Source organism: Delphinus delphis, chromosome 18 (assembly GCF_949987515.2).
Source record: "Delphinus delphis chromosome 18, mDelDel1.2, whole genome shotgun sequence".
Classification (NCBI taxonomy): Eukaryota; Metazoa; Chordata; class Mammalia; order Artiodactyla; family Delphinidae; genus Delphinus; species Delphinus delphis.
In genome coordinates this window covers 77,088,546-77,159,883 of record NC_082700.1, presented here as the reverse complement: position 1 = coordinate 77,159,883, position 71,338 = coordinate 77,088,546, and the positions used below count along the sequence as shown (strand labels likewise).

Below are 71,338 nucleotides of genomic sequence, written 5' to 3'. Positions count from 1 at the left end.
CCTCCTCAAGCATCACTGGCCATTTTTCCCACGAGGAACCTCCCAGCCAAGCCTTCGGATGGCAGCAGCCCCACTGTCGTCTTGACGATGACTCGGGAGAGACCCTGCCCGGAGCCACGGCGTGGAGGGCTTCCCCAGTGGTTGATTCACAGAGCCCGAGGGGACGGGTGTTTGCTGCTCAGTGTGGGGTGGCTTGTTACACAGCGATCGACAGCTAGTGCAGCGCTCAGCAAAGCAGGGCAGCCAGCCATCGGCTGATCTCCTGCGAGCGAGATACTCTCACTTTGGACAATGTGAGATATGAAACGCAAGCTTGGGAGAAAAAGACCCTTCTGCTATGTCCAGTACTGAAATACATGGGAAACTAAGACAATGAAGAAAATTTGACGTGGTAACTAATCAGGTGACTCACGTCATCTCCAGGAGAACGGAAGCCCTCCATTTCAACACCTGCTAACTCCTAGGAAACGGATGAAAGTGTTCAGTACCAAAGTACGCTCTTGGGTTTACAGAAAAGCCTTTATTCTAAGGAGTAGCTAAGGATTATTGTGAACACTCCATTTTGGTTTTAATCGTCATGTTCACTGATATGTATATAAACAGTGAATAATAACCTAAGGGTGAAAAAGATGATTTTTTTTTTGAAGTCTCTGACTGGATTGAAAGAAAGAAATGATTCCATACATTATGAACCTTGATGTGAAGTTCTTAAATAATGGTGCTGCAGATTAACTAGAGATACTACCTTGGCAGCTGTCCTGTGGGCACACAGAACCCTGTGGAGAGGAGAGAAGGATGGGCTGTGGCTGGGATGGAAAAGGTGATTCCAGAAGGGAAGAGCTCCGTCCTCTGCACGCTCTTAAAATTCTGTCTTTGTGTCCCAGGTTTCAGCACAGTGCACACTCCGTTTTGTGCGTCAGGGCGGGACCTGTCTCGGTCCCCTGGGGTCTCCAGTGGCCCAAGCTGTGCCCCTGTTCCCAGAAACGACAGGATTCTGAAGACCTGGCTCCGTGTCACTCATGGGACATACAGTCTCCAAACAGGATTACCTGTCTCCCTCCTTCTCCCATGTGATGCTCTCTTCTGTGATCAAAAGTGTTTAAGGAGAGGGGCTTCCCTGGTGGCACAGTGGTTGAGAGTCCGCCTGCCGATGCAGGGGACACGGGTTCGTGCCCTGGTCCGGGAGGATCCCACATGCCGCGGAGGGGCTGGGCCCGTGAGCCATGGCCGCTGAGCCTGCGCGTCCGGAGCCTGTGCTCCGCAGTGGGAGAAGCCACAACAGGGAGAGGCCCGCGTACCGCAAAAAAAAAAAAGAAAAAAAAACTATTCCTGACTGATCTCATAAAATAAAAATTATCTTTAAAAAAAAAAAAGTGTTTAAGGAGAAAAAGACTCCTGATTTCACTGCACGCACACTCATGCCCCGTAGAACGGAGCTTGCGTTTTGAAATCTGTACCAAAAAAGCTGTCGTTCGTTATATTAGTCATTTCTTCCAGCTATTTCCCAAAATACCTGCAGAATGAGTCTGGTACTTCCTTTTTTGCGGTCCGCGGGCCTCTCGCTGTTGTGGCCTCTCCCGTTGCGCAGCACAGGCTCCGGACGCGCAGGCTCAGCGGCCACGGCTCACAATGGTACTTCTTAATTCAAATAACCGAACCCAGCAGTAATTATACTGTATTTCCACGTACCTTGATAAATTGAGCGTGATCACAAAGCAGTTTTATGGCCGTTTTCCCTTAAACAACTGTTTTCATGAAATCTGAAAATGACTATAATTAATCTTTCTATTTGGGAATTTCTGGAACATCCCTGAGTAATTATCTCCAACACCATTTCTCCGAGAACACAATGATGGCTCAGTTTGTTAACGCGAGCCGAGCTGGAGAAGAAGCAAGTGCTGCTGATGCCCCAGAAGAGCAACAAGCCGGCGACCGTCTCGGCGTCACGGGCTCCGTTCACGTCACACACGCTGATCCCGTGAACACCCCGCTCGCCCACCTACCGCGCAAAGACGGCGACGTTGGAACCGTCCAGAGCTGCCTCGGTGAGCTTCCGCCGAACACAAAATATCACGTCTCCCTTGGTCAGGAAAGCTCTTTGCACCCAGACTCGGAGCTTTTTGGTTCAAGACTTTAAATAGGGGATGTTACAGCTCTTGTCACCAGATCGTCCAGCTACAGACCGGGTGCTGACCAGTCCATACGCATGGCAAGGCCAAGGGCCTTGGGCCTTGTATGAAGGTCACAGGAAGCCCTCATCTTTCTAGGAGTGTGGACCAGCCGTACTGTCTACAGCACAGACACCTGCCTCTGCCCTGCACCTCCCAGGAGGGCTCCTTACGCTGGCGTCGTGCAGCCCGTGTCCGTCTGGGTCTAGAGCAACCGTGCGTAAAGCACGACCGGGGCTCCCAGAGGATCCTGCCATCCCATGGGGCGGGGAGAACCATTTATACACTGTTCACGGTCATCTATTTATTCAACCAGTCCTGAAAGATGGTCTTTTTTCTAAAGAATGAAATTCAGGGGTGGTAAAAATAAAAATGTTCACAAGTCATGCCAGCCAATCCCTGGATCAGCCCCTGACTTTTTTTTTTTTTTTTTTTGCAGTACGCGGACCTCTCACTGCCGTGGCCTCTCCCGTTGCGGAGCACAGGCTCCGGACGCGCAGGCTCAGCGGCCATGGCTCACGGGCCCAGCTGCTCCGCGGCACGTGGGATCTTCCCGGACCGGGGCACGAACCCGTGTCCCCTGCACAAGCAGGTGGACTCTCAACAACTGCACCACCAGGGAAGTCCCAGTCCCTGACTTTGAAAGGGAGAAGCTGGTCTTCGCCGTGTCCAGTTGGAGGCAGGGACACTGGGACCGCGGTGAGGAAGGGGGCAGCCCTCGGCACCCCTGCCCTGGGCTCAGCCCCTGACCGCCTCTGCTCGTTCCCAGCAGTGCTCTGCGGACACCAAGGGGAGCGAACCCCATTCCTGCAGCTATTGGCTTCCTCCTCGCCTGCCCCCCAGCTCTTCCCTCCCCACTCCCACAGCCAAGTCCAGCTCAGGCCGGCACCGTCCTCAGTGCTGAAGACACAAGTCAGAGGCAGGGCTCCTGTCCCAAAGGGGTGAGAGGGACAGAGAAATGGACCCATGATTGCAGTGTTCCGTTACAGACTCGAGCTGGGAAATACCCTCAGGGAGCTTGGAGGAGCCTCTCGGGCCCTGGGGCTGGAGGGGACCGAACGGTCCTGCAGAAGGACACGGGCTCTGGGCCCCGAGCGCCGTGGTGGGGAGATCAGGCAGGGGTGCGGAGCCCACTCCCGGTGGCTGTGCGGGCTGGCGCTGCTCCCCAAAGGCCCCAATGGCGCTGAGTCTTCGCATCCAATTCGCTCGTTTTGAAACGTGTGCGTGAATCTGCGTAGCACCCTGTCTCCTGCCCGGTGGTGCGTTCGCTACGTGAGGAGTGTTTATTTGGCTCCTCGTTTATTATTGTTCATATTCAAGTTCCAAGCATATGATTTCACCCTGAGAGTGCTGAGGGGGGCAGGAGTGAAAGGGGGACAGTCTGTCATCCCCAGCGGGTGCCGTTATCTGAACCAGCCCAGCGGCCTCACTTCCCAACCCCTCTGGGGCCGGGCCACGTGGCCGGCGGCCGCTGGTCTCGCAGCTGTGAGCCAGAGAGCTCCGGGGGTCTGCGGGGGACGCCCCCAGCTGCCGAGCCCATTAAGGCCCCTGAGGTCGTCCCGGCCTCGAGAGCAATCTGGGCACCGGGCAGCGTCGGATTGCCCCCTGACAGCCCCCTGACAGCCCCCTGATTGGGGCTCGTCGGCCCAGCAGGGCTCCAGGAGCTGAGAGTAAAACACGCCTGAGCCTCTGTGTCACCCCAGGGGCATCGCAGGGTCCTGGACCTGAGTGGCAGCGCCAGTGCTGCCTTAGTTTAGAATAATTGCAAGGTGGGATCCAGCTACGCCGATGCGGCTTTGAATCTAATCTCCTCCCGGACTGATTGGCAATCACGCTGCCGTGCGTTGGTCGGTGCAATCAGATCTGAAATCATCTCCATCCCGAACGCTGCCGGCGCCGAGGCCTCTCTTCCTGCGGCCAGTGCAGCGGCCTGCCAGCCTGAGAAGCGGGGACGGGGAGGCAGGCTGCAAACTCAGGCCCTGGACCGAGTGCAGCTGAGAGATGACAACGTGGGAGGGTCGGGACCCCAGCTGTAACTGGCTGGGTCCATGGGAAAATGAAAAAAACAAAACAAAACCGAGAAGGAAACTTGAAAATTCAAACCAAGTGGGGAGCTGGGCCCACTGGGTGTTGCTTTTTTTTTTTTTTCCCCGGGCCTCCCACTGTTATGGCCTCTCCCGTTGCGGAGCACAGGCTCCGGACGCGCAGGCGCAGCGGCCATGGCTCACGGGCCCAGTCACGGGCATGACTGGGGGCTGGAGGGGTGGAGGGGTGTCCACTCCCCTGGCTGTGGCCCCGGCTCGCGCCTCTTTATACCACAGCCTGCCCCGGGTTCGTTTGATGACACGGCCTCCTTTGTGCCTTTGGGCCTAGGGGTGAGAAGGGCTCCGGGGTCATGATCCCCGAGACCCACGCCACAAGCCCCAGGCCGTGCTGGCCCCCAGTGCCCCCAGCCCACGGGCTGTTCTCTGGTTGAGGACGTGCCTACCCCCCAGGCGCGTGTGGGGAGGGTGGAGGGTCGGTTCCCCTGCAGGGCTTGTTCACGGTGGAGACTCCGCACCAAAGGAGCGCACACGGGGCCTGCACAGCAGACGGCTCCCTGGGAGCTCTGGACCCAGAAGCCGGAAGTCAAAGGTCGGCAGGGCCAGGCCACCCTGAGGTCCCCGTGGGGGGTCCTTCTGCCTCCTCCTAGCCTCTGGCTCCTGCTGTCCGTTTTCGGCCTCCCTTAGCTCCTAGGCCTGTCCCTCCCATCCCTGCCTCAACTTCCCGAGGCCTCCTCCCTCTCTGCCCTTCTTATAAGGACGCCCTACTCCGGTGTGACCTCATCTCAGCTAAGTGCCTCTGCTACGACCCCATGTCCAAATGAGGTCGCGTTAGAGGTTCTGGGGGTGAGGGCTGCAGCACGTCTTTTAGGGACACAATGCAACCCCTGGTGGGGCTGTCCAGCCAGTCGGCCCTTCCCAAAGCCCGGTCTCCCATTCTTCTGCTCTCTGCACACATCAGGCCTCGGTCACCCAATGCCCAATGCGGTGTGGCCAGAGTGCGGTGTCCTCCCTGTTTCAGGGGTGTTCCTGACCCCCTATCCCATCACCCTTCATTTTCTTTCCCTTCTACTAGGTCACCTCTGTAATCAATCATCCAAACCAGGGGCCTCTTGGCGCTGGAAGCAGGAGGGGCCGGGCAGCAGGCTGGACGCTGGCAGACTCGCCTGCCCGGGCCCTTTCTCTCAGGGACCCACCTTATCAGGACTGTAGCATTTACTGGTTTTTTAATTCATAGGCATGGACAGCTGGCTGCATATTTTTTTCAGAGCATCTGTACTAATTTGGGGAAAAGGTCACATGATTTCTCAACCCCCAAAATGTGAAGGTCGTCACCGTTTTTTCTCACTAATCAGAGTTGAGGGATGACAACATCTCTTTCTCTTCTTCATGTTTTTCCGCAGAGGCCCAGTGGGGCAGGGCAGGGCGGTTGAGAGCGGGACTGGGGCCGCGCCGCCACACCCGCCACTCACACAGATGGTGCATCAGGTCACACCCGGGACCCGAACAGCCTCCTGGGGCTGCTTTGGAGATTGTGCGAGGTGATCCCGGGGGAGGCGGGGTGTGCCGGCGCCCCCCGGGGCCCTGGCGGGCTGTGTGTGTGACCCGTTAGCCCTTTTTGTGTTCTGTCCTCCCACCAGCTCAATCTGAAGGGAAGAAAATATCCTGTGTCGACACACGACCTCTGTACAAATTAAGGATGTGACATAATTTTCTCAAAGTGTGTGTTGACCTTTAAGTCTTGGACATTTCAAGGGCCACTTTAACAAGGTTTAAAGTGGAAATAATCAGACCAGAATAAGGAACATACAGAGAGATTCTCTATAGTTTCATTTTCGTTTCTTTAATTCTTTGAAAAATTGACAGGAGACGACATCTATACATATTTAAGCATCAGTTATGTGTTTGTATCTTTATTATCAACTTTTAATTAAAGGCTCATTATAGCGGGAGAAGCACTTTATGTTTTATCAATGTTGGCAAACCAATTTTTATTTTTAAGGAAAAGTGCCTGGGAAACTATCTTCCCCCAACAAGCCTTGTGTGTGTAGCCTGCTTGCCTTTAGCGCACAGGCTGTCCCTTGCCTTTGCTCCGCTACCTCTTCGCTGCCCCGTCCTCCACGGGCGTCTTCTGTGGATCCTGGTCATCACGCCGACTCCCCTAAGATGCCCTGGACCCTGGCATCCCAAGGCCCGGCCTCCGTCCCGCCTTCCTCTGCGTGCAACACACGTGAGCTGGCCTCCTCGTGTGGCGTTTAAGTGCTGCCCACCCGCTTCCAGCGCTGCCTGGACTCGCGTTGGCCTGGTCTGCTCACCCCCCAGCAGCTCCTGATTCTCTGTGGCCTTTGTCTCCATCCTGCCCTCGGGCACCTACTCTTCCCCCCTTCCTTCAGCAGATACCCGTGAGCACCTACTACGTACCTGGCCTTGTTCTAGGCACTGAGGATATTGCAACAAACCACACGGCGAGACCCACGTCCCAGAGGCTGACATTCTGGGTGGGGAGACAGTCATCAAAATGAACCAGGCGTATTTTGGGGTGTCCCCTGATGGAAGCGCCCTGGAGATCAACAAAGAAGAAAGAAGGATGGCGGGGGGTGGCGGATCCAGAGAAGGCAGCCCTGACAAGATGGCCTTGGAGCAAAGAGCTGCCTGAGAGAGGAAGTGAGGCTGCCTGAGGGAGAGGAAGCGGCTAAACCAGGGCCCTGAGGCAGACCAGTGCGGAGGTCACTCTGGCCAAAAGGGACTAACCAGAGTGGAGTGTGAATCCAAGATGCGACCAGAGGGGTAGCAGGGGGCCAGATGGTGGTCCACGCACAGCCAGAAAGGGGCAGCCCACCTGCTCACCACCCGCTCTGGTCCCTGTGTCTCTGTCTCCGATTGCCTCTCTGTCTCTCCGTGTGTGGCTCTCTGGCTCTTTCTCTCTTTCTGTCTGTGTCTCGGATTCTTGGCAAGGACAGTTGGATTCTCATGGACCCAGGAGCAATGAAGCAAAGCCCTTTAGAACCCTAACTGTCCACAGCCACAAACCCAGACCTCACCACAAACCCCTCATGTCTCCTCCAGCTCAAAACATTCGCTGGGTCCTCCTCACGCAGAGAATCAGGTCTCCGTTCGCTACCGGCTGTCCAGGCCGCCGTGATCACCCGGACCCCTGCCCAGCATCGTCACCTCCTCTTCAGGTGCTGTTCTGCTCCGACCCAAGCCAGGGATGCCCCGCCCCAGGACACTTGAACACCCGCCTCATCCAGCAGCTTCTGCCCCGGGATGCTGCCTTCCCCTCGGCCCCCCAGGCGTCGTCTTGTTCCAAGATCCTGAGCAGCTCCCGCCTCCCTCTGGGAGCTCTCCTGACTACCACCCCAGCTGCTCCTCCCTGATGCTCCTGGGCACAGGCGCTCGCACCTCCTGGCACCACTTCCTCTTTGTCAATGCTCTTCCCCGCCTAGAATGCCTTTCCCCTCCCCTCGTCTTTCTCCAGGACTGAGGTCCCTGGACACCGTGATCGCAGCAGGCACAGATGCCCACGGAACGGCCACACTGTGCGCTACACAAGCGTTCACGTGCTCTTCCTGCAAGGTTGAGAATTTCTTAAGCGCGTAAATCATAACCGTTATCTCTTGTAGTTTTGTCTCCTGCACTTTGTCAAGTACCAGACAGATAATAGATACCTAACAAATACCTATTGAGGTGAACTCCTACCCCACTGCTGTCACCTTTCTTCTGAGCAGGACTCTGTTACTGTTGCTGCTTGTGAGGGTTGGTTAGTTTTTGCAGAGACTAGAAACGCATCAGATCTTCAGAAAGATGCGCTCATGGGCTGAGCTTGGAGAGTCCTTCCCTCCCTTTGTTCCATCTCTTCTCCTCAAGAGAGAAGGACATGAAACAGAAGCTTCCAAAAGCCACAAACCCGGGGCATGCTCAGATCCAGAAGGAAAGAGGTATGGGGGGGGGGTCTGGGTCGTGATCGGGAAGGATGCTCCCCCATCGTCCGGTGTCACAAAATGTGGCTTCTGGAGCAGTTCCAAAGGGGCCACAGACGTACTATTCTTCAGAGGGGACAGGGCGCCACTGGAAGGGCTGTTCCTACTCCCCAGACATGACCCTGGCGCTGGGCACGTGGGGGTCTGGCTGGATGACAGCCAGCAAGCGTGTGAAAGGCCATCCAGACACAATGCCCAAGGTAGTGTGAGCCTGTTAGGTGAGCCAATCCCCCAAACGCTAAGGTCAGATCATCCCAGCGGGAGCTTCTGAGACTCAGGTAAGGAGGGTGAAATACTAAGGGCCACATCTGTCCCTGCGACCCCATCTTCCCATGGACACGAGTGGCCCTGGCATCTGGAGCGCTCTGGTGGCCAAAGCACAGATGCTGGGCTTTCTAAACAGACCCCGCACCAAGAACACTGTTGGGATGGGGGTCCTGTCAGTTCACCCCGACATTCACCCCAGACCCGCGAGCAGACCGGGGTGGTCTTCAGCTCTCATTTTCCTGTGAAATTTACTATCTTAAATTGCGAAGAATCCTTTATTCCGGACCTCAGACTCCGACTTGTTTTGCTTTTTTCTATTTCTGTTCCGGCAGCTGCTTCTCCAGAGTTCCTCTCTGCCCGCAGCTGCTGCTTTGCTGCGGTATTTGAACGACCACGATGTTCTTCGGCAAAGCACTCACTTTCCTATTAGGACGCAATCAGGAATTTTCGGGTTTAGGCCGCCGGATTTTCTCCTTGGTTTTATCTCATTACAGTTTATTGCACGCCTGAGCCAGTGCGTTTGCATTAGAAATGAAAGTTAAACCCGAAGATAAAGGCTACCACAGATACCGCCACCCAGAAATACGTTCTAAATACAGTCGATTTGAAAAGGGTGGCATCGTCTAGGTGTTAGACTAGTCCGTGTCTATTTTTGAAATATATTTTCTAACAGCCATTCTGTTAATCATACCAAATTATCAACGTATTAAGTATCTTTTGTGTTAATAAATAGGTTGTAATGGTAACAGAAAGGACAAGTCAGTGACCTTTGATAAAAGAACCATGACCAAGGATCGGATACATGTAGCACCGCCACCCCCCAGAAAGCGGCTGCAGGGGCTGACTGGGGAAAGTAAACTGAGTTACGCTACTGACTTTAGCTGTGTGAAGGTCTCAAGAACCTTCTTTTCCAACCCTTGGTGTTTTGGTCTCGTCCTAAGAAATTTTATCAGTATCAATAGCAGTTATCAGAGAGAAAGAATGTGTGAAGTTAAACAGTGAAGAGGCAGGAAGGGGCCCTCTCGCAATGATTCTTGGGTGTCACTCTCCGGGACCCTCTCCATCCCAGAACGCAGTAGACTGTCCAGACGATGTGCCCCTGAATTTGATAAACTTCGGGCTTTCTATCTTGAGGAAAAGAACAATGACCCCACCAGCAACGGATGGGTGTGCAAACCATCGTGCCTGGCTTAGAATTCTAGAAACTTTAGAAATGCCTCCTTTCCCACACAAGTTGCCTAACTTGCAAAACCTTCACAATTTGCTTACGGCCATATTAAAATCTAGATAAGACCCCTCATTTACGAGAAGGCGCCATCGCTCTCTTATCTGCTTTTGAGACATGTTGTAATAAGTCTTGTATTTTTTTTTTTTTTTTTGGTCTGGAGTGCTTTTTCAATCACTGTCGCTGACACCAGATCATTTCAACACGAGGGACGTATCGCACTAGCCCTGTACGAACGTTGACCTAATTTTGTTAACTTAGATTATTTATCCAGAATATCTTGCCTGTGAATATTTGAAAATGTATAACCATTATAGTCTTTAGGGGAAAAAAGAAAACTGGAGGAACCAATGAAAGTGTTGTCTCCAGTTTTATACCACGACGAAGCACATGAGGCCACACAGCACATAGATGAAATAAGCCAAAGAATGGATCCCTGGGACCTTTGCGGGCACGTGGAATTCCCACAGTGCCGGTCTGGGCGCCATGAGCCTGAGCCTCTACGCTTGTTTATCGTATTTTGTTCTTTTCCTTTCAGGTGGTTCTGAGAAAGCACAAGAAGAGTGGAATTGACAGTCAGTGGCTAAATTTTGAATTCTGGCTCTTCAGTCCTTACAGTTATGTCAGTCAATTTAATGAGAGCAAACACGGGTCATCTCAGAAATAAACCACCTCACCTACCAACAACGACACCATCCTACGCATCCTAAGTGAGAGGACTTGAGTCTAATGGGATGCTGCTGGCTCTTCAGCACGCTACATGCTAAATTTTCAGTTATTTCCTTGGAAACTCTGAAAAAAAAAACCAGGCAGTCCAATTAAAGAATTTAAATTTCTATTATTTTCTTATTAATTGGGCACAAGCCTTGGATAACAAGAATGACGTCTTCCAAGGAATTAATACAAAGAGTAAACCATTTCAGTGAGCTTACCCACAAAACCTTGAGCATTTTGGGTATTCTACAACATCTTCTTTTTCCCTTAGTTAAATTTAATTTAGCCAAAAATAGAACAGTAAATGAACGTACTAATATTGAGTAACAGAAAGGTTCTTTTTATGATAAAAACAAATTTTATCCAAAATTATCATGAGATACTTCCAGTTACTGGCGACATAGACCCATCTCACATTTTTGCTGAATTGGTTTTTCACTACATATATAACTCTCAAGATAAATATGTAAAAAATATAATGTGTGTATAGCAAATATATAGGCATGCAGATTTTTCATATTACAGTTATACTGAATTTATTATAAACAATAGTCTTAGAGCATTCTCTTATCTCTTGCTGTCATCAAAAATGAAATACAATTTCTAAGTTTTATAACTTTATTTTTAGAACTCTTGTCTCTAAAGTGTTAGACTATTTTGAAAAATCTTATTTAAAATTTAAAAACCTTGCAAGCAGTGTATTGTAGTCTCCTCAACCGAGGTGTGACTTCACAGATTTTTAAACCTATGGGTCAATCATAAAAAAAAAACCTGGAAGGAATTTCCTTCCTGCTTAGTAGAAAGCATTTTCACTGGGTGTAAACTCTGGCTCAAGCTTTCTGTGTTGTTTGTTTTGTCTGGGGTTGCAGTGGTGGTGGGTGGTGGCGGTAATACCTGGCAGGGGGAAAAAGTAAAGCAGATAAGTACCAAAATGCTGACCTGAAATTTGAAAATAGCAGGAAAGGGTTTGCTTCAACCTGTGTAGACCTCAGCGGATAACATGCTGTAATTTACATCTCATCACCACCCAACATTCGTAGCACGATTCTTCCAAAGTTACTTGAGAGTTCATTTCAGATTGCTGACTGAGATCACAATACAGTAATTAGACGGGATTAAAGTTAAAATGGAAAGAAAATGAATCAAGCGATAAAATACAATGCGTGATGCCACCCCACCCCTACCACGAGTTCTCATGAAAGAGAAGAAGCTTGGAGAATACGTTATGTGCTCTAGAGTTACAACTGCAACTCTAGCATAGGCGGTCCTGCGCCGCCTCCTGCTGAACCACAGGCCCAGCTCCTTCCGCCATTTTTGCTTTTCCTCTTCCACTTCCTGAAGGATGCCTGGGAAAGTCAGAGGCTGCTCTGCAGCAATGCAACGCGAGCCACAAACAGGGGCCATGTAACTCAGGCTGAACTTCCCAACAGCTACATTTTTACAAGTGTAAAGAAGCAAGTGAAATTAATGTCAAGAATGCATTTTATTTTACCCACTATATCAAAAATATAAACATTTCAGCATGAAAACAATATTTTAAAACGATTAGTGAGGTGTTCTGCGTGCTTTCTTTCACACCACGTCTTTAAAGCCTGGTGTGTGGTGTGCGCTCAGCATGTCCCCACCTAGGCTGGCCACATGCGAGGTGCCCAGAAGCCACACATGGCCCGTGGCTACCCTGTTGGATCAGAGCAGTGTAAGCAGCAGCCCAGGGAAACATCTTGGGGTAAAGTGAACTTGGACACAAACAAAGTGATGACTCAACCCACTCTAGCTGGGGACAGGAATCCGGCTCGGAGAGCTCAGAGGAAAAGGGTCGGAAATAAACTGCCCAGTCCCTCACTGCTGTGTTTGTTGAGTTCCTACAAGGATTAGCTCACTCGTGCTGTGTGTACCAGGTAGAGCTGTGTGACTTCTCCCCCCAGCCACCAGCCACCCCCAGAATCAGCCAGTCTGTGACGGTGGGACCCCAGGGTGTGTGTGTGTGTGTGTGTGTGCGCGCGCGCAACTCAGGTGTGAGAGTGAGCATGCGTGTGGCCCTGGGTAGCATGTGTGTGTATGAAGGAGACTCTGGGTGCTTGTGAGGGTGGTGAGTGCACAGTGTGTGTGGGTGCATGAGTGTGTAAGAATGCACATGGCGCGTGTGAGTGAGAGCTGAAGACGGAGCCAAGGGCAGGACCAGGCTCCCCAACTCTGTGGACCTGGCCCAGCGGGCCCTGGAGCCGCCTCTGCTGGGAGGCCCCCCCACCTCCCCTCCAACTTGACCAGGGCCACCACCTCCAGCCACACGAGGGCCCCTTCAGGGCCTCAGCAAACGTGCTTTGGACGCCCACCGGGAACCAGGTGCTGTCCACACCCTGGAGAGACACTGGTGATCCAACCCGGCAAAAACTCTGCTTCCCTGGAGCTGGCAGCATCCTCCGGCAGTGGCCCGGTCCGGGGAGCCCCCTCTGGCCTCGGCCGCGCCCCAGCCGGGCTGGTCCCGCTGCCCTGGGTGCCGGGGCGGGCGCGGGAGAGGCCCGGCGGGTTTGGGGGGTTAGTGGGAGGGGAGGGGTGTCCTAGGCACGAAGAGGCTTGGAAGAGCAACTGTAGGGTCCAGGCCAAATGCATACAATTTTCCGGGGGAGAAAAAAAGAGTGTTCTAGTCCAATTCCCTCCAAGGTGTCCGCACTCGTGCAAAGCCCCCTACAGCGTTTCCCTGGGGGCCGACCTCGGCCTCCACCCGCACCCGCCCCCCACCAAACAAGACACAGCCTTTGGGGGCTTTTCTCCATCTACTCCCCTGTCCTCCTCGTGTTTACAAAACCTTTATTTGGTTGACTCTCCGTCAAATCCTCCCCGCCCAGTTGGTCAGGAGACTGGAAGGCGCCGCCGGCCTAGGGCTCGGGGGAGACCTCGGCCCCCCGCCGCTCAGCCTCCGCCATCAACCTCAGCTCCGGGCTACGAATTGACCTGGTGGCTTTCTCTGCGTTGACTGCCTTTTCCTGGGGACAATTTCCAGCCCACGGATGAGAGAGAGGAGAGCGGGCACGGAATCCTGTTGAGAACAGCAGGACAGGTTGACACCGATGGGGGGGCTGCGCGTGAGAAGCGGAAAGTTGCCTCAACCTGCGCCCTGGGGCCTCCGGGAGCACTGCCCCGCGTGGTCCCCGCGTCCCCACGTGCCTGCACCCGACCCGCCCGCGCCGCACGTGAGCCCAGGGCGTCCCTCCGTCGTCCAGTTTCAGAAAAACAAGGTCACCCTGGAAGATGGGGGGCGGGGGCGCGCGGCGATGGGCAGGGAGGAGTTTCAGCAGTCAGGTCGGGACAGGTACACCGGTCCCTAAGATGCGTGTCGCGTGGGCGCCCAGAGTCACGAGCCGTTTGTAGCGGCGCCAAGGGGCGTGCCCTCGTGTAACCACCTTGTCGCTTTAGGGCACACAGTGGCCCTAATAGGCATCGTTTTGAGTTCAATCTGAAGAAAAGAACTTCAAAACCTCTCACTGGTGTTATCATGAGAGAAGATGAGGTTCTGTTAAATTCACTCCATTTGTTACTTTGGTTGCTCTCAGGAATTTAAAACTTGCAAGCAACACTTAGGAGAAAACGCGGAAAGGTCGACATCTCAGAGGTGCTTGAGTCACACGTCCAAGCTCAGAGCTCCAAGGACGGGGGGTTTATAGCCCTCAAATCCACCAGAAAGAGGAAATGACGGATCATCAGCGGTTGTCACTTGCAAAACTCTCCCCCCTCCCTTTGCTCCCCCCAACAGAAGGGGATCTGGAGTTTGCAACTTGTCACGGAGAAGAGAAACCTTTGCTGCGGAGGCTGCTAATGAATTCGGATTGTACAGTTTTCAAAATCTGATGTTTTGCAATGATGACATTAGTGTGGCAACCGAGGGTCCGAGACGACACGTCTGCGCAGCTGCTCAGCGCTTTGAAATGCTCAAGACAATGGGGCCACTGTTCCCGGCCCTGCGTCTCTGCACTGCATTTGCATAGTCTGTTCTGCCTGATTGACCATCGGGGCTGTCGCGGGGATCAGCTTTGTTCCCAGATCACTTCGAGATGCCCCGGATGACAAGGCTCAGGTGAGAGGCTAAGTGGGACGTTCCCGACCGCCGCACAAAAAACAGCCTGGGAAACCCGGCTGGGCCGCCGCCGACCTCAGAGTGGATTTACTTGTTTGCTTTTAAAGACCTCATCAAGTTGCTGGAGAGGAAAGGGAAGGCGTAAGGATTTGAACAGTAATTTACAACGCCTTATTTGGGGAGGGGGTAATTTGGGGTCCCCCTTTATCTAAAAATCCATTGATTTTACGGCACTTTGTTTCCCTGTATTCTTTCACTCTAGAATTTTAAGAGTTTTGCTGCCAAAAGGGAAACAAATAGTTCCATTCCGCGTGGCCGAAAACTGTCACCAATTGAGACTGACTTTTTGCTCTTTTCCGGAAACGCCATTTTGAAAAGTTGCGATGCTGGTCCCTTGGCCAGCCCACCTGAGTTGCAGCAGTGACTGGAATCAAACGGTTTGCTTCCAAGCGACCAGCCACACCAAGTGCTTGGGTTCAGAAGTCAATCGTTTTCACTTCATCCTGCACATGGCGGTCACGCGCTGATCACCGCCACCACCGCCGCCCGGATTTCATCTGAACTGATGTTCTGACTTCAGGTCAAAGGCAAAATCTTTGCCACGCAAGTGCCTCTCCCCGCGAGGCCTCAGATCCATCTGCCACCGTGTTTTCCCCCTAACACGGGAGCGCCCGGGGGACTGAGGCAGTGGGACGTGTTTCCACACCCAAAATCTTCTCTCCCGGGGATTTCAACCTCAGGGCGTGTAAATATTGCCTATAATTTGCAGAGATGGGGATCCCAGAGGAGGGGTATCGTGGGGGAGGGACTTAGGGACTTAAAGCAGAACGGGTGGGTGGGGCAGGGGATGAAGCTGGAGGAACCCAGGCCAAGAGAGGGAGAAACTTTTCTGGAGAAGGAGCGGAGGGCACCCTTTTACCCAGGTCAGAAGACCTGATTCTGGCGCTGACAGCTCCTGGGCTGCGTGGAGCCGGAGGCCGCGTCGGGATTCGCGAGGGCCTGACGAGGCCCAGTGGGGCCCCCTGCCGCCCTGCCCCGCAGCCCTGCAGGTCGCCCTCACCCCTGCCCCGCCCTTCCTCTGCCTCTGCTTTCCCGCGCCACCCACGCGCGCACAGCAAGTGCTGGGGCAGGCGCCCTACAGCCGCGCACGTGGGCACCACCCCCCTGGCCACCGGGTCCCGGGCAGTAGCCGGAATGGCCGGCACGAGGGCCCGCAGGCGCGGGGAGGCGTTTTCCTGTCCCCACCCGCGTTCGCTGCGCATTACAGCGACGCTCATCTCGGGAATATAACGATTAATCCAGCCGCAGGTTTCCAGATAAGTGATTGTGATGGAGATTGTTGGCGAGAAAATAGACAATTATCCGCTGTTAGCTTTACATAAAGATCGCATTAACTCAAATTAGTTATCAGACAAAAGAGCGTCGGCGCGCGCGCCCTGCCCGCGGGGACCCCCGGGCGCAGCCGGGTCCAGCACGCGGCCGACCGGGCCGAGGCCGAGGGGACGCGGGGCGAGGGGGTGCGCACGAGGGGGACCCCCGCCCCACGCAAAGGCTGTAACGCTGCGCTCGCCGGGACACAGCGCCGGGCTGCCCGAGAGCCGCCGGCGCGCCAGCTCCACCCCACAGCTCCGCCCGCGTTCCCCCACCCCCCGCGCCCCCCTCCCGGGCCCTCCTCTCACGCGCGTTCCCCGCGGCGCTGCCCTTCTCTCTCCGCCGCCCGCGGCCCTGGTTTTCTGTCCTCCAGCGCAGCCGGGGACGTCATTCATCCCCCGAGGGGGGCCGGCCCTCCTCCCCGCCGTGGAGTCCGACTCGCGGCGCAGGCATCCTAGGCCCCGGGGAGCGCGCTCCGACGGGGCGGCCCGGTGACCCGCCATCCTGACTCCCCGCGCGGACACTGTCCCTGCCACCTTACGGCGTCGGGGTCGCCCTATGCAGGACCCGGCTGCCACGAGGACAGATGGGGAAGGCGGGCTGGGGGAGAAAGGGCGCAGAGTGACCCTCGGAGCTGACGGTCGGTAGCCTGGGGGAGTGGCCGGGCCCCGGAGCGCCAGGCTGGGACAGGGACAGGGCGGTGCGGTCTGGACGCTGGTTGAACAAAGGTTGCGCGCAGTCCACACACCGGGCTGCGTCCTCTGTCCCTACTGGTGTTGACCCGGGCCTGTCCGAGCACGGATTTCACTGGCGCCATCGGTGCAAATGCACAAGTCGCGGGCGGCCAGCGTCCCAACCCAGCCGCAGGCCCGTCGGGGTCCCCACGGCCGCCGGCTCTCCCTCGCGAGCTGGCCTTCCGGGCCCCCAGGGTCCCCGGGCCCCGCTGAATAGGGCGGATAATGACCCCCGGTTCCCAAGGCAGGCTTTCTGCCGCCTGGTGCGCTTGGATTTGTGTGGTCCAAGCCTTTCCCAGCTTGTCCCATTCTGTCACCGGGATAAGGGGCTCCCTCGGCTCGTTTGCACCTGCGTCGCTTTTGGCTCCTTCAGGAATGCGCTGAAGCTTGTAATCAGCTTTGTGAAGCCATTGAGTGCACGGCTGAGTGAAACTTGCAAAGCTCGAGGAGAGCGGGGCGCTGAATAGCGGCCAGCATGGGGCTGCTCTCCAAGCCCACGGGCTGCCAAATTCCAGCAGAGCCTCACAATCGCTCCGCGCGGGCGCGCCGCTTCCCCGCACTGAGAAGAGTGAGAAAAGAAAAGCGAAAAGCCCAGTCACCGAGCTTGACCGTTTGTTCCCAGATTAATGGCAAACGGCTCCCTCTCACCGCCCCGTCCCCCCAGTTTAGCTTCAGGAAATATGACCCAGGGAGTTACTAATAACACCTCATCTGATTTCACACTTTGGGCTGGGGCTTCCCCAGCTCCGGTACCCACGTCCCAAGTGCGCCTGAGCCTCGGCCTGGCCGTTTGCTGCCTCTCGGCTTGAACCGTCCTAGAGCGGGGACTTAGATGGAGCCACGCCGAAGAGCCCCCGTCTCGGGACAGGAAAACAACGCGGTCCTGTTTCTTCTCTAGGCCCGCTTGCCCCATTCATCAGGACCCCCGGCCCCCTTGGGTGGACTGCAGTGGCTTTGGAAGGGAGGACGATTCAGGGAAAGCAAAGCAGGACTGCCCCGACATCAGTGTGGGGAAGATGTATTTGCTCGTTTCTGGACAGATACTAGGACGCGAGGCGCGGGCAGCCTGGAGCTGCTGTGTTCGAGGCTGCCGTTCTAGCATGACAGGCGTACTCCGAGCCACTGGCCCTACAGGGAGTGTAGCTCCTCAGACTAGGGCCTCCCCGAGCCTGCTCGCAGGCCTTGGTCCCTCTCTCCCTCTCAAGTGAGGGAACGAGGTTCCAGTCTGGCTCCCTCCAAAAAAGGAAATCCTTGTCAGCCAATAGATGGGCCGGGTTGCAGAAGGCAAACCCGTCCTCCTCAGCGTCGGACTTCCCAGCATCGTAACTGTCAGCTGGTCGGGGCGGGCCTCTTTCTTTGTGTTGTTACTCGGGGGCTCCGTGTTAGAACAGGGCCTGGCACACGGGAAACACTCGGACACATTCCTTGTACGAACGTTGTCCAGTTTTGACTCTGGACTCCAAGCCTGGAAGCGGGTCTTCTGAAATGTGGGATCCTTTCTTTCTCCCCGTCCTGCCTGAGGCCCTAACAGACAACACTTGGAGAAAGCGAAGTACAGGCACATCACAGTAAACACTCTTCACAACTGCTGCGAGTCTCTTTAGCTGATGAATTCTTCGCACAAGGACCTGGCCTTTCTTGTCTGCAAGCGCAAACGTTTTGAAGATTTGATCTGGATTTCCGTTCCTTCCGGGAATCATCACCGCAGGCCTGTAGGGTTCTCTCCCGCCGCAGCACCTTGATTTTGTGGGTGCATCTGAGTGCCTGACTGCTGCTCTGGACGAGAAATAGTCCCCTGGTGGATGGAAGGGCGTAATGAGTCTCCTTAAACAAGTCAGAAAGAGAAAAACAAATACCATATGCTAACACATATATATGGAATCTAAGAAAAAAAATGTCATGAAGAACCTAGGGGTAAGACGGGAATAAAGGCACAGACCTACTAGAGAATGGACTTGAGGATACGGGGAGGGGGAAGGGTGAGCTGTGACAAAGTGAGAGAGAGGCATGGACATATATACACTACCAAGCGTAAGGTAGATAGCTAGTGGGAAGCAGCCGCATAGCACAGGGAAATCAGCTCGGTGGTGTGTGATCACCTAGAGGGTGGGAGGGAGGGAGACGCAAGAGGGAAGAGATATGGGGACATATGTATGTGTATAACTGATTCACTTTGTTATAAAGCAGAAACTAACACACCATTGTAAAGCAATTATACTCCAATAAAGATGTTAAACAAACAAACAAAACAAACAAAAAAATACCTAAGTACTACAAAGCGCGGGGAGAATGACCTTAACAGGCAGAGGAGCGAGAGAAAGCCCCAGTGTGGATGCCCAGGGACAGGTCGTGGTTACACTCTTGTGAGACACGGCAGAGGGCGGGGCGGGGGGGGGCAAGACTTCTCCCGTTTATACAGGTTGATGTGCCTAAGAAACTATAACGTGTCAGCCCCGGGAAAGGGGGTGGTGGCCCTGATTGGGAAAAAGTCAGTTTGAGGGGGGAGCCTGTTCTCAAAGGGGTCAAGTGACCGCCCAGGGTACTCAGGGCACCACGGCTGTCATCAGCAGCGATGATAAGAAAATCAGTGAATGCTTTGTCCTGTTTTAAAACGCATCAGATCGTTTGTTTAAGAGAAGATAATCCTCCCATTCATCCAGTTCTGAACCCCCAAAGTGGCCCGTGAGGGAATCTGGGGCTCAGAGGGCAGTGAGTGTCTCTCTAGGCCACAAGGCTTAGTAGCAGCTAAAACGCGGAGCCATCCCGAGCCACGCCGCCCTTTCCGACATTTCAAGTTTCACGCTTTATTGTAAAGTTGGGTGTGTAGTTTTCGGCAGCATTTCTCCTTCGAACCGTTCTCGGGAGCGAGTTGGGAGGCGATGCAGTAATTCAGAAATTAGTGAAATCTTATTCTTGGTGGGGCGCTGGATTAAGAGGCTGGGAGAGTGTGATGCGAGGCAACGTGTAATTGCATGATAAGGCTCTCGCGAGGAATTCATTGGCCAAGTTCCTGTTTCTATTCCTTCCTAATCTCGCGGAGCACGTTCATTCTCTGCAATCCGTCTCCATAATCTTCTGCGGCCCAACAGCAGCCGATAGAAGCGTGCATGTTTGGAGAGAAGAGAAAATATGCAGAAGTGTGATAAACTGATGCTAATTATCCGTATTTAGGACACCGAGTGCAGAAGGATCAGGGCTTACAAATAACGAACCAGAGCCGGTGATGATGGCTTCTGTGCGCGGAATATGTCGGAGGGGCCCAGATAAGGCTTTCACGGGCAGGAGAGATTTATTGGTCAAAGGGTTCACCTTCCACTTTTCCACCTTTATATAGCAGTAAATTATTTAGGCTAAATTCACCAGAACATTACTCTTTTATTTGGCCACATGCCATGACGTGCTCTTTCTTTCTGGCCTTTGAATACGAATCCTTGTAGTGTAACATCAGTTGATAAGGGACAAATAATTGAAGGAATAGGTAATTCCCTTTAAATCGGATGTATAGGACGGTGAGGTAATGCTCCCAGGAAGAGCGAGACGAGGGAAAGCACAGGGGGCCGCGAGTAGAGCAGTAGCATCTCTGCCAGAAAAAAATGAACACGGACGCTCACTATATGCCCGTGTGTCCACATCTCTGTGTCCCACAGGCCAGCAAGCTTGTGCACAGAGGCTGCTGCTGGAGCACAGAGGCGATAGGTCCATTTTTCCTGTCTGGAATCCTTAGCATTTAAAAATTTAGAAGTCGAAACAAATTCTTTCTCTTCTCTCTTACTGTCCCCACATCACCTCAGACTGACCTAGTATTTAAGATTGGCTCCCAGGGCTTCCCTGGTGGCGCAGTGGTTGAGAGTCTGCCTGCCGATGCAGGGGACACGGGTTCGTGCCCCGGTCCGGGAAGATCCCACATGCCGCGGAGCAGCTGGGCCCGTGAGCCATGGCCGCTGAGCCTGCGCGTCCGGAGCCCGTGCTCCGCAACGGGAGAGGCCACAGCAGTGAGAGGCCCGCGTACCACACACACACACACAAAAAAAGAATCGGCCTGCCAATGCAGGGGACACGGGTTCGAGCCCTGGTCCGGGAATATCCCACATGCCGCGGAGCAACTAAGCCCGTGCGCCACAACTACTGAGCCTATGCTCTAGAGCCTGAGAGCCACAACTACTGAAGCCTGTGTGCCACAACTACCGAAGCCCATGCACCTAGAGCCCGTGCTCCACAACAAGAGAAGCCACCGCAATGAGAAGCCCGTGCACCGCAACCAAGAGTAGCCCCTGCTCGCCACAACTAGAGAAAGCCCGCGTGCAGCAGCAAAGACCCAGCGCAGCCTAAAATAACTAAATTTATAAAAAAAAGAAGAAAAAAAAGGATTGGCTCCCAATCCTCCCCAAGACGTCTGGCTCCAAGAAAAGACGCAGAAAGACTTCGGGCTGGAACGATCGCGTGACATGGCTGTGGGCTCAGTGGTAGAGATTTTCCTGCATTACAATAATTGCCTTGTAAAGGTTCCAGAAAGCAAGCACAAGTGTAGCTTAGTACTTTGATGCACAATTTGTGGGCTCATCTTGAAATTTAAAATACTAACTAAATCCCATTCAGTGGCACTAACTTTGATGTTTCTTTTCTGACTCATCATCAGCTTGGGTACCAATTGGGAAACTGGCCTCCTTCCTTCATCCTTTGAGAGTCTTCTAGAGTTTTCATTGGGAAATCTTTCAGTTGGTGTTGGACCACCTCTGGTCCAAGGCACTAAGGCCCCTCTGTCAAATACACAGAGCGATCTAGTGCGAACCACTTATGATAAATACGAGACTTTTTAGAATAAAAAGAGCCATGCTGACATTTGGGCATGTAATTTATAATCTCTCTGTAAGGAAGTGTCCAGGAAGAATAGCTTATCTTGGGGCTTCCCTGGTGGCGCAGTGGTTGAGAGTCCGCCTGCCGATGCAGGGGACACGGGTTCGTGCCCCGGTCCAGGATGATCCCACATGCCGCGGAGCGGCTGGGCCCGTGAGCCATGGCCGCTGAGCCTGCGCGTCCGGAGCCTGTGCTCCGCAACAGGAGAGGCCACAGCGGTGAGAGGCCCACGTACCACACACACACAAAAAAGAAGAGCTGATCCTTGACCACACGGATAAGAAATTATCTGTAGGTTACGACCACTCACATGCACTTTTTCTTTTCAACAAGCCTAAGATGCCAGTTACCGTAAGATGCACCTTTATTTTACATGCCACTGTGAAGGAAAAAACTCTGCCACTTATAACTGTGAGCTGTCACTGAGGGTAATGGAGCACTTAGATTCCAGAGATGATAAAACTAAACACGTGTGTCTTAGAACCAAGAAAACGCAGTGTGCACAGTTGTTAGTCAAATAATGAATTTGCACCATTTTGCCCCAAATATTTTCACAATTATCCATTATTCTATAGAAATTAACTTTCTTAAAATGAATGGATGTGTTAAAATAATATGCAGTCAACACAGGCAACAATTACTCTACAGTTCTATATAGTTTAGAAATGCAGAATCTAGACGGTTATCCATTCAATTCACCAAAGAAGAACAAAAAAAGAGAAAAAAGACAAACGTTCTTTCATCAGTAATACTCCAGTCATTGAGGCTAACTATGTAGGTTGCTGGCATTTCTAGAAATTACCTATGCTAGAGAAAGAACCCAGTTCTTCAATTTATTTGATTCCAAAAAATCAATGTGTTACTTCACATACATACATGTCCTGCTAAAGTAAAGTGACGAACTGAGGCTGGTTTCGTTTGGTTGGGTTGGGTGTTGGTTCTAGAGGCTGTTAATCTGGATAATTTGTTTCCCAGGATCAGGTTTTCTTCCCGAATTACAAAATTTTTACCGAAGTGATCTGAATAGTGTCTAAACTCTCTGCCTATATATGCTCTCCTGTCATCAAAGCGCCCTTCTTCCCTAACAACCAGTAACCCATCTACGAAAATTAGCGGTTATGATGAAAACAGGGTTAAATTCAGAGACAAACCAACAACTATTTTTAAGGTAACCAGTTAAGTGCAAGGAACTAGTTAAACTGCGTATCAGTTTGAAGGTAATTTTAAAATGTAATTTCTCGTTAAGATTAAATTCAGTGTTTTTTAAAATTAGCCTGCGTTCATACACTTGGACAGTGGCAGGTTTTCACCCCACTAGCAGTGGGACTTGGCAGAACGTGGAAGAGTAAAAAAGGGGCAAAGTTACCCAAACAACAGACCTAGGGTTTCTGAATGTGGCTGCTGTCCTTGCTGCGCCCTTCTGGGCTGTGGGGGGTGTGTGTGTGTGTGCGCGCGTGCGTGCGTGCGTCCCACGTGTGTGTGCTTGGCAGGTAAGGGAGCAAACGTGGAAGGTGGGGACACCAGGAAGAAGACAGGGGAAGCGGGAGGTATTGCAGCCCTGGGTTAGTGTCCTTCTGGAGACCAGCTCGGTCCTTCCTCAGAGCTCAGGATGACAACACAGGTGTGAATGTGAGCTCCGTGCCCAACTCCCACTATTGGTGGAAAAGGCGAGTGGTTAGTTTGGTGCATGGCTACGTTCTCTCACTCCTTCTCCCCAGAGCCTTCCCCCCACCCTGCATCAACCGACATCAAATATATATTCAGTGCATGCAAACTTCATTAGGCAGCTCTGTCCGAAGTACCTTGCTGCCACCGAGCCTCCCGATAAGGCAGCAGAAGGATGGCTTTGCGTGCTCGTCTTCTGGAGTCGCACTCCCGGACCACTTTCTCGGGGGCGTTGCAGCCCCTTTACCAACGTCTCTGAGCTGGATTCCTATCTGCGGGTAGTATATATTGAGGTATCTGAAATAAACACAGAATTCCAATTATCGTTTGCCTGCGGACTCGTTAGCAAGATGATTACAAGATAGCGTCAATACGCTTGGCATGTTGAAACATACTTTCAGCTCCAACGACTTCAAATAGCTTCTAAGTAAAACAAATAAACAGAATAATGGTGGGATTTATTTGGAATTATTCATTATGAGGCGACCCGAGCCGTGACACTTCCAATCACGTCTTAATTGTCTTTTTAGGAGCAGGAAGGGTTTTCCTGTCTTGACACACACCTCACCCCGGGCCCCAGGCAGTCTCTCTGCCCCGTTCTGTGGCTCCCAGAGCTGATGAGAGGCTAGGGGTCTTTTGTGGATCACGCATAGTTTGCTCTGGTTTCTACACATTAAAAGTGAAATAAATACCCAGGCTGACTGTCCTAGATTATGATCTCTGAGTTGATGTGTTAAATGAGCCCGTTGCTTTAAAGGTTCTAAATGACAAGATTTTTACTATTACAAGTAATTTATAGCTATTTCCTGTTTGACATGACAGATCCTCGTGGAGAAGTCCAAATTTGCTTGACATACATTTATTTTAACACCTTCCCCTTCTCCAAATTCTAGCGTGTACTAACTACTGTTTTCCTAGGTGTCAATTTGCACCTGTGGGGTCTACCTCTTGAGGCTTCACTGAGGTCCCGGGCCTCCCCTCCAGATGGCTGCCTGCATTTCAGCAGCTAATGGGGGTGATTACTGCATATTTACTGTAATTTATAAAAATCGCAGGAAATGACATTTTTATTAGTCACTGACTCCACCATCACCAGCTGCAAATGGATGTTATGCATACAAATCCGTTTCTTAAAAACTGTTCTTCCCAAATCACAAGCTACCGGGCGCTGTGCTGTGTTTTTACCCTCACTGGCTTCTTGCGTCTTCCTAAGAATCCTCTCCCCTTTCCAGAGTTGAAAACCACACAGGAGGCGTCAGCCTTGGGATCTGGACCCAGGCTGCTCTGACTCCAAAGCGTGGCATTAGCCGCTGCCTGGGAGCAGCTGGCACCAGGAGGAAATGACCTTAGAACCACGCGGAGGGAGAGCCGCGACCTTGGACAGGGAGAGAGGGAGGGGGCCCAGGGACCCAGCGGGGTGTACCCTCCGAGGTGTGTCAGCCACCCGCGCGCCCAGCACTGACCGCCACTAACGAGCCTCAGAACAGAGAGAGGCAGGTGCTTTCATGTCCGTTTCAAACAGGGAAACTAAGGCTCAGGGGACACGGCTGATACACGGGGATGCGCACATCTTAACTTACATCCGCACAACCGAGATGCGCCAGGCTGCCCACCACGCCCCCTCGGTGAGACCTCTGAGGGCTGAGGAGAGACACGAGGCCCGAGAACCGACGTTGATGAGAGACGGTGGATGAGACACTGGTGAGAGATGTGCGTGAGATATTGCTGAAGGGCATGCAGGCTGTGAGCACGGGAACCATATCCCGAGGGGCAGCTCTGCTTCAGAGAAGCCGCTACGTCATCGAAAGGGAAGGGAAGTGTGTATGGGGGTTGACCTGCTTAGGGGGGCAATTGAAGGGCCAGGGTCTCAGCTCCTCAAATGGAAGACGAACCTGGCCAGGCTGGTGCACAAAGGGAAGCCTGAGGGGCTTGGGGGGCCCAGCTGATGTTTTGGATGAGCCCCCTGAGCGTATATGGATGGACCGAAACACAGCACAGATACTCCCGTTGGACCGGGGGTTCGAGCAGGATACAGGCATTTCAAGCCCAGGATGGGGGGGATGCCAGCTGTGTTGCAAGGTCATGAAGAAGGGAGCTTATGGGACCAAGGGAAGAGAGGGGACGTGTCCTGTCGTGGGTGGGACGTGGTTCACTGCAAAGAGCATTTCAGAGACGGGAGGCTCCCACCCCGCAGAGCACCCTGTGCCTTGAACAGGAGAGAAGTGAACATGGGAGCGTGTGAGAGAGAGGGTCCGAGAGAGAGAAAGACCAAGACAGAGAGAGTCCAGGGACAGAGAAAGACCAAGACAGAGGAGGCGGGTGGAGGAGGGAAGGGAAGACGGAGGGAGGGAGGGGAGGAAACAGGGGTAAGTCAGCCAGGGAGACGGGAGAGAGCCTGGTGGGTAGGGATGTGCTGTGACTGCGGGGTCTAAGTCAGGGGTATCTCATGGTAAACATTTTCTTTTGACTCCTCTGGCTGCTACCGAAGATCTAATTAACAAGCCCCTGCTTTGGGGGAACTAAGAGTCAGGTTTAACAAATACCTGCTGAGGGCCAGCAATGTCTCAATCTTTCAGGAATGTTTTCCTCTTTAGTTCTCAAAACAATTTCTTCCAGTGAGGTATAATTTTTTGCCTTTTTTTTTTTTTGCCATCTGCCTTATGAAGAAACGGAAGCTCAGAGGAGTGGAGGACGGGCCCAGCTAGTAAGCGGCGCAGCCAGTGTCTGAACCAGACCATCGAATTTAAAGTTGGTGGCCCCTCCGACACCACAGCTGCGGCTGCGGGATTGGTTTCCGTGTGTACATCACAGCACAACACCAGCATGCGTGAGATGGAGAGTAAGGGTGTGCTGGAGGAGAAACGGCCATCACTGTGGCTGGGATGACTGGACAGGAGCCCAGATCACCCTCTGCATCTCCCGGGATGGTCCACGATAGGAGGCCTTAACTGTTCTGTGACATCAGCCTGGTTGACCTTTGGGTGAAGCCCACAGTATAAAAAGGAACTGACTCATTATCTGGAAAACTGGTAAACAAGGGGAAAGAATCTAGAGTGTGTATTCCATCTTTCTATACTAACTGTATCACTGGGTAACCAAACAGTTGATGAGGCATATTTTTTTCTTGAAGAAATATTACAGATAATAAGTTATAAGAATGATAGAGTTCAAATAAAGCATTGTGCAACCCCCACTTAACTAATGGATCTAAACATTGAAAACCAATGGCTTCCTTCTGCCCCCAAACCTGATGGCATCAGGCCTCTAGATGAACTCTCAGTTGACAGGAAACAGAGGAAAGAGGGACGTGATAAACTATGACCCGGGGATGCAACCCACAACCCAGATGGGGAAACTCTGCAGGATAAACAACCTCTCCCCATTTTTTTTTTTCTTTTTTTTTTTTGCAGTACGTGGGCCTCTCAGGGCTGTGGCCTCTCACTGCTGTGGCCTCTCCCGCTGCGGAGCACAGGCTCCGGACGCGCAGGCTCAGCGGCCATGGCTCACGGGCCCAGCCGCTCTGCGGCATGTGGGATCTTCCCGGACCGGGGCACGAACCCGTGTCCCCTGCATCAGCAGGCGGACTCTCAACCACTGCGCCACCAGGGAAGCCCTGCCCCCCTTTTTTAACTTCAAGAAATAAATTGCAAGAAGAGAGAAGAATTGAGGCAGAATCTAGAAATTAAGAGACTTAAAAGACATATCAACTAATTAAAAGTGTGACCCTATTTGAATTCTAATTTAAAAAAATTTTTTAAAAGCTAACACTTATGCTTAGAAACTTGAACACTGATGGGATATTTGATGCTCTTTAAGGATGTGTTGATTTTTTAAAGTGTGAGAATGGTATTATGATTATACTTCAAGAAAAAGACCTTATATTTTAGAAGTACATACTGAAATAGTTACAGATGAAATCATATGACATCTAGGGTTTACTACAAGATAATGTAGCATTGGAAAGGATTTGGGGGTATAGTTGGGTGATGGGTATGTGCGCTTCTATATATCATTTAATCTACTTTTATGTATGTTCCAAGTCCTCCGCAATAAAAGGTTAAAACTAAGATTTAAGATTACCAAGGAAACAACTCATATTGAAATGCAAATATCAGAAAATATTTTGTGATATAGTAATAATTTTCCTCCATAATGCACTAAGTAACAAGTTCTGTAGCAGGCCCAAAAATGACTGCAATTTCAGAGTGGTTGGGAGTGTAAATGATATTTTGAAATATTTGTAACAAGCGTACCGTGACATGAAAATACTGATTATTTCAGTTGGTGACAAGGTCATAGGGAATGCTGATACTCCTGTGGTTTGTGGACTTACATTCATAACCAAAGGAAATGCTCAATTTCAGTTAAAGGTTAATAAAAATAAAGGTGACTATTTTTCTGTCCAAGTTCAATGGACATTCTGAGCTTTCCCCATGGAGTCCTTTGGCCCCAGGTTAGCGTGGTGGACCCAGGTTAACGGCCGTGTTCTCAAGGTGTGGGAGTGTTCTGGGGTGGATATCGTGCTTTTTTTCTGGATTAGAGCCAGGCCATGTCTGACGTGGGGATTGGAACTGATTTTAAAATCCTGGTTCTTAGCTGCTTGAGACACTCATGGATCTGTCTTGTCTCCCTCTTTTTCTAGGAGCCATGGGGACCCTTGCTTCAGACAAGTTGGGAATCTCAGCATTTCTTCTTTCCTCCCCCGATGGAAAAATGGCCAAATTAACATTCCACATTCAAGGGACCACTTAGGAATCAGCTGTCATAATACAGAAACAGATTCCTAAAATGTTAGAATAAAAAGAGAACTTGAGGACAATTTACCACAACCCTTGCCTCTGCAGGTAGGAACAGTGATGCCCAGACAGATGAGCTCTCTGGTCCAGAGGGCCCCAACTCGCCCAGGTCATGGTGCCCTTCGTGTCTCGGGAAAGTTCCCACAGCAGCTTCGTCCAAAAGAAACTCTTAAGTGTTTGTTTATTAAGAAGTTAGGTTCAACTTAAAAATTTTTAGGTACTAACAGCTCTGTAGCCAATTGAAAAAAGTAATACATGTTGGCTGAAGAAAAAAAATGATATTTTAATTACATTCTTAAATAACTATACTGTATTACTAAAGGCAGGCGTGTCTGCTACTGGAATCAGATTTAGTTGCCATCACCTTCATTTCATGTTCTACACTGATTTTTCTGTGGGACTTTGCTTTTTTAAAAAGCCAGTTTGCATTTTATTTATTTATTTATTTTTACCACGGTGCATCCGTTTGATGGTATCGTGCAATACAAGGGGGGCCCACATAGAACAAGGCAGTCCTGCTGAGCTGCAGGGACGGAGACTGGAGAGTAGGACCAAAGAGAGAGCTGGAGGGTAGGATATAAGGAGTGCCTGGAAATCTACCCAGATGTCCCCTGAGTCCTTGACCGGACACTTGACTCTGCCTGCAAAAGGCAAGGTGCTGACATAGCAGGCGAACTACCAAGGAGAAGCGAGCTGAGTGGAAATCCCAGAACTCACGTGGGGCTGGGAAACAGTGCAGTAGTATGAAGAGACCTCGTTGAACACACCAAGCACTCAAGCGACGTCCCAAAGGAGATATGCCTTAAGAACAGGGCTACTCTAGCCCAAGAGTAAAGACTACTGCAGGCGTGCCCTAACAAAGCTTAAAAACAAGACTTAAAAGATCAAGCTGAACTGCCTCAGAATTACACTTAATTCCCTTTAAATGAAGGCAGTCACGTTTGGACATTCAACAAAGGGGCATCTACTAGCCCAGCAGACAATAAAAAATCACCAGACACATAAAGAAGAAAAAGTGAGAAAAACATGAGTAGGAGAAAAATCAGTTAAAAATAAAAAAGACCTGAAATGGCACACGTGACGGACTTTAATATGATAAAAACAAGCAGTTTGAAGGATTTAAGTAAAAATATGAACACAGTGTGGAAACAGATGGGGAATATCAATAGAGAAGTAAAAATGATTGAAAAAGAACACATGGAAATTCTAGTACAGAAAAGCACAATCTAAAATGAAATATTTACATTCATCTGTACATTCTCCAATCAAAGTATCTGTCTTGTTCCTAAACATAATAAAGTATACAAAATGTATTGTCTCTATAAACAAAGTACAATATTAGACCAGTAACACTAGGTTTTACTCCAGCACATTTTCTGCAAGGAAGTCAAGGAACTTTAATCAACGGGGCACCACTGGACACCGTTTTCACTGAGAGAGCACTGTTTAATCACTTCTGTGATAATGGAAGCAATCAATATCTGCACTGTTTAGTACGGTAGCCACTAGCCACAGGCAACTACTTAAATTCATTTTAATTAAAAACTGTGCCCCTCAGTGGTCAAATTTTCAGGGACTCAGCACACCTCTAGGCTCTTAAGGAGGGTGGGTATGGCCTCACACTCAATTTTGTTAAAATCTAATTTTTTGTATGTTAAAGGAATTAATTCAACTTCCTAGGCTTAGAATAATTCAGTGAATCCATTTATGCCCTGTAGTAGTTTATGCCCTGGGGAAATTCAAGTGGAATTGTTTTCTCATTTTATCGTGGTATATCTGTGCCCTATATATGCTATAATATAGACACGTCCAGATTATATAAGGACCACCCAGATAGTCCCTAACCCAGATAGTCCCTAACCCAGATAGTCCCTAACCCAGATAGTCCCAGTATCAAGCATGCCATTTCGTCTTTGCGTGTGCGTGTGCACATCACGTAATGGTGAGGACACAGTTAGACTTAAGTGTAGCTGTAAATGTGCATTTTGAGAAGACAAAATATTTTCCTTATTTATTCTTTATCCAAATTCTGAACCTTATAAAATAGCCTGTCATAAAGTGCATTTCTGAGGGTTTGATTTGTAGGCTCCTGAATCCATTCCCTCTTTTATGTTCGAGAATTATATATACTTTTTTGTTGACCACAACAGCTCCATGAGACTTGATTTGGGGGGACATTTGTCCTAGCTACAGCCTACTTTCTCTGTGATAGAAAGGAGTGGAATGAATTAATACCTTAATAAAACCTGTGTGTATTTTCCTTTTTCTCAGCGTTTCTGAATAGGGCCCAGGAATCACTTAATAATTCTGTGAAATGGTCTTTCCATGGCAACTCTCTGGCTATCTCTAACGAGCCAGTGGATCAAAGTCCATGTTTGTGGAATCAATGGAATAATTACCCTACATATCTGTTACATAATAGCTCTCAGATCATGCAGCTCACTGGGGAATCACACCGGGCGGGGGAGGGCGGGCATGGTCTCCTTCTCACCTTAGTCTCAATGGGTGGCTGACCTCGTCATTACTGGTCATTACTGTTCGTGGTGGTGGTGGGGTGGTGGCTGTCATTGTAGTTTCACTTTTCTAAGGATTCGAAGAAGGACTCTTTGCAGAAATGCTTCCAGATTCTGACTTAGTTGCAGTTCTCTCCTCCTCAGTCTGCTCAGGGGTGCAAGGGCTCCCATCATCTCAAAAGGAATTACATTCCCTTTCCTTTCCCCATGTCAAATGGATAAAGTCTTTAGATTGAAAAGGGAAATGATGGGGTCATAGGTGACTTTAAACCATAACAGCAAACTAAAAACAATCACAACTGGTACTGGAGCATTTCATCTTTTGAAATAAGAACCCCACCGACCAGGAACTTCTCAGTGAGCATTCACAGCTATCTAAAACTGTGACTCTAGGGGCAGAGACGAGAAAATGCAGGAAATCAGTATATTCAAAACCTTTTTTCACGTCTAGATGCCCATACCTCTAATGTACACCATAATTGTCTCCTAAAAAGTTCAGGAAAAATGGATTTCATCGAATGTATTTTGACTTTGCAGAATTCCACTCTTACCTCTTAACTCTCCTTACATGCATCCATTTGACTGTGCTCAAAACTCAGTGTTCAGTACAATCAAGTGTCACTTGATGTTGGAACAAGAAAGAGGTGTGAGGAGCGAAATCTAGCTCTGCTTTCCTATAAGAAGCCAACATAGGGAGGCAAAGCAGAAAAAGAGAGAATTCTGTGAGACAAGATAGCGTGTCCAACACCTGAAAAACGAGAAAATTCCAATATCTTCAGCAATGTGAAACCGCAAGCCAAGGAAGGAAAACTGCAGAGGTATTCTTTAGGATTCCAATAAGGGAGTATTGTCACTGATTGGGAGCCCAAGAGATCAATGTAACTGAATAAGCAGTCTAAAATTAGGCCCAAACATATACAGCTAATTGATTTTCAACCAAGGTACAAAAGCGATCTAATGGGGAAAGAATAATCTTTTCAAAAAATGATACTAGAACAATTGAGTAACCACATGCAAGAAATATTAACCTTTACCTCACACCACATACAAAAGTTATGCTCAAATGCATCACAGACCTAAATGTGAGAGGTAAAACGATAGAATGTTAGAGCATTATTCAATAGAACTTTCTTGATGATGGAAATATACTTTGTATTTCCCAGAATAATAACCACATATGACTGTCGAGCATTTGAAATGTGGCTACTGTGATTGAGGAACAAAGTTTAAAAAAATTCATTTTATTTGATGTTAAATTCAATTAGCCATTTGGAGGCAGTGGCTACTTCATTGGGCAATGCGTTACCAGAAGAAATCACGAGGGAAAATCCTAATGACCTTGAGTTTGGCAAAGATTCCTTCAATGCAACACAAAGTGCATGAACTGTATGAAAGAAAAACAAAATCAATAAACTGAACTTCATCAAAATTTAAAACTTTTCTTCTTCAAAAGACATCGCTGAGAAGATGAAGAGGCAAGCCACAGATTGAGAAAATATTTGCAAGACAGTGATCTGAGTTGTGTCTGGAATATATAGAATTACCAAAATTCAATTAATACAAAAAAATAATAAAAATGGGAAAAATGTTTTAATAGACATTTCTCCAAGGAAGATGTATATTTGGATGGCTAATAAGTACCTGGAAGGATGCTCGACTTGATTCGTCATCAGCGAAAGGCTAATTAAAGCCACATGGGATCCTACCACACACCCAGTAGTACAGCTAACAATGAAAGGCAAGTGTTGATGTGGATGTGGAGCAACTGGAACTCTCATACTCGCTCGTAAATTCCTGATATGTTTAATCTTGCAAATCATAGTGTCAAAGGTGTTTATGATAGTGACGTAGAGCATGGAAGGAATGTGTGGTAAGAACAGAGAAAACGAAGTGTATGAATAACAAGAACTCTTGCGAAACAAGACCATTAATAACTTCAGGGGGAACAAAAGTTTGGAACGAAAGGAAATGTAATCGTAGTTTACCACTCTTCTCAGCCATGACCAGTACTTCCACGTTCAGACTAAGGTATACACTGAATATTTAACAGAAACAATGACATACGTACTTTGGGAAAGAGGGAAGTGGGGAAGAATGTAAAAGAATGTGGAAGCTTTATAGTTGCTAATGAATAAGGTCCAAATAGATAATGTCTAAAATTAATAAATCAAGAATAAGCAATATAAAACTATAATTCAGAAATACGGAGATAAACAGTGGGAAAACAGCCAGAAGGCTTATAACAGGTTGCTGCTGGGGAATGGGACTGAGAGCTAGGGATGCCTGACACTAGGGAGGGGGGCTATTTTCCTTATAAGCCTTATAATACTGTTTGCCTTTAAAAAGTACAGTATTCAGCAAAACTATGGAGACAGTGAAAAGATGAGTGGTTTCCAGGGGAGGATGAATAGGGGAGCACAGGGGATTTGGGGGGCTGTATGATGCTATAACGGTGGATACATAACATTACGCCTTTGCCCAAACCCACAGATGTGCGACACCTAGAGTGTGTGCAAACGTAAAACTGTGGACTCTGGGTGATAATGACGTGTCAGTGTAGGATCACCAATGGCAACAAATGTACCAGCTGGTGGGGATGTTGATGGTGTGGAAAGCTGTGCATGCTGGGAGGAGGGGGTACATGAGAACTCCCTGTACTTTCCACTCAGTATTACCGTGAACCTAAAACTGCTCTAAAAATGAAGTCTATTAAAACTGTTCCTACGTACTATATTAATTATAAACATTAGAATCTGTCAGCACTAGATTTTAATCCTGAATTTTATGCTCATTAATGATATGCCCTTTTGTAGATAACTTAACCTCTCAGGTTCTTAATCTATAAAAGGGGGAAATATAATAATTATAAATTGGAGATGTAGTGAGGATTAAATGAGATTATATATGTGAACTTTAACAGTGATTAATCTCTTTATACATTGCATTCTTCGCAAAGAGATAGATGGTTTACAAAGGTGCATTTAATATAGCAAGATAAAGTGAATTAAAAATAAATAAGAAAAATAAGTCTGGCACCCAGGAACTGTTCACTTTTCTTTCTCCTGTAATTGAAGCAACGCGTTTTGGGTAAACTTCATGAGTTCCTGTGCCTGCTACGTGCTGCCTTAAAGTGGCGTCAGTAAATGCCCTCTACTACTGTGTTTTTACGTAAATGGTTAGGTCAAGATGGACTCCTGCTTGGTTGTATTAAAAGGTCCTGTTTAGAAATAGCTTTTGGGAATAACTGCACATAGAATATTTGAAAGCCCGCAAGACTAAACTATTCCATTTTCTAGTAAACCAGGGCCTTCAGAATGTGCAATATTCACTAGGCAAGAAAATTTATTGGCGTCACGATCAAAAGAGTGAATGTCATGGCTTGAATGGTGTCCCCAAGAAGAGGTTGGCATCCTAACGTGACCTTATTTGGAAATAGGGTCTTTGCAGACAAACAAGTTAAGATGAGGGTGTCGGTGTGTGTGGTGTCCTTGTAAAGGGCAAATTTGGATACAAAGACACACGGGGAGAACTCCAGGTGAAGGTGAAGACAGAGATCGGGTGATGCTTCTTCAAGCCAAGGGACGGCAAGGATGCCAGCAAACCACAGAAAGCGGAGGGGGGGGCTACCTGGGACAGACCCTCCCTCGCGGCCTCAGAGGGAACCAGCTTGCAGGCACCTTGATGTCTGACTTCCGGCCTCCAGACCACGAGGCGATACATTTCTGTTGTTTGAAGCCACGCGGTCTGAGGCACTTTGTACGGCAGCCCCGGGAGATGTGCTACAATAGGGACTACGTAGTTCACAGGAAGGTTAAAAAGGATTCCTTGCTTAAAAGAATCCGGCCCGAGTAAAGGATGTGATCTAACAGTTGCGCCCCATCTCTGATCCTGGCACCGCGCACGGTACACAGCACTTCTCTGAGGCAGGGGTTGGAGGGCTCCTTGCAAACTCTTGTCTTTTTCATGCTTCGGTCTTTCCAATGTGACCCCTCTCTGACCCCCTCTGCTTTGGGTCCACCTCCAGCTTCCGGGTAACCCCTCGTTCCTAATCATTTTCTTAACGCTCCATGTATTTCTTGGGCTGAATTATGTTCTCCACTTGTTCCCATGTTCTAGTCACTGTCATGAATACATCCAACCGAAACATTTCAATCACATCCAGTTCAACTGCAATCGTATGTTTATAACAGAGCCCTGGCTTCCGCGGGCGAGAGGCTGTGTAGGAGTATTTTTATAGCGAACTTGAAACACCCCTCGCGTATCTCCCCTGAGCTGGGTGAGAACCGCATCGAAGCCTGAAGTCCTTCCTCCGTGGCTCAGCCCACGGCTGGTCACAGGCAACCTGCCTTCCTGCACTGCCGGCTTCCTTTCCTTATTGCTGTCCAGAACTTTCCTTGGTCGTTCTCAACTTCCTCAACAAAACAAAAATAAGAAAAATGAATTTTAAAATAATAAAAAACTTTAGAAGAAAGTAGTTTAACATGCATACTTGAGAGTTCCCTCTTTCAAAGGGAGCGTTTTCTCCTATTCATAGATACTGAATCAGCCTATAAAAATAATTATTTGAAAAAATAAAAATGGTTATCAAATGTTTGGATTTCAGAGTAACAGCAATAACTCATACGACGCCCTCTGCTTTCTGAACTGCCACCTTCACACCGAATTGACCCGCCCCTTCCAACATTATCACGTACCGTTAAGGCCATGGCGGCTAGGACGATGATTACGTGCAGGCGTGTTCCTTGTACGTTGTCCCCCAACACCCAGGACTATAGACATTTTGTCACCGTGTGGTTTACAAAGAGAAAAGGACATCCTGTACTAAGATAGAAAAAATGTCCTGGGACAGAACAGTTGACATTAAAGTGACTTAAATAGAGAAATAAAATCCAGGGCGACTCTTAAAGCAGTCTTGTCCTTGGTCAAAACTAGTAGACTAAGCATCTTTTTAAAAAGTTGATAGAAATCCTGGTGCTGGGAGCATTCACAACGAAAATAGACAAAAAGCTGATGAACACGTTTTAGCAAGTTTTTGCATATGTTTACATGTTGGTAGTTTACCATCTCTAATTCTCTCTGAGTTGCATGAATTTAAATTTGGTTATGTTAATCTGAGGAAGATATTAATGTAAAACCTTTCTTCTCATTTAAAAAAAGGATAAATCGTTTATATTACTCTTTCGAACTGAGATTACTAGCAGAAATGTATTCTCAGTTTTAAAAAATGTGAAATTTGGATAACAAGCTAAATTACCCACTTACTAAGGGAAATGATACAAAATGCTTAAAATAATTAAACCAATACTTTATTATCTAAATGAATACGTCACCTGTAGTAGCTATTTGCAGAAAAAGAAGATTGTATTTAAAGTCGCAGCTCAAATTAAATGATGCCATTGTAGAGACATAATATAAGCAAAAATAGATCATTTAAAATCAATCTACAAGCTGCAAATTCAGTGCCAACCTGAATCGTGCACGTTTTTACCATACCCTTAGTATTCTGGTAATTGTTTACTGTGCCCCAGGCCAAAAGAAATATCTAACAGTTCCATTTGTTAAGTAGCTATGTAACTTAATATATGTTTATATCCTAACAACTTAGCAGCCATTTAAAAAAAATTACGTGAATTGAATGAAAAAAATAATACTTTCACTTCATTCCCTGACTAACCCCCATTGCTGAGTAAGGCTCAGCTGTACGAGGTCCCCTCTGCACAGCTCCTCTGACCTTGGAATCGCGTGGTCCCCGACACCTCACTCCTGGCCCACCCTGTGTCTCCCACGGGAATTGCTTTTGACTCAGCAACTGACAAAAACCCAATTTCGTGAAGATATGATGTCATCAGGAGGGATTCAGCTACAAGCAAATGTTGAGACTGGGAGCTACCGTAAGGTACGGCTCCCAGGGCATCTGACCAAAGTGCAGCATTGCTGTGTTTCCCCCCAAATTCACAAGTATCCTGAGCTGTCTCTCTGAGTTCTGTGGGGCCCCTGGGGAAGCACAGGACGGGGACAAGGTTGGGACAGGTTATCTGGCACTGCCCTACCACCCAGTGGAGCTGCCATGTGCTTTCCACTGCTGCCACCATTATTCTAACCGTAAGAAATCAACGTCCAGTTTTATACATTTCAACCATACAAGCAAGTTACACAGTCCAATTCACACTAGAACGAGGAGCATTACAGAGAAGGATAATAAGGCAGCATCCGGAGACAGACCTGGCTGGGACTAACTGTCAACCTATTTCCACATCAAGGTCACCACCTTCAGACTTATCCCCCTTGCGCTCCCTGCTAGATTTCTTGATAGTTCTACGATTAAAGTGGAAGAGGTGAATTCCCAGCCTGTGCCTCTTCACAGGTCCCCCTCCCAGTCTAAGAGGGTGGCCCCTTTCCCCTGCCCACCTCCTCCTGTGCAGGTGGCTGAATCATCTCTGTGCACCAGAGCTGGCTTTATCCTTATGGTCCTGGGAGGAAACTTACCTTAATATCATATGAAACAGCTGGGCTTGGTACCACACCGCACCATATGATACAATATAACGCAACAGAGCACAACTGTAACACTGCACTGGCAAACCAAAGTTCCTTGCACCCCCACGTGTCAGATTACAGAGCAGGTCTTGGGGAATTGAGAGTTGGAAAACAAGTTCCCCCAGCCCAACAGTCCCTTGGATTGGGGCTTATGTACACGAGCTCTGGGGTCCACTCGCCCAGCCACAGGAGGAGGCCTGCGTGCCACCCTCAGCGCCGGACTTTGCTTTCCTGTCTCCTTAATCACCACCAGGACTGTAGCCAGGGAGGCACGCAGCGGCCAGGGCTCTGGGATATGCACCAGGCACTGCGCTAAGCCCTAAGGTGCCTGCTCCCCGCACCGCTCCCCGGGGGTGCGCGGGGGGTCTCCAGGCGGAAGCCGGCTGGCTCCTCTGGGCTGGTCCTTGACAGCAGCATCTCAGCAGCCCCCCGAAGCCCCTGCATCTGCTCCGCTGTATGGATTCAGTTCAGTAAACGGCTGTTGGTCCCCACAAGTTGCCTGGAACTGTGCTGATGCTTGAAATCAAACTTTAGGACAAACAAACGGATCGAGCCAGACACCGAGCCTGTTCTCCAGGGGGCTGGGGGCTACTGGGCACGCTAGCTGACATGCGGTCTCTGCCCGGGGGCACGTCTGCTCCCCGGAAGGTGTTCTAGCAAAGGCAGGCCTTCACCTGCACAAGTCTGCAGGTGGCCCAGGCTTCGCAGAGACTGCACAGGGAAGCGGGAAGGGCCGACCCCGTTCTGGTTACGTTTTTAAAAAATCCTAAAGTGAAGACTTCGCCTTAAAATGTTGTAAATGTGCTACTTTCCTCAAACCTGATTTAATATAATCATAACTGTTTCAAATTCATTTAAAACTTAAGCTGTTTAATTTTATATTGAACTTGAAGCTTATAGATTGATTTAAATGATCTGTTTTTAATGCAAATGCATGATTACATTTGAGCTGTGACTTTAAAGGCAATGTTAGTTTTCTGCAAATAGTCGCTACAGGTGATGTATTTATTTTAGACGATAAAGTATGGTTTAATTATTTTAAGGCTTTTATATAATTTCCTGTAGTAAGTGTGGAAATTAGTTCGTTTTCAAAACTTCGTGGTCAATGTTTTAAAATTAAGAGGATATTTCCTGTAGTCATCTCGGATTGAAAGACTAAAATAAATGATTTATTATTTTTTAAAAGAGAAGAAAGGTTTTACATTAATGTCTTCCTCAGATTAGTATAACCAACTTTAAATCCATGCAACTCAGAGAGAATCAGAGATGGTAAACTACGAACACGTAAACTCATATGCAAGGATTCGCTACAACACGTTCATCAGCTTTTCGTCTATTTTCGTTGTGAATGCTCCCAGCACCAGGATTTCTATCAACTTTTTAAAAAGATGCTTAGTCTACTAGTTTTGACCAAGGACGAGACTGCTTTAAGAGTCGCCCTGGATTTTATTTCTCTATTTCATTTCATCCACTGTAACTTCCCTCCTTCCTTCCTTCCTTCCTTCCGTTCCTTCCTTCCCTCCCTCCCTTCCTTCCTACTACAGGATTTTCTTTTCTCTGTGTATGTAATCACGCGGTGACATTACGTCTATAGTTCTGGGTGTTGGGGGCAGTGTACGAGGAACACGCATGTAATCATAGTAACCAGAGCAATTATATTTATAATGTGCAATAATGATCAAAACAAGAGAGTTTAAGAAACTCTTCTCTGCCCACTGTTCACAGGGGCCTGATTATCTGGATTGACATCTTATCCATTAGAATGATGAATGATTTAGACAACAAAAACAGTGTCATCTTCTCCAAAAGCTATAGTTAAAATGCATAGGTTATCAGATCTCCTGAATGATGCCCAGTGTCCTGAAATTAGCTAAAAACCCTATTGGAATTCCTGTATTATCAAGATAGCTTTGATTCTTTCTATAGAATATTTTCTCTCACTTTACCCTGCTTAAAATTTATTTTCTCGCATGCTACTCAAATAGATACGGATCTCTTCCATGACCACACTTTTATCTAGATCTGTATCTATAAATACAATGAATGCTATCTTTATTATGATCTGAAGTAACAGTCACACGCGTCATGGGGAACCCTGTGCTTTCTAGATAAAACATTGCTGATACGTAATAGCTTATTCTCTTTACAACAGCAGCCTCTCTATTTGTCCAACCTCTTCCTCTCAAAGACACTTAAAGTACTTAATGTATTTTGTACTTAAGGTTTTTGTTTTTTTAAACAAGATACTCCCGTTCTACAGATGACAATACTGAGAAACTTGATAGTTAAATATTATATTATTATGATTACAATTATGATATATTCAACAGAACCCATTTATTCCATCTCACATGTACTATTAAATGCCCTTCTCCTATTTTCAAATACCATTAAAATAACGCTCAACTATTTATGTGACTGTTTCGGCCCACACTGCATTCACGAGGGCTGTGCAGACCTAGTCTACATAAATACAAATTAGTTTGGTAAAATTAGAGATTGATAAGGCACAAGGTGACATTGCTTCGTCCTTTGAATCGCCCATCTTTAAAACAAAGATGCGGGTGTGGAGTCCGCCTCCTGTGTCTTCCTGACTGCCCTCCAGGAGAGGCCCAGTGCGTCCACGGGCAGCCAGGACGGCCGGTCCAAAAATGGAAAATAAAATCAGTAAATCGGTCAGTCCTCTCTACTTACAAGATTCTACTGATAGAGCTTAAGTTTTTTCTTCTCCCACTAATTTAATTTTTTCAAAAATAATCTAAACTGAACAATTAAGTGAGAGCACTTTATAAATAATAAACTGCTACTCAAATTTAAGTGATCTAGACACGGTCTTAATAGCTACTTACCGTAAAATTGTTGGGGCCCGTGTCCTATCACGGGTCTCCCGAGAGCCCTGCTGGACCTGCCTCAGCATCTACTGGAGGGTGCCTAGGAGAGGGCCAGGTCCCTTGGAATCTCAGGAGCAGCCTGCCCGGGGCGCTCGGTCTGAGAACCTGCGTTGGTAACAAGCTCTTCTGGTGTCCTGTGCACCTGTGCGCCCTTGTGAACCTCTAAGTCTAAACCTTTGCCAACTCAAAGCCGTGATCAGACCTACTCCGCTCAAAGTTATTCCAACCTTCCTCCACGCAAAAAAAAAAAAAAAAAAAAGAAAGAAAAGAAAAGAAAATACAGTGTGTGTGCACGCCCCACGGGAGGACCCCGCCGGACTCAGCTTCCAGCCGAGCTTTCACTTACTCCGAGGCGTCTTCCCTGACCCCCCAAGATGGGCGTGCACAGTCTGTCCCACAACTGTGGCCCTCAGTGTCACACTTCTTCATGTGATGACCAGGTCCACCCACTGGGCAGTGAGGCCCGTCGTGTCCACCACTGCATTCTCAGCACCTGCGCACAGGCCACACATACAACAGGTGCTCAAGCAGTAACACGGGCCCACCATGGACTCGTAATAAACGTCTGCTGGGCAGATGAGCCAATGATGTGACGACCGTCAGGTAACTCTCAAGAGAAACCGTTATTAATACGATGGAGGGGAGACGGGTTTGTATACTTATCACTGTTTCCCAGCCAGGCCACACTTGGCAACTGACGTCACAATTCCCCACGTTATCCCTGCCTGAACGGACACAGGCTTACGTGTCAAATCACCATTTATCGGGAGGTTACTATTTGCTGGGCACACAGCATACTCTTAGATCCTTAATCCCAACTACATCCTTCTGAGGTTGGCTTGATGATTTCTGGTTCACATGTGAGAAAATGGACTCAGAGGCAAAGACAGTTACCCAGGACATAGGGCTGCCATGTGACCAGCCATGATTCAACTTCAGTTCTGACTCCAAATCTTATATCCTTTCCCATCTTGCTGGACAAGGCTCGACAGAGATTAGAAACAATATAAATATCATCTCACCTCACCATGATTCTTCCTTTTCTTTGAGCACAGGTGTCGTTTCTCCCTGAGGTGAAAATGCAAACGGCCAGTTTTTAGAAGGATAAACGTCCCCCTTCAGTTCAATTGCTAACGCAGAGAACAAAGCCCCTACTTTTCCATCTGTGTGGACACTCAGGCGAAATCGCCTGCCGAGGTCTGGCCTTTCCCACATACCTACATTTCCCCCTATAGCATGGATGGATTAAAAGCACGAGGTTTCTAAACCCTTGCCCAGGTTACAACATGCTCACCTGGATTTCCTCCTGTTCTGTTGCTTAGAAAGAAAAAGGAGAAGTTGGCTTCTGCTTGGAATGTCTTCAGGCCGACCCTACCCTGCTACTATACTGTTTATAGGTGTTCTGTACCTATGAGGTTCTGTGCCCTACGCGTTCCAGTTTTCCTCCTGTGAAACCCGAGGCCAGTCTTTTCGAGGCTAAGACTCTCATCCCCACGTCTGTGAGCGTGGAGGACTATTGCTGCCACTAGATACCGTCTCTACTTAGCGTTTCCGGGGTGCGCAGAGAGAGAACAATGTCTGGGTGATAACTCTTGTCAGTCCCCCCATTGTCAAACCCAATCTTACATTCCTCCACACTCTCACAATATTTCCCCATTGGGAACACGCCTGACACTGCAATTTCTCAAAACTGCAGCTCTGCAGTGAATGCCTAATTCCTGAAACTGCAAAATCTAACAAAAGCTGATTTTTTCCACTGATTTGACTGGCTGACTATTTCGAGGCTTTGCATGTGATGCCCTGCTGTTCTTCACAAACTGCATCTTTAATGTCCCCACGCGGTCGTTCTGAAGTGGCTGTGGGCAATGAAGTCCTCGCGAGGGACCTGCGGGGCGTTCAGACTCACTCACGATGTCCGGCCTTTCTGCCGCAGACAAAATTTCCCCATAGGTTACATTTAGCAGTTCAGGAGTAGCAATCGGTTCCGTGCTTTGAACCCGGAACCCATTCACCAGGAGAGTCCAGTGTCACCCAGGGTGGCTGTGCAAACACAGTAGCGCACTTGGAGGCATCTGTTCGTGGTGTTTTAAACACTGCCTTCTCTCCCTCTCTCTCTGGTGTTGGTGTTTTCACATTTAAAGATGAAAAGCCAATTTAGAGGAAAATATGGCAATTCTGTTTTGTTTTCACTATCAAAATAGATGATCTTTTTCTATCTTTGGATACACCACTCGTTTGGGTGCTTTATCCACTTTTCGTATTCGTTAAAGCTCCTCGTGCTGGTACTGCAGCGCAGATTCCCAGCTTGACTGCTGAGGAAGACAATTTATCCTCCTCCTGCCTTCTCCCCCGACCCCCGACCCGATCCTTCACCGCAAACTCCAGTTTTCCTGACTTGCCAGATGAGCCATGGGGATTTCGCTCCCTGATGAGCTACGCGGGTTTATCACCCAGATTAGCGCCTCATTCCTCCGCCCTGCTGGAGAATGGGGTCTGACGACAAACAGCCTGAATGTATTCCATCGCCCACCTCCCAGTACTGCCCCCCCGCCCCCCCCCCCCCACGAGGTTTGCAGGAGCCCAAGCCAGGCAGCGATTCCTGCAGAGCCTAGGTGAAATCGGAAAGGCAGGGCGCCCAAGGACCTGGTCTTTCAGGTTTGGTTTCTCACGCACACACAACTGCCTCGGCAGGACGGGCCCCTCCGGCCTTCTCCGCCCGGGCTCGCGTGCGAGGGAGCCGCCGGAGGCGGCCCAGGAAGTGGAGCCGGGCGCTCTGGTGACGGAGAAGGATTCGGCCCGACCCGCAGTCCGCCCTGCGGTTGCAGTCGCCTCGGCGCGGGCCTCCCGTCTCCCCGCCCCCAACTTGTTGCGGCCGAGCCGGGAGACGGCCTGTTCCGCTCGCTGATTGTAAAAGGGTTTGACTTGCAGCTGACCCCGGGTCAGGACTTTCTCTGCACTAATCCCGCTCTCTTTAGACACAAAACACGCTGCCCTCTTCCCTCGCATCAGTCATCTTAATCCCCCCGGCGGCTGACACCCCGCGCGGCCCCCGGCTGCACCCGAGTGGGCTGGGGGTGGACGCCCGGGACCCCACGCCCCTCCCGCGCCGAGCCCGCGGGGACGCGGTGGAGCGGAGGGGGGACGGGCCGCCCCCGGCACCTGCCGATCCCGACCCGGACTCCGGGGGAGCGTCCCGGGCCGGGCCGCGGTGGGGAGGCGGGCCGCGGCGAGAAAAGACAAAGGAAAGGCCGGGAGCGCAGGGCAGGAAAGCGGAGGAGACGGAGCGGGAGGGGCGGTAGAGGGGAGGGGAGAGCGAGGCTCACGGGACGGGAAGGGACGGCTGGAGAGCTGCCGAGAGAGGAGTGAACGGGAGGAGAGGCGGGGGCCGAACCGCGAACCCGGCAGGAGGAGGGCGACGGCGGGCAGCCGGGCCCCGGCCCGGAGGGGACCGGGACCCGCACGCCGGGCGCCGCCCGCCGCCGACGCTGCCGGGCTCCCGCGGGCGGGCGGAGCGGGGTCCTGGCGGGCACGCAGCTGGGGAGGAAGGGCCGGGAAGGAGGGGGGCGGCGGGGAGGGAGAGGAGGGAGGGAGGGAGGGGAGGGGAGGGGAGGGAGATAGGGGAGGGAGGAAGAGCTCCGCACCCCCCGCGGGGCCTCGCCGTCGGGCTGGGGGAGGCGGGCCGGGGGCCGGGAGTGGGGGGCGAGGGTGAGGGGTCGCAGGTACCCTCCTCCAGGGCTCGGCCTCCGCGCGCGCGCCGTCCCCGCGCCGCCCCGACCCTGCGGGGCTGGGGGGGCGGGGACCCGGGCCCACCTCCCTCGGCTCCTCGCTCCGGGGGGCCCGCGCCCCCTCAACCCCTCCCCTCCCGTCCCGGCCTTTCAATCCCGCCAACTAGTCATGCTGGGAAAAGGGCTGCGTCAAGGCCAAGTCTGCTTTTCACTTGAAGTTTCCAAGGAATCAAACCTATTATTACGTTCTGTCGCCGACGTTTCTGGAGCCTCTGCCCCGCGGGCCGGGCTGCGGAAGCGGGGGAGGGGGCGCGGGCGAGCGGGGTCGGGGCCGCCCCGGAGCGCGCCTTCCCGGGGCCCGCAGCCCGGGAGGGGCTTCTCGAATTAGCTGGAACTTTTCGGAGACAGAAATCTGCGTTGGCCGCTCTTTGTCGGGAAAATGAAACGCGCGAATACGCGTGTTGTTCTTCTCCCACATGCAGGATTTTAATAGACCTCTCAGTCACCGCCGCCCGACGCGCATCTGCACATCAGGCGCGCTCTACGCGCTACCCGTGTTGAAATTAATTCACTTCTCCAGCTACCGGTGGGTTTCTTTGGCGGGGAGGAGAGGGTAGGGTCAAAGTCTTAACAACAACGAAAGGGGCCCGTGAGTTTAAAATAAAACAGGGGCGGGGGGCGGAGGACAGAAACGAGCAAAAAATTCCTCCAGCAAACAAACCGTGCTACCCTCAGCCTGGAGAGCCGGGCGGCGCACCGAGGCCGGTTCCTGAACTCCCGCGGTCGTCCCGGCACGAAGTTGTGCGAACTTTGCACAAGGCCTCCAAAGACCGTCCGCGCTCGCCACACGGTTTTCCTACAAAATTGGAATAAGCGATAGAAGTACCGCCCTGGGATCTGGAAGTGGATGAGGCCATCACAGTATAATGATGGTCACATAACATTTTCAGTTCGTGAATAGGGTGAGGGGTACCTTGGCAAGAACGGAATTCACAGTTGAGTGAGGCGTCTCGGGAGCCTTGTGGAATATTCTCACCGCGAATTTAAATCGAAGAGACAGTGCTGGAATGATAAGATCTCAATCCTGAAGGATGAATCCTAGCTAATTTCTACTCCCCCATCCCAGGTTGTTTTAAAATTGAATCATTAAAAAATTTATATTTGCTTTCCTTCACATTGTTCTAGTCAACAAAACTGCTGGATATCAGGAGTTCCCTCTTTGAAGATCTTCCTGGGTTTTTTAACAAAGTGGCTTGGGCCACCTGGCATTGACTATTTCTGCTGACTCTGTATGAGACAGACAGGGGGAAATGCCACACTGTAAGTCCACCTTTCAGGAAATCGACAGACAGCTCTTCCCAGAGTCCCCCGCATCCTGCTAAGCTTTCTATAGTCAGAAACGTTTCAGGTGTTACCCACATTACTAATATTCTTATGCCAATAGTCGAGCATAGATACAAGTTTGGTCACACATATATTCGAGCACAACCCCACATCTGTCTGCCACCTTAGTAAGTGCAGGGAGATGCTGCAAAAGAGCCAGCCGGAGTCCACTGAACTCTGTATATTTCAGAGTAAATGAGGCCTGCACCTTAGGCTGCATGTGGAGTTCACAGAGCGTCACAGAATTTCCTCTCCCAGAGGAGATTGTGTGTGGCATTTATTCCCAGACTATCTCACTATCTGAAGATGCTGTTCTACTCAGCAGTCCCTATGTATCCAAACACATCAGATTGCTAAAGCAAAAAAAAAAAAAAAAAAAAAAAAGAGGGAAAAGAAAAAAGAGGGAGACTTTATTATCTTGTTAGAAAGAAGCAATTGACGTCGTTCTTGAAATTTCTGCAATCACCTTAAGGAATGAGTGGTTGAGGCAAAATTATCAGTGACTCCAAAAAATGACACACGTCAATTGTCAGGTGAGCATTTTACTTAAAACTATTCCCCAGCAGAGGCTGAAAGTACTTCTCATTAACCTGCCAGCATAGGCCCACGTTTGGAAGTATAGTCTATACTCATTCCAGGACAAAAAAAAAAAAAAAAAGATGTTAAGAAAATGAGGGGTTGATGAAATCAACATATTTCCATCTGGCCTAAAAGTTTGTTCTTTTCAAAAATATTTCATCTTTATGCTGTGACTAATGTCAAAATGTATTTGCTACAGTATAATTTTAAATGCAATATTTAATGCTGTCAGATTACTTGAAGACAAAGTTTTACAGAAAACTTTAAAATCCAGAAAAAAACTGCAAGGTACCAATAAACACCTAGAAAAAATATAATTAAAAAATTTAAAGCATCAAACAACCTCAGATCTCATTAGAATAATAAACACCGCATTTTGCGTTCACATCGGTTAACAGCTTGCATCCCAGTGTCACGGCGGGGCATGTGGGGCGGTCGGTTCTGTGTGTGTGAAAATCCAACGAAATTATTTTGTCCCTTTCCAAGGAGACATATACCAGAGGGAGGGGCTGAGGACAGACGGAGGGGCCTCGGTTGCAGTACATTTTGGTTTAGAGAGTGCGTTTCTCCTTGAGCCAAATTCAGACAATTTCACTCGCAATCTTGTTAACTGCCCGGGAGTCGGGGGCCCCCGCGCCCCCGCCGTGGTCTCTGTCATCCATCCTTGGCCTGGTCCCGCCACTGGGGTCTTCTCTCCTCCCTCCTCCGCCCCAAACTGCACTCAGGTCCCGGGCCAGCTGCAAGAGGCAAAGCCCGAAACCAGGGATCGAAAAGCCCGCCGGCAGCGGCCGGCAGCTGAAAACTACACACCCAACGGCCGGACTACAAAACTATAAATTTTTTTTGGGGGGGGGAAGCAATTATTTCTCGTTCCGTAATAACACTGTAAACGCTACAAAATAACCTACCGATTTTAACTTCCCTCCGTTCCTCTGAATGCAGCTCCATGAAAACCGTACCCTCTCCCCTGGTGTTCCCTCCGTTTTAGTTCATGCTGATAATTTTTCTTTCTCCTTAGTCAGATTTACTGATTGTGTTTTGAGCTCATAAAACATGAATCTAAATTTAGCACGTTTCAAGTTTAGGGGGAAAAAACCGGACTTTTCTCTCTCAAATTTATTGACTCAAAGCTCGATGCACTTTTAGGGTGGAGGTTCCTTTACCGTTTTGAGCAGAAAGGCTTTTCGGGAAACTATGTACATAATCTGAATCCTCCTCCCCACACCGCAACGCCTCCAATAAAAACTGCACAACGCGTTTACATGAAATAATACAAAACAAAAACCCGGAAATGCTCAGATACAGAAAGTTTTACAAAACCCAGAATAACGCTGCCGTCTGAGAGGGGTGCGAGTGGGGATCTCTTGGTATAAATTAACCCACCAATCCCCCAAGGCGGTAACGACCACCAAAAGCGTGTGCTTGGCTCCGGCTCACTACACCGATAACAAATGAGAACAGCTCCCCGCGTCGCCGGCACCCGACGCCGTCAGGAGGCGATGCGGCCGGAGGGCGGGCGCGCGGCCGGGATAGAAAAAAGCTGGCGTCGCCTCTCGCATGGTTTGGTCTCTGTGTCCCCTCGAGCAAAGAAAACGCTTTCTGCCTCCGCGGGTGATAAATACTGTACAAAAAGTCTCAAGAAAACACCGAAGTTCAGTCTCAAACGCACAACGGTCCCGCCTAGCGGTCCCCAGGAGCTCCCGGTTAGGGGGGCCGGGTGTCACCTGGTGCTCGGCGCCAGTGTTTGCCTGTTTACGAGAACGTGGAAACGTCTGTACAAAAGCCAGGCGGCCCGTCGCCGGCCGCAGGGCCCCCCGCGTCCCTAGATGTGCGTCAGGGGCACCGTGCCGTTGACGCCTGCGCCCGCGCCCTGGTAGTGCTGCGGCAGCGAGTGCAGCCGGCTCTGCGCCGCGGCTGCGGCCGCCGCCGCCGGGTCGCCGCCCTCGCCGGCCGGCAAGTACATGCTGATCATCTCACGCAGGTCCCCGGGGCACGGCGCCCGCGAGTGCGCCGGGGCCGGCGGGCTGCCGCTCGGCTCGGACTTGACGAGCGAGCCGAGCGCGCCCAGGGCGCCCGACGACGCGGCCGCCGCCGCCGCCGCCGCCGCCACGGCCGAGTTCTGGTGCGCGCCGCCCGCGGCGGCGGCTGCGGCGGCCGCGGCGCCGTAGGGGAGGCCGCCGTAGCCCGAGGGCGAGGCGCTCATGTAGCCCTGCGAGTTGGAGATGGGGCTGTACTGCAGCGCGCCCATGTCGTAGCGGTGCATGGGCTGCGGGTTGTGCGGGTGCGCGTGCGGGTGGTGCGGGTGGGGGTGCGCCGGGTGCGCGTGCGGGTGCGCGCCGCCCGCGCCCGGATGTTGCCCGTAGGCCAGCTGCGCCTCCTGCATCATGGCCGCGGCGGCCGCCGCCGCCGCCACCGAGCCGGGGTAGGCGCCGTTGGCCCAGCCGTTGACGTGCGCGTAGCCGCCGGCCGCCGCGCCGCCCGGGCTCTCGAGGCGCTGGCCCACTGCCGCCGCGCCCACACCCACGCCCACGCCCATGGCCACGGCCGTGCCGCCGCCGCCCGCGCCTGCCGCCAGCAGCCCGCCGGCCAGCGAGTACTTGTCCTTCTTGAGCAGCGTCTTGGTCTTGCGGCGCGGCCGGTACTTGTAGTCCGGGTGCTCCTTCATGTGCAGCGCGCGCAGCCGCTTGGCCTCGTCGATGAAAGGCCGCTTCTCGGCTTCGGACATGACCTTCCACTCGGCGCCCAGGCGCTTGCTGATCTCCGAGTTGTGCATCTTGGGGTTCTCCTGGGCCATCTTGCGCCGCTGTCCGCGGGACCACACCATGAAGGCGTTCATGGGCCGCTTCACCCGGTCCTGGTTGGCCTTGGCTCCCGCGCCGCCGCCGCCGCCGCCGCCACCGCCGCCCCCGCCCGCCCCGGCCGGGCCCGACAGGTTCGTGGGGGCCTGGGCGCCGCCGGGCGAGTGCAGGTCGGTCTCCATCATCATGCTGTACATCGGGGCGGCTCGCGGGTTCACCGGCACCGCGAGGAGGGGGCCTGGAGCATAGACGGCCGGGGGGCGGGGGGGACGGAGAGGGGCTCAGACGGAACGAGCCGTGGGTCGCGGGGAGAGGTCCTGGCAGAGAGAAGAATGGGGAGAGGTGGAGGCGACAGCAACAAAAAAGAGGCAAAAACACACGCACTTAGCGCCGGTCCGGCTCACAGGTGGAAAGTTTCTCTGCAGCACAAACCACTTGCCAAAGAGGCCGAGGGCCGGGATCGCCGTCGCCGCCGCAGCCGGGTCGCCCTCGGCGGAGCGGTGCAAACAGGTTCAGTCGCGGCCAAGTTGCAGCTCCACTTTCCGGGACGCGAGCGGTGCGCGGGGCCCGGCCCGGGGCTCGCCGCCGCCGCCGCCTCGCCCGCCCGCCGCCGGAGCCTCCTTCCTCCTGCGCTCGGTCCTCCAACTCCGGGGCTGCAACTTCTAGCAGCGCGGCGCGCCGCGTGCGCTAGGCATGTGCCGGTCCCAGGTGCCCGTGGGGAGCGAAGCACCGAGGGGGGAGCAGGGGGGGGCGGGGGGGGCGCTCACGGTGCCGCCAGGGAGGGGGGCCGGGGGCAGCGGAGGGAGGGCAGGCGCGCACAGAGGGCCAGAAAGCAGGGCGGCCGAGCCCGGGATGGGCTGCCCGCTGCCTGCCCGGGGCCGTGCGCTCGGAGCGGAGGCGCACGCGGGGCCGGCGGCGCGCGGGGCCCAGCAGCCATACGCCCGGCCCGGGCTGCCATTAAATGAGCGCGCCGCGGCCAATGGGAGCCGGCGGCGGCGGTGATTTGCATGGCGCGCTGGCGAGTGACGTGGGGAGGGAGTAGAGGCGCCGGGCGCGGGCGGCGGAGCGGGGAGGAGGGGGAGGAAGGAGGGGGAGCTGGGGCAGGAAGGAGGGGGGAGGAGGCCCGGGAGGGGGGTCACAGCCACGCTGCTTCCTGAGCGCGCGCGGCGGCGGCGAACCCCGAGCTCACCCTCCTTGCCTCTCCCCGCCCGCGCGCTCCGAACGATTAACGATTGGGTTTAAAAGCGAAGACGAAGAAAGAATCCTGCGGGGCGGGGGTGGTGGTGGCGGGGGAATGCAGCCCGGAGCCTTGTTTAAAAGAGCGCAAAGGAGACCCGGCTCCTCCTCTGCTCCCCTGCCAGCCAACTCTGCGCCTGCTGGGAAGGGGAAAGTTGGAGGCCGAGGCGGCATCCTCGCCCTCATCTCGGCCCGAGGGCCGGAAAGCAAGGGCGCGCCCTTGGGAGCAGGGGAGACCGTCCTAGGTACACAACTGGAAATCTCCCCTCTCCCCGCACCCCGCGGGCTCTCCGGCGAGGCCTGGGCAGCTCAGCCCCCCGCCCTCCCACGGATGCACGCTTCACCGCCGCTGTGCTGAAGTTCTCCAGTGCCCCCTCTCGTAGGCCAGGCCTCCGCGGTCCAGGCCACGATAATCCCGTAACGGGGAAGTATTTGTGTCGGGCTTGGCTCCACAGCTGCTTTTAGCCTTAGCCCTGAACTCTTACTGCTTTTAATGAGCCTAGGGGTTGTAATCACGTGCTCTTCTCAATTTGGCTTCTTCCTCCTAAAAAGGAACTTCTGGGAAGGTTGAAAACAACAAGATCCATCTGGAATCTACTCAATGACAGTTGAAAAAGTTTGTTGAAATCGCAAAAGAATGATCTAGCCCACGCTCTCTTGGAGCGAATCTTCCACAAGCCGTTTGCCTAAGAACTGCGAAAACTCCGTGAACGGAGTGGGGCCCACCTGAACCCGAATCGGAAAAGTGAGGCCTCGGGACCGAGCGACAGATGCCGTTTCCCTGCATTATGCAAACGAGAGGCCTGTTTCCTGGAACGATTAAGGCATAGACCTGCGGTTATAATTCTTAAACCTTGAAGGGTTCTCAATACCGGGAAGTACAAGAAATTTCCAAGCCCATTCTCAAACACCATTGCGCTCACGCTGCCGGTACAACCCCAATGGTATGAAAGTGGCCCAGAGACCTGCAGAAAATCCATGACAGTCCAAGCATCCCTCCAGAGTCCTCATGGAGGAACGGGGGCGTCTCTGTGCGCCACAGAGGGAGGTGTTTAGGAGATGCCTGGTGGGTAAAGTGGAGCCTAACCAAAGCGGCCCGACTGACCATACTGTAATAGAAATAAACATATAATGATGATGATGATGATTACAAGAGGAGTAATAATGATGTTTAAGTATGTTGGGCAGTGAATACATGACGCCTCTTCCCTTTCCCCCCCCCCCATTAAAAAAATGCTGCCGTTGTGAATTTCCTGACCCTATTGCTTGTCCAAGGTACAGGAATAATGCTTTCTTTCCTCTCAATTACTATGATTATTACTGTAGGCTTTTTTTTTTTTTAATTGCAGGGTTGCTACAGTATGCAGTGCAAGAGCAAATTGGTCTCTGCAGATTAAACTGCTTTCATTTCAGGCCATTCAGCATTTAATAGTGAACTCATCAAATAATATATAATTATATTAGAAAGGAAACGTCATTTCATATTTATTTTTCACTAAATATCTAGGTTATAAACTTGGTTTTCAACTGCCTTCTTATTTCACCAGTCGAGTTTGTTAAACCTTTTGATTTGTTTCACGCACTACCTCCAAATATCAGTTACATTGTGAATGAACAAAAAAAGAACAAGAATACTGTTTACGGGTGCTACAGATCTGTTTCTCCTTTGATAATTTAGGAGGCAATGGGTGTGCCGTGTGATCCAGTGTGTTATGGAAAGTCAGCAAGACCGAAATAAAGGAAATGGTTTACAAATTATAAACTATATTATACACTTAGCAATTGAAAGATTTCTTTCCTCTGCTTTCCAATTTAGATTTTAAAATACATAGCCGAAGCCCCCCTGAAAATACTTTGTGTGAATCAGGCTTGGTACATTCTTTTCCGTATCAATGGAGCAATTTATTTTATAAACACCCTGCTCTCCAGTGCACACTGCAGGAAGGCTTTATGCTTTGGGGAGCTTGGATAGCTGACTTTGAAATGGTCTGGTTTCTTTCTACCATAGTCCTGAAAATTGTTTCCAAATACAAAGTTACCCTTGTTTTGCAGAGCATCTAAATAGGGGGTAAATGGTTTAGCCTTGTGTGAGATCGTGCTAGTGTTCAGCGTTCGGGGCGCTCTCCATAAGCCCTTTTTAGTGACGAGGTGTTCCCTGGGCCCTAGCGGGTGCACACACTATGGGTGTCCAAGTGCATCAGTATTAAACCCGAGCTGCAGGTGTAACTTGTTGCCAAGCGATAGATGATTGGCAGCCGCCGCCTGTGCCAGTCAGGCAGTGGCAGGGCGCTGCTTGCCAGACCTCTCAGTGCCTTCCATCCTGGCATGGAGGTTGTGCAGCATCATACTAACTCCTGCGGGCGACGGCTTCCAGGAGCCTCAATGTCTTGCTCCTTGTGACTCCCCCCCACCCTCCCCAGCCACACTTTAAAAAGAGAAAACGGTTCAAAACGGTTTGAAAACACCTCCTCGCCCCGATTCTGTTTCTCCCTCCTGCCCCCCACCAGGTTGGCAGGGACCTTCTTTACGCTGAGGACTTTCTCCAAGGCCAGGCACTGGAGAATCTGAAGACAGACTACACTAGGTCCAAGTAACATCAAAGCCCAGACCCCCAGCAAAGGATTCGTTCACTGTTGAGTGACCACATTTGCTCTCTTGGCAGCTCAGAAACTTCATTGTGCTTCTTTGTTCAGAGCGCCAAAGAGAAGATCAACTTAGAAATGTGCATAAGTAAAGATGCTTTCTGTTCTTTTATTTAACTTGTAGGCATGACCCTCAAAGAAAATTCAGATCCAAGCCGTCATTAGAGGAAATTATATACACACACCTTGCATATGTACGCATACATGTGTACCCACAGAATAGATGCACGTGTGTATACACAGGCATACCCAGAATATATACACAGGTTTATATCCGTGTGTATACACACAGAATATATGCACGTTTACATACGTGTGTACACACAATATGTGTACACATGCATACATATAAATAGTTGTACACACAGGACATACACATATGCGTACATATGCATACTGGTGCACACGATATATGCACACCTGTATATACCATGTATACCACAGAATATAGGCATACAGTTACATACAGGTGTGTACACAAAGAATGTATGCATATATATTTATGTGCAGTATTTAGGCAACTATACAAGAACCCTTGACTTTCAAATAACTTGAGTCCTGGACTTTAAATCTAACCCCAGTAGCTTATACTGCCTGTACGGAGTGACTGAAACTTTTTTGGCGTTTGCTTTCCCCCCTCCCCTTGGCTGCGCTCAGGAGAATTCTGGGAAGCACAGAGGGTTACTGTGGACAGCATCCCCGGCCCTAGCAATCTGTAAATGAAAGCTAGCTCTCAGGCACACAGAGGTGACCTTCTGTACCAGTGCCCGCCTCAAGCTCCAAGAAGCAGAGAGATGGACAGATTAGGGGTTCCAGAGGACAATCAAAGGTCATTCTGGGGAAGCGAAGAAGACCAATACTCTCCTGTCTTCCGAGGCCCTGGCGCAGACGGCCTGTCTTGATGACACCCTCCGGGGGATGTGCCCAGACCTCCGCCTGCGGCCCTCCCATAGTTCAGCTCCAGCGGCTTCCCGAGGCCCCTTAGGACGGAGGCCACGTGTAGGCGCTTCCGTAGACCGCCCAGGGCGTAGCCCAAAGGACTGAAACCAGAGTTCCAAGAGGCAAACCACGACGGAGCCGCCAGTTCCTAGGCAGGACTTTGGGGAAAGAAAGGAGCGACCTGAGGAGAGCGAGGAAGAGAAGGCGGAAAGAAAGCGCGGGAAAGAAAAGGAAAGGAGAGAAAGACAGTTCAATTGGAAGAGGCGTCCGAGGTCATCTCGGCCAACAGGAGGCGCAGACGGAGAAGAGGCGGAGACGCGCGCGTGTGGGAGGGGACCGCGGCGCCGGGCGGCGTGCTGGCCGGAGGGGACCTAGCGGGGATGCGGTGGGGGGCGGGGAACCGGCCCAGGCGCGCGCCCCGACCCCGGCCCCGGCCCCGCGCGCGTCTGCCTGGACCTGGCCGCCGCGCGGGCCGCGATCGCCGTCTGCTGGCCGCCGCCGCCCTCGCCGTCCGGGCGGAGCTCCGGGGCCTCGGGCCGGCGCTCTCCAGCCACACGCCGGGTTCCGGGGCTCGGCGAGCGCGCGTTCGGTGGTTTGCGCGCGGGCGACGGGCTGGGGGTCGTGAGGGCGCTCGTCTCTCCCGGTCCCCGGACGCTCTCGGTACCCCTCTGCCCCCTGACACGGCGACCTTGACCCCACTGTTGCCAAGGCCAAGGAGCCAAAGTAACCGAAAAGTTTTTTTTGTTGGTTCGCTTTTGTGTTAAAGGGGAAAAAACAGTCGTGGGAAAGGGGGAAAGAGAAGAAGGAGAAGGGAAAGAGAATCGCTGCCGACATGGAGCTTCGAGCGACTTCAGTCATCACAGAGCAGGAGGTCTTTGTAGCTGCTCGGAGCGTCCAAGGCCCCTTCCTCTCCTTCAACTAGAAGCGTGGGGTTTGGAGGGCTGTTCCAGGACCGTCTGCAGGAAAAAGGAAATAAAGCCCATCCCCTCGAAGCCAAGCAAGACTCTGTCTCCAGCGATCGGCGTGGAGATCCGTAAATACACAGAGAAGATCAAACAAGCCTGCATGTGAGCGCGCGCGCGTTGTCTGTGCCTCTAGCGCTCTGGGTGAAAGCGTTTGGAGAATCTCTGGGAGCTTTCGAGTAGGGGCTCACCCCGTGAGCAGTACTCACACATATAATTCAAATTTCACAGCTGACCTGCTCTGAAAACCTCAATCAGCTTCTAATTGAAGGGAAAACAAAATATTGCTTCCCTACAGCAGAGCTAACGATTTAATCATTATATCAGACATTATAGCTTTTAATTAGGCTAATGCTGATACTGTATGGAAAGAGATAATTCAACACAGTTCTTGATGAATTCTGTAATTGGGTTAACGGCGGAGCAGTTGGGGGAGAGCCGTCAATATTCAAGCCGCGTCTGTAGCCACCAGGTTTATGAATGAACGAGAGAAGACAAGGGGAGGAAAACACTGGGGCCCGAGGGGAGCCTCGCGCCCTCCGCCCGGGCGAGCTGCGGGCGCTCTGGAGGGAGGGCGGCCGCGGGGTGCGGGGCGCCCAGGCCTCCCCGCCAGCTCCGCTCTGCCGCTCGCCTGCCCAGCGGTTCTTCTGCGGGAAACTTTCCGAGAAGAATCTCAGCCAGGCCTGTCTACTGTCCCGTCCGCTTGGGCGCTGGGGTCTCCTCGAGGGTGCCCACCCTGCCCAAACCAACTGGGGCGGAGGGCTGGGCCGAGCGCGGCTTCAGCGCGCACTTCAATTGGGTGGCCGCTAAAGGCAGGAGTCTGCCCCGGCTGCCACCCCGCCCCGCTGCGGGAGGGCTCAGGGCCACCGGCCCAGGGCAGCCCTCGCCGGTCCCTGGAGCTGGAGGTGGGGTGAGCGCGTGGAGAGCCAGGCGCCTCTGGGCGCCGCCGGCTGCCCGCATTCTGTGTCCCAGCCGATTACGCAGGGCTGGGCGGGAAAGTGGTTCGAGTGGGAACCGCGGCTCGTGCTCAGTGGCCTAGCCCGGTTGGCCCTGTTGAAGCCGCTGCCCGACCCTGGGCAGAGGAAGATGGGCGCAAGCCGGGCCGCTTCCCTTCCTGGACCATCGCTGAAAGCCCCAGGAAGGACAGGGAGGGAAAAAGCCGTTAGACTCGCCTGCAGGAAGCGAACTGGGCGAGGGGACGTGGCCGACCCCCTCCCCACCCCGCCTGGCCGGCCCGAGCCTGGACTCAACGCGGTTTCAGGGTCACCCGGGAACCCCGCTCGGCGGCCCGGCTGTCCAGCCTCTCCTCCCCGGGGCGCGAGTCGGGCGGGGGCCGAGGCAGAGCCCTCCTTCTGCCTCCCGGATTTCCAGGACTCGCAAAAGTTGAGCTCAAGGCGAGGAATCCGCGGCGCTGAGACGACGACGCCAGAGCAGTCGGTTGGGAGCCTTGGATTTTAGGGAGGAAATGCCGGAACCTCTAACATTTGCACGGGCTTTGCAGAAAGCCACCTGAGCCGCGCCTTCTGTGCTCTGAGCCCAAATGGTTTCAGAGTGCGATTTTTATGGACTTTTTATATTTCTGCAACACCCCACTCTCATTTGTTCTTACTCCTTCTCTTAACTACACCAGTGCAATATTCTCCTTCAAGATAAATACACCGCCTTGTCTCATTTTGTCAGTAATCACCACAGAATTAAATTGGGTCACTGCTAAAGTTTCATTTACACAACCTCCGGTAATTAACAGTTTGAATACACCTTTTTACGTTGTACAAAAGTTGTAATTTTCTAACGCGTGTCGTTTTTTATTGGTAAAGAACGCTTGTGTTCAACGTGATAATAAGAATACAAAGCTCCTCGTCTGAGCGGGAGGTGTGCTTGGTTTCTTCCAAAGCTCCCGGGAAGACTCGGCAAAGATCTAACTTTGCCGAATGGGAGGACCTTCCTAACTGTTCACATTAAAATCTGCAGAACTAAAGCCCTGTGAGTACAGTACATCTGATTAAGCTCACTTCCAAAGCCAACATCCTTGGCAGAAACCCATCCAGCCTCTGCAGGTAAACAGACAAGCCTGGCAGGCCCCATCCCAGTGGTGGTGGGGGAAGGTTTGACCCTGGAGGCTGCCATAAGGTTCATTCTGAAAAGATCAAAAATAGTGCCTCAGGGCCATGCAGTGCCCCGGTCAAGTCCAGGCCAGCCGAGGACCTTGAGGTGTATGCAGAAAAGAGCCGTGGTTATGAGTAAACGTGGCCCTTTCTCATATTCTCTCTCATTAGCCCCCAAATAGAAAAGGCGTCACTCACAAGAGGAGACAAGTCATAAGGAATTTCTATATGAAAAGAAATAAAGTGAAATCAGAGACGCTTTTTCGTACAGGCCATCCCTGTTATTGTAAATTAGATTAGCTACACAGGCTTCAATATAAACATGACACGAGGTTCACATGAGTGAAAAGACCATCCACTCCAATCTCTCCTTTCATCGAAGCATCTCACATAAATTACATCTTGTCCTTTAATACACTTTTCAATGAGATTAAAACATCACTTGTGACACAATTTCAAGCCCTTTCAGTTGCTTACTTCAGAAAACAGCAAACAGAGAAGCAGGTCAGTCAAGATCTTCAGGCAGTGGGGTTGGGCTCCAGAGGCAGCACCAGGGCCCCGCGCTCTGAGCTAAGAGAGGCCCCCTGGCTACATTTCAGTGCCATTTTCTTACCCCATAGAGACAGAGCCAGCCATCCTGCAAGGGGAAACTAGGTTTCCCTCTCGTTGGGTGGAGGCCTGGTGACTATCTGGGTGCATGGGTCTTTGTGGAGAACACACTTGTATTATTCTTTCTTAGATATTTGGGGTGGCAGGAGGGATGGGGAAGGACCTGCAGCCCACCCCCAAGGGCCTCCAGGGACCTCCCCCCACTCAGAACAGTAACCATCTTGGGGATTGGGCACCATCAAAATAAGATGGAGGGAGGTTTGGCATGAGAGAGAGAGAGAGAGAGAGAGACAGAGGAAGAGAGAGACAGAGGAAGGGAGAAAGAGATAGTGCACCCTACTTCCGAGGTAAATACTTGACCCCTAAATCTGAGTGAGGAAAAAGTGGGTGAACACAGTGGGGTTTCTACAAAACCGGCTAATGGGAGATTTCCACCTCTCCATCTGGCTGCTGGGGACCACCTCTCCCTTTATGGACCGACCGACCGTTCCTGGACTGGCACCCTGGGGCACCGGCAAGTGGTCCCAAAAGGACAAAGGACCCCATCAAGCAGCAGAGGAGGGGCGTTAGGGTTTCAGGGTAGGAACTCCGCGCTTAGGTTTCATCTAAAATTGTGTTGAGCCCTCACGACAGCAGGCGCATTTGCTCCTGCAGGACCCCCTCGTTACCACCGGCCTCTCCAGGTGGCTGACCCTCTGCTTTCGCCCAGGGAGGCGGCGCTTGGGGCACAGCCCCGCGGCAGGGTCTCGGCGGCCTCCTTCTCCTCGCGTGCGGGGAGATCGGGTCCAGCAAGTCTAACTGGCCGCAGTTCCCGCAGGTTCCGTGAGAGACGCCCCCTCCTTCTGATGCCAATCCTGCCCGTCCCTCCAGCTGCTGTCATCACACGCCAGGCTCGGCCTTTTGCTCTCTCCTCTCTGGTGATAACGAGGGCTGGAACACAAGGCCACCCGGAGGTTCTCTGTCGCCCTCAAGGAGCAAGTGTGGCGTTCTCCGGCCTGCCGGTGCTCAGGCCACTCACCCGGCCTGTGTCGCCCCGTCCATGAAAGACGCTGCTGGGACAGGAAAGCTGGGAGCACCGCACGGAGGTGGGGTGGGGCGCAGTTCCTTTCCGCGTGGGCGCTGGCCTTAACCTCTGGTTCGCAGCCACAGTTGGGCGCGTCGGGGGACACTGGCCGGCGCGGGGCGTTCCCCCCTCTGCAGCGGGCATCACCGACCCGCCAGGCCGGAGCTGAGGACAGAACGCCCCCCTCCTCGACCCTAGCGGAGGGAGAAGCCCCCGACCCGGCCGCCTGGGTAGCCCTGCCGCGGGGCTGAGGGTCTCTGAACCAACTGGACACCCTCGGTGCAGACCCCCGCCCCCCCCCGCCCCCCCCGCCCCCCCCCCCCCGCCTTCACAAAGGAGCTTCCAGAACGCCGGCCCCGGAGCGCTCCGGGAAATCGATGCGGAAAAGCGGGTTTTTAATGGGGTAATTGACTGGCGGCCGCTATCGTGTTCAAACACCCGTTTCTTGCATGGAGAGGCAGCCAGCCCCGTCCTGTGCCCGGTCGATGGCTGCCTGACCGGCCCCTCCCGGCCGCTGGTTTCCAGCGCCAGCCACCGCCGAAAATCCATTTCACCTTTGAAACTTCCCCACCGCTCCTCTCAGCGGGCGGCTCAAACCGGGGAAATAGAGGGCGGAGGCGGGCGGCCCGCGCACGCGGGTGGGGAGACGCCCAGCTGCGCGCAGGGAGGACCGAGGCGCGCGTCGTGTGGAACCGTGAAGCCGAGCGGGTGCTATTTCGCTGGAGGAGGGAGGACGCGCCGAGGGGATGGGCGACGGCGCGCGGTTGGGGGGGGATCACCCCTACCTAAAGAGGCCCACCGGGCAGGCGGGGCTTTAGGGCACCCTGGACCCCACCTCGGGGCGCGCTGCCCTAGCCAGCAGGACGGAGGCGGCGGCCGCGCCCGCGGGGCTCCCGGCCAGGCGCCGAGTCCAGGGGCGCTCGCCGCGTGTCCAGGAATCCCGGTTCACTGATTTTGAGTGTGTGTGTTGTGGCAGTATTAACAGTCAAGACCGTCGGTCAGTCAAAGTTAAATTGATTCTTTGCCCAAAACACCTCTCACTAAATGGCACACGCTCGACATGTTCATTTTAAAAACGTAATTTCGACCCGCGGCTTTAGTTCTCAGCGCTGCCGGGCGCGCTGCCGAGAGCCGGAGTCGGCTCGGCCAAGGGCAAGGGCGCTGCGCCGGGAGCCCGGGCCTCGGCGGGGCGGGGGCGCGCGGGCAGAAGGAAACGGGGAGCCTGCGGACGCGAACCTTCTCCCCAAAACCGACTGGCTCGACCTTCCTCCCCCCTCCCCGCAAAAGGCGACCCGGAGTGAAACAGAGTCTCGGCCCCTTGGGGAGCGGCCAATCCAAAAAGCTGAGGAGGAGGGAGGAGTGAACGCACAGATAAGAAAATGACCAACGTGGCCGGCGCGCGGGCCCGAGTCCGCCCGCGGCGGTCAGCGCAGCTCCCCACCTGTGCTCGACCGGGGACGGAAGCTGGGGGACGCTCTATGCCCCCGCCCCCGGAAGGTCGCCTAGGGCCCCCGCGCCCCCCCCGAAGCCCCTCCCGCACCCTTTCCCGGCTGGGGGCGGGCGGCAGCCCGCGCGCAAGTTGGAGACACACTTACAGTTAGTTCCTTCGCCGGCTGCAGCGGGTCCTCGGCCCCGGGCACCTCCCCAACCCGGCGTCGCGGGGCCCGCCCACTCCTCACGCCGCGCGCCGCTGCCCAGGGACCCCAGCCCGGCCGGCTCCGGCGGCGCCGCACGGCGGACGCGGGCGCCACGCGCACGCACACTCACACGCGCACACTCACGCGCGCCCCGCTCGCACACTCGCTGCACACGCAGACGCCGCTCCTCGCCTCGCGCGCCCTCCCGGACACGCACGCTGCCGGCGGGAGAGACCAGAAAATGAAATTTATTACTGATGGAAAAGACTTTAAAGACAATTTCAAGTTATTGTTTCTCCCTGGAAAAAGGGGGATCCCTCCACATAATGAAACGTCTTTTGTGTGGCGCCGAACAATACCAAACAAGTATTCTAATAAATAGCCAGTTTTTTGTTCCTACTCGACAGTGAATAGAATCGAGCAGTTGGTTCGCCAGCAGCTGCGACGCCGTTCGGAGCGGGAGGTGTAGCCGCGCCGCCCGCGCTCTCCGCGCCCCCCTGCGCTCCGCGGATCCACCGTCGCCCCCAGCCCCGGCCCGGCCCGGCCTCAGAGATCGGGCCCAATAAAGCTGACCCGGCCGGCAAGTCCCCCTTCTCTCCTGCACCCGCCCCCCGCCACCCCCCCCCCCCCCCCCCGTAAAATAGCTGTCACTCCTGTCATCACGCAGGCTACCGAGTTCCGCCTCGAACTGCTCTCCGGGTCCCTTCCCGACCTCGAGGGGAGGATGGCAGCCCCACACCCGCAGTCGCGAGTCACCTGGACCGCTTACAAGGGTCTCAGCGCCGCCCCCTCGCTCCCCGCCGCGTCCTCGCTCCGGGCTCTCTCCCCCCGGGCCCGAGCTTCAGCTTTGTTCTCCCGCCCAGGGGACACCTTGGCCTTGCTTTTTTTTGTTTTTTTTTTACTTATTGTTTGTTTTGTTTTGCTCTGCCACAGGCTTTTAACCTCCACCCCCTACCCCCCCGCCGAACAACTCGGCAGCTGCAGAACCAGAGACTGTGTCGAAGGTTTAGTGTTGTGGACACAAAACTCTCCAGGTAAAAAGTGGCGGCGGCCGGGAGGCTGGCGTTCCCGGGGCGCACGGCCGGTGGGGAACCCGGCGGGGCTGCGCGGCCACCCCAGGGCGCCGGCCCTCGCTGCGCCCAGACTCCCTCTGCAGGCGGAGGCCCCGGCCTCCCCCAGAGGACCGAGCCGTCCGCCCGGCAGAGCCCGACGAGAAAACCTTCCGAGGAGGCGCCTGGGCTGGAGCCACACGTCTCTCTCCCATCTCTAGCGTTGCGCTTCTGGCACTCTGAGAGCCTCTGGAAATGTATCAAAAGTAAAGTAACTGCCTTTCTGAAAATGATGACCCCACCTTTCCCCAATGGACTTATGACCCCCCTCCCACCAGAAGGAACGATATTTACCAACATTAAAAAAAAAAAGGCATACACGTACAGCACATTTGAACATCTTAAGTGCTTGACAGCCCTGAGTCTTCCAGGGGGTAAGGCGTGTGTACTTATCTATATATCTTGGACAAATGTATGATAATTTTTTTTTTTCATTGCTCACAGCTGCAGTTTTCAGGAGGTCCTTGTCTGCCGGGCGCAAATTGTGGAGACAAAACCCCACATGACTTTACTCAATGGACCTCAATCTAGAGAAACACTGTGTCATTTGCAAATTATTTCTTAATCGGACTAAGCTATTTAGAGGTGCAGTGAGAGGAGGTAGTGTTTCAGAAATCACCAAAGAGCTCAGCGGTAACTAGGACGCTCTTCCCCCAAAGGCACATTGGTGCCACTGTCAAACGCGAAATAAAGCATCGCTTTACTCGGGGATTATTATTATTATTATTTGCAATCTACTTTTGAGGAACTGTATTCCCTTGGAGTTTAAGGTAATTTAGTTCTGTCATCGGAGATGTCGGTAACAGCAGGAAGACAGAGTTTGGTCCTTGACAGGAATCTCATGCTGGGGAAGGAGAAGCAGGTTGGAACTGGACCGATTCCAGCAGACACACCCTGAAAGCTTTTTCTTTTTGGAGGGAAAATGGAAACATTTTGGAACCCAGATTTAAAACTTTGACTTATATTTTACATGTTAAATCACTGAAAGATTGGGTACAACACTGCATAAAGCTTCAAAACCTGTAAATATTTGAATGGTTTTGTAAGCGAGCAGCTGCCAGTCTTCTGGCTTTGACAGGCTGCCACAATTTTGTCACTTAATAGTGGGTGTTAGGCTAAGTGCAAAACACTCTGGCAAACAGATGTCAAATCCATATCTCATATCAAGGGGCTTGTGAAGTGGAGTTTTAACCCACATCTAGGCCTGGAGCGCGAGAGCCCGTGTGGACACGAGGGGCACAGCGCCAGGAACGCGAGCGCTCGGAAAGTCGTGGCCGAGCCCTGGGCACAGGCGACCTAGGAATTCAGTAAACACGGAGACCGCCTCTCTCGCGCAGGCAGGGGAGGAGCAGCGGTGGGGGAGATGCGAGGTGCCTGCCTGGGGAAGGACCGAGCCAGCTCCACACCCCACCTCGGTCTGTCCTCCTCCACCCGAGCGACCCCCCCGCCCCCCCACTGCTGGTGGCAGCTTTGCAGATCCCAGGGCACCAGGAGGGGGCAGAGAGCGCAGCTCCGCTCCTCCTCCGGCCTCCCCAGGTGCCCAGGCCTCTACCCAGAGAACTTGGCCTCTGGCAGCACGCCTTTCCCGTGGCCTCAGTAGTGAGACTGGGGGTAGCTCCCCAGGAAAAGAAAGACCCGCTATCGCAGCGGAACCGGCTGGCACCGCTGAGGTCCGCCCATCTGTCCGCGGCCACGCCAGTCCACAGTGAGGCCCAGAGCGAGAGCAGGGGGCAGCGGGTCCAGCCGCTCCATTCCGACGGCCCCAAGTCTGGGTGCCTGGGCCGGAATTGTCTGTTCCTCATAGCTGGGGCCCAGGGATGGGCCCAAAAGACGCTCGGGGTCCTCCCACAGCGAGGAGGGAGGACGGAGGGGCAACAGAGCATCTTCTTTGTTCTGGGGTCCCCGAGGCGGGCCTGGGCAGACCCCTTTCTCTCCCAAGTACTCCCCGCCCCCAAAGCCTAGAGCGCCCCTTCAATCTGATGGGACGCAAGCTCCTAAAGAAACGCCCCCCTTTTCTCTCACAGCACCCGAGAACCTGGGTCCTTCTAGTCCTGAGCGCCAGTAATGCTTGGGCGCCGCGTCCTGCACACTGCCCTCTGGTAAATCAGGGTAATGGGAAGGATAATTCTGCAGGAAGTGTATTTCCACGTGCTCGCTCAGAGCCTCAGTCATCCCTGAAATGTTTCACCCCTTGGTGATGCCTAACTTGTACACAAAATGCAAACGTTGGCAAGGTCACATCCATTCCCTAATGCTGCAAGGTAACGCCTGTGTCACAACAGACGACTACTTGTGGTTAGATTTTTATAATATGGAGCAGTTGACTCACTGCTTCACCCACGTCGCTCCTTCCTTTTGTATAACCATCCTGCCAACTCTTCATTTTTAGAACTTATTCTTGAACCTGGAAGGTCAAAATAGAAATTTTTGATTATACTACAAAGTGTGACGAAAGGCAAATGTCAGTATGAAGATTAAGAAAGTTCTCAGGGATTCCCAGGAAAGAAAGCGACTTCTCAGCCTCACAGATTCCCTCAAGATAGGCATTTCAAAAACTGTATCTCTGTATGGTGACAGATGGCAACTAGGCTTCTCATGGTCATCACTTTGAAATGTATGAAAATATCCAATCACTGTGTTGTGAAACAGAAACTAACATAGCGTAGTCAGTCAATTACACTTCAGAAACAAACCAGGAAACTCAGAGAAAAAGAGATCAGATCTGTGCTTACAGAGGAGGGGGAGGGGCGAATTGGAGGAAGGCTGTCAAAAGGTACAAACTTCCAGTTATAAGAGAAATAAGTACAATAATTTCTGACTAATTATAATCACATTATTAATAATTGATCTATATATATAATTAGCATGCTGTTTGTTGTATACAAGGGTTGTTGAGAGTAAATCCTGAGTTCTCATCACAAGGAAAAAATACTTTTTTCTATTTCTTTAATGTTGTATCTCTACGAGATGATGATCATTCCATGATGTATGTAAGTCAAATCACTAATCTTACATAGTGCCGTATGCCAATCATATCTCAACAAAACGGGGGGAAATGGCTAGACTATTTAGGCTACTATCTGCTTTATAATAAACAGAGGTCAAAACACCAATTTGTCTTACTATAAAAGCAGCACCTGAGACACATTCTTAGTTTCCACGAATGCACACGCGGCTAATACGTGCTTGAAATAAGGCCTTCCTTTTTTCTCATGTTCTCATTGATGGGATGGAATTCAAACATAATTTAACGCCCTCCACCCCAGTCCTCTTTAAAATATACACAACAAATATTTTACCGGGATGGAACTTTTAGGATAACTAAAGCTTCCTGTATCCAGTAATTTTAATTATATTTTAATGGAAAACCAGAGGTGTTAACTTTTTAAAAGCTGTTTTCCCAGGTCTATAGGATTGATTCATTCTAAATGGACAAAAATGAACTTTCTGACTAGAGAGTTTGCTATTTTCACAACCTACCTGCAAAAATAGTTTAGGTAAGAATAGTTCACAAGAGAATCACCCGAAGCCTTTAGAACATTCCAGTGTGCAGGCCCCCTCCCAGACCAGCTGACCCAATCTCTTGAAGAACTTATCCGCATTTTCTAAAAGGCCTCAAAGTGTTTCCGATTGGCATTCAGAGAATCCCTGGCTTAACCTAGTATTGCTAAGAGATTACTTGGAAACTCACCTAGAAACCATATTGTCTTGCAATTATGATGAATTATTTTCCAATTTTGTGGAAGAATTACAATGCCAAAGGTTTTACAGCAACCCACGTGGACACGGCCGTGTAGATTCCCACACGCTGACGTGGAACACGCCTGCATACGGGTGTGTCCCATTTATATATAATGCACCACGATGGAGCAGCTCACATCTACTCCACAGGGTCCTGGCTGGTCTTCGGGAAAGGCGGGATGGGGGGGAGGTGGAGAAGGGACAGGCGGAGATGATTCCGGTGGAAGGAGGGAGAAACAGGGTTTCATCCAGAAGGACCTGCCGTCACCGCAGGGGGCGCTCCAGGTGATGACGCAACTTGCAAAAATCCCAGTTAGCGGTGGTTTCCGCATTGTTAGTCAGCTGCTCAAAAGCATCCTTTAAGTTCCAGCTACCCATTCGTTACTGAAGGTAACTATTTCACACTCATGGTACTATTTTTCTATGCCTTTTTTTCCTAGGGATTTAAACTGAACCAACTGTTGAGTCATAAAATAATGCAGTTTTGCTGATTTGTTGAACATCCTTATTCATGTTGAACGAGGCATAAGCATGCCCTGCTCTCTCCGATTGTCAACCTTCGTAGTAAACCAGGTGCGTTAACTGAACCCCAGGTTGTTGGACAGGAAGACAGTTGGAATATCAGACTGTAGCAGAGCTGATGAGGGCCAGTCTTTCATTCTATTCCTGTCCTTTAATATAGCACAGCTGTAAGGATTGGAAGACTTCACCTGTCGGTGGAGAAGAACATGAATAATTGTCCTTAAAAGGAGGAGGAGGGGGGTGGGGGAGCGATGGAGTGGGAGTTTGGGATGAGCAGATGCAAACTAGTATGTATAGGATGGATAAACAACAAGGTCCTACTGTAGAGCACAGGGAACTCTATTCAATATCCTGGGATAAACCACAATGGAAAAGAATACGAAAAAGAATGTATATATCGTATAACCGAGTCACTTTGCTATAGAGCAGAAGTTAACACAACATTGTAAATCAGCTACACTTCAATGAAAAAATAAATTAAAAAAAAAGAGGGGCAGTTTGCTGGTGCTTTCATATGTACGTACACACACAACCACACCTATGAATACAGAGCTTCCTCTCTGTGAATATATATTCAGAGAGATAGAAATAAAGACCTTCTCAGTAACTAACTAATTCACAGTTTAAACAAATCTCCTTTGAAAAGGTAAAATAACTCCATAAAGTTCCTAATGTTTGTGGTCTGCTGGCTTCCTAGGTGATGAGCACACAGGAGCCTTGGTGTAGTGGGGTCCAGAGAAAAGGCCACAGCCTGGGAGGGGGTGGCCACACAGCCGGTGCAGAGAAGTGTGTTTACGATGAAGCACTGTGACGTGGACGTCAGGGCAGGACTGCCTGCCAGGGAGCCTGGCTTCGCTCTGCTGCTCCCTGTCGTGTGACCTTGAGCTGGTCTCTGAACTTCTCCAATCCTGGCTCCTAGTCTGTAGAGCGGAGACGTTAACTCCCACTTCCAGGATTATTGTGACAACTGCAGTGGCTGCCGCTGACTGCCCTGGTCGGGGAGTGCTGGACAGAGTGAGGTCCGGCCAAACGACATCTACTTCTCCAAGGAAAACGCCACCAGTCTGACCAGTGCAGCACCTGAAGTGCTGTCCACCGTCTCCCAGACACAGCGTTTGTGTTCAGGAAGCCGGGGCTCTGACAACCTGGACATTTCAGTGTTTTCATCTGAAAGCCTGAGACGAACGCTCCTCCCCCTGCAGCCTGTGATGAAAACGTGAAGCTGTCACTTGCCGTCTTGTGATCAAATCGTCTTCTTTGGGAAACAGTGACCAAATCTTAACTTCATATTTCCTCCACTGATTATGGCTTATTTGTTGACTTGACTCCGTTGGGATACTCAGGGCGACCCCTGCTTCGTAAACTGTAGGTTTTGGAGATCTTACTCCTTCTTTGTTTGGGGAGATTTTCTGTTTCAGAACTTCATCCAGTCATTAAAAATATCTGTACTGATCTCCTACGATGCACGGGGCACCATGCTAATCCCGCGGGCGTGGCCATGCACGAAATCAGGCAAGAGTGTGAGTCCTCCTGCCGGGAGCACGTCTGCAGGTTTGGGGAGACCTGGGCCATTCTTCTGGGACAGCCCCATCGGTCTTTCTTGACGTTTCTTCCTTTCGTCTGGGGTACACTTCTTAAAGCTCTGTTTTCATGTTTGTTTCTGGTGATGTATTTCTTTTTCTCCTTTCCTTTTAGGTCTGTGGTCACGCAGTGAAAGTGAGGATTCCGTGGAAGAAAACGTCCATAGGATTTTCCTCTGGTTTTGAATCTATGTGATGCCAAAGCCTCTGAACGATGCCGTCTAAATTTCAGTTAAACTGTTGCTGTGCGTTCAACGCAGGCAAATGCCCGATTCTGCCGCGGGGCCATCACTTCACTTCTCTGGGACCTCGATCTTTCAAGCTTAAAAGTAAGGCAGAACTAAGGCTTTATGATTCTAGCATTGAATATTTTGTCACAGTTTAAACCTCCAGGGATTAAGTTTTTGGTCTGCGAAGTGGGTACAAAAATGTACTGGCCTCACAGGCCCGTTAGTGTTCAAAGAGGAATCCCAAAGCTTCTAACGATGCCCACTGCGTGTCATGCCCGTGCGTTTCCACACTTGCCCCTTGTTAGGGGGCAGCATGCGGGCAGGTGAAGGGGCGCAGTGACGGCCCTTCCGAGATGAGTGCTTCCTGTTGTTTGGATTTTTCAGCTCCGGCAGAGGACTGAGTATTAGGAACTCAAAGAGTGATTTCATAAAGAAAAAAGAGTGTAGTTTATACCCAAATGGAATAAACCCCCTTTTGAGTAACAACAATCTGCATAAATGCTTTAAGAAAGCCTATAATTATGATAAAAATGTTGCTCAAAGTTAAAATTATGAAGCAATCAAGATTTATAAACAGCCTCTCATCGACTTCTAATCATTCTTTCTTTTTTATATACAAACTGTACACAATATATGGTTGCAATATATCATGCTATACATTTTATTTTCAGTAATTTAGCTGAGGAAAATATATGTGAGGTGACATTGGGGAACTAGGTTATATATGCACATGACTATGGGTGTATAGCTGCCTACATCTCACACACACACACACACACACACACACACACACACTGAGACAGTTACGCATCTTTCTGGCTAGTATCGTACACGGAGAAGATGCCTGCTTTTACCGTATCGGAGTATCTTTACGATTTTCATCAACACAGCTCCTTTTGCAATAGTTTGAAAAATCTTTACGATTTTCATTAACACAGCTCCTTTTGCAATAGTTGAAAAAATATGAGTATTAATTTATTGCTGCCAAAAGAAACTATTTTAATAACTGGATGATTGAAGCCCAAACTGACCAGTTTGACCAATATTTGTCTATATTGGGCAAAACTTGCCTAATGTGAGTGGATAGTCACCACGCAAATTTGGTGACTGTGTGGATGGCTGCCCTGCAATGTGAGTTTGCAGATTCTGTGTTTGGAAGTTTCTCTTCAATGATTTAAAAATGTTTCAGCTTCAGTCAAAGCGTGAAGCGGAAAGGGTAACCTTGACAGCAATAGACATTTGTTAAGTGGTGTCTTCTGTCAGGGACCCAAAGACAATTCTGGAAATATTTCCAATAACTGTAAAAGTGATTTTCCTGTAGGCCATCCTTATCTCCTTTGATATTCTTAACGGCTAACATCTACTTCATCTTTGTCTTAACACTTAACCTCCAGAAAACTAGCCTGTTGCATTTAATTCCAGTGTTTTCCCTAGTTTGGTTCTCGCTACAGCTAACTACACCTGTAAGAGTACAAAGAACCGACTCGCAAAATTCAAAGGGGCTTTTTAGGTAGGATTTCATTGTCTGAATGTTTGAAAGGGAAGCATTAATTACAGAAACTTTATCATCTCAATAAATACTGACCTACAGCACATTGGTTCTTCTAAGGCGAACATCCTCAGCTGGGCTTTACATCCTCTAAAAGGTACATTCGTTCTTGGTCTCTTGGAAGACTCAGCCACGACGGATGTGTCAGGACCAGTTAGCTACACTTAACAACACAATTCTGAACCTGATCTTACTCAAAACATTTCCGTGGTGCTCCATTTCTCTGAAGATACGATCTCATATTGTTAACAGAGCCCCTGCCTGCTTTTCCACATCACCTTGGGTTGCTGTCCCCAGACACCAAGGCCCAGCCCCAGGGGACTTCCATTCCTGCCCTGGGGACCTCCTCTCACAATCTTTCCTTGGTTCTCATATGTTCCTTTATCTCATATTTCTTCCCTCAAACTTCTGTCTGGCCTACCCAGCACTCAAGTCACTTGCTTGAAGATGCTCTCCTTCCTGATCTAAATTAGGGTAGTCTGTTCTATCTTAAACACACAACACCTATCACAACTTGAACCACAATTTTATTTCTGTGATTATTTGTTTAAGATCCATTTTCCCACATAGACTGTAAACTTCTTGAGGGCAAGGATCATGTCATTTGTTCAACCCTGTATTTCTAATGCCTCCTGCATTGTAGACACTCAAGAAATATTTGCTGAATAGGTAAAAATAAACAATAACGGCCGGCTGCCTATGATGGAGAAACCACACTGAATTGTTCTTCAGCCACAAACAACTGTAAAATCGGGCAAAATATGAGGCAATCGTCTTGCAGCAGCAGGTAACAGGCATCGCAAGGTCACGATCTCTAACGGCAGGAAGCTCATGAGGTAAGTAAGCCCCATGGCCTGGCTCTCTTCCTGGGAACACTTTCCTGGCCATGCTGCAGAGCGTGGCAACCCAAGGACAGCAGGATGGTCTCTCTGAGTCGAGAAAGCAGAAATCAGAGTTTTGGGTACCTGAAGCAGCTGGAATCTGCAGGGTAGAACGTCAGAGAAGAGAGAGCCATGCAACAAGAGGGCCCCAGAAGTCCTGTGGGGGCCCCGGGAAAATGTGGCTGAGGCCAGGCTGTCCACACACAAGGTAGGATTAACCAAGGCTTATCAGATAGAAGCTGGTAGGGGACTGAGAGTGAAACAGTAACCAGAAGCTGAGCAGTGCGGACACTGCTGGGGGAGGGGCCTCATGAATACCAGACCAACACCTGCGGCATCCAGATGAGACACCAGAGGTATGGCCTTGGGGTGAGGATCACATGCTTGGGTACGATTTGCCCTAGTCCAGCCCTAACAAGCCTAATGCCAAGACCACAGGGGAAGCCAATATACGTTGAAGGTTAAGTCTGGCCAAGTTAGAGGGACTTCAGAAAAACTTCGGACTTCTACATACGCACCAACACACCATGGACCCAAGCTCACGGCGGTCATCCAGTGACTGACCTGCTCACTGTCGTGAGTCAGTACGGGGAAGAGGAAGGTAACAGAGCCCAGTCTCCACACGGTATTACCTACAGTCTATATGTAGGTCCACAGTCTATGTCTGCGATTATTTTGCCACGAACAACTGCCCCTGGAGTTCTTCTCATGTGGATGGGCAGGGACTGCAAGGTGGCTATGTGCAGATGTCTAATCTTTAGCTCCAACAATCCTTCAGCTCTTGGGGTTGTCTTCTTTGAACCACTTTATATTCCAATCAATTATTATAATCATTCCCTTGAAATACTCTCAGCCTCCTGGCTCCATTCTTTTTTCACTAACTCCACTATGGCCAAACCACAATCTTAGTTAAAGTGAACTCTTCACACTGCATACCTTCAACTGAACAGCTGTATATGGTTGGAGGAAAGAGACAGACAAGCAGACAGACAGACAAGCACTAGACATATTGGGAAATAGGAAAATGAGATCTACAGTCAAGAGAAAAAGCAGTCAATAGAAACCATCCCAAGATGACCCAGATGGTGCACGTTGCAAAGATTTCATAAACCTGTTCAAAGAACCGAAGGAAAATATGGTATTAATAAGTGAACAGATTGGGAATCTCAGCAAAGATTTGGAAATTCTAAAGAAGAATCAAATGGAAATTATGAACTTAAAAGTATAAGGAACTTATACTGCAGAAGTAACTGCAAAGAAAAATTCATAAGATAGGCTTACAGCAGGTAGGAGATATTAGAAGGAAGAGTAATTAATTTGAAGACATCAACAAAAATGATCCAACCTGAAGAACAGACAGAGAAAAATTAAAGAAAAATCAACAGAGCTTCAGGGACATGTGGACATTATCAAGTGGTCTAATATACATATAATTGGAGGTCAGAAGGGGAAGCAAGCGATACTGAGGCATAAACATTTTTTTGAGGAAATAATGGCCAGATACCTGCTTAATTTGATGAAAAACATGACGTATAGATCCAGGAAGCCCATCAGACTCCCAGAAAGATAAACATAAAAACAACCATGTCTAGGCACATTGTAGTTAAACTGCTGGAAACAAAGATAAAGGGAAAATCATGAAATTAGCTGGAGAAAAAGGACACATGTATAGGATTATAAATGGACTCCTCAGGAAATACAATGGGGACCAGAAAATGAAGAAAGGGTACCCTTAAAATGATGAAAGAAAAACCAACAACACTACCAACAACTACCAACAACACTACCAACCCACAGTTATTCCATACGAAGCACAAATATCCTTCAAAAGAAGGTTGAAAGGAGACGCTTTCACACCATTGAATGCTGACAGTATTTACAACCAACAGACCTGCACTATAAAAAATGCTAAAGGACACTCTTTGGAGTGAAAGGACATGAAACCTGGTAGAAACTAGCATCTACAGGAAGAAGTGAAGAGCCACAGACGTGTGAAATGTTTGCTTTTTTCTCATCATTTACTTAGAAGATAACTCAGTGTTTAAAAAGTAAGTCTGCAACTTTAGCATTAGTGTAGCGTTAAGAGCTCCATATGGAGAGTGAATCCATATCTTTGGCTTCACTAATTCCAACAACCTGAATGCTTACTTCCAGATAAAGCAAAAAAGAAAAAGAAAACAAAACAACACAACACAATGTTGTGAGTAATGATGTTTGAT

The 71,338-nt window shown here is 50.9% G+C and overlaps 1 protein-coding gene and 1 long non-coding RNA gene across 2 annotated transcripts; both read right to left on the bottom strand.

Annotated features, from left to right (window-relative positions):
- Positions 1–17,680: 17,680 nt before the first annotated feature.
- Positions 17,681–42,158, bottom strand: LOC132413505 (uncharacterized). Its single transcript, XR_009516747.1, has 4 exons — positions 41,124–42,158; positions 40,852–40,897; positions 23,230–23,389; positions 17,681–18,368 (listed from the first exon to the last, which is right to left on the bottom strand). It is a non-coding gene; the product is annotated as an uncharacterized lncRNA (long non-coding RNA).
- A 3,240-nt stretch (positions 42,159–45,398) lies between these two features.
- On the bottom strand, positions 45,399–49,360 carry SOX1 (SRY-box transcription factor 1). Its single transcript, XM_059995510.2, has one exon. It carries the CDS (start codon positions 48,509–48,511, stop codon positions 47,339–47,341), a length of 1,173 nt encoding a protein of 390 aa, XP_059851493.1. The 5' UTR covers positions 48,512–49,360; the 3' UTR covers positions 45,399–47,338.
- Positions 49,361–71,338: the final 21,978 nt, after the last annotated feature.

Excerpts from the sequence above, each read along its gene's own strand:
- SOX1 (XM_059995510.2), bottom strand. The coding sequence starts at position 48,511 with ATGTACAGCATGATGATGGAGACCGACCTGCACTCGCCCGGCGGCGCC.